The sequence below is a fragment of the Parasteatoda tepidariorum genome, chromosome 1 (genome assembly GCF_043381705.1).
Source record: "Parasteatoda tepidariorum isolate YZ-2023 chromosome 1, CAS_Ptep_4.0, whole genome shotgun sequence".
Classification (NCBI taxonomy): Eukaryota; Metazoa; Arthropoda; class Arachnida; order Araneae; family Theridiidae; genus Parasteatoda; species Parasteatoda tepidariorum.
Window position 1 is genome coordinate 33,401,827 of NC_092204.1, and position 72,089 is coordinate 33,473,915.

Sequence of the window (72,089 nt, forward strand, 5' to 3'; positions counted from 1 at the left end):
TAATAAAAAAATTAATAATTATTGGGTTTACCTAATAATTAATCATTTTACAAGAGAAAAAAAAAACTTTAAAACTTATAGTCTATGCCAAAATTTCTGTGAAAGTTAACAACAGTGCTCGCTTCCATGAAGAACTATTGTCATTATCTCAATATGTTACATCTCCTGCACAAGAACTCATCTTAATTTTTAAAAAAATACATTTGGTGCTTACACATGGAACTCACTACCTCGAGATGTCACAACAAACCCAGCTTAATTGTTTAAAGTGCACTTTTAGAATTCATTTATTTCTGTTGTTACTTAAGGACATTCAAATAATAATAACCTCTTTAGATGTAGATTTGGAGAGCTCAACCTACAAGATATGTTTTATGTATTTAATTTCAAAACATTTAATAAACCGACACCTTGACTTTTTGAAATATTAGGAATTTCAGGGATTATTGAAAAAGGCAGTTCAGCTGGTAACTAGAGGCAATTAATATAAATTAAACAAATTGGAAATAAAAGAACAATTGACAACAGTTGTGAAATTTATTTTTTTATTTTTGCAAAATATCAATTTTAACATCGTTTTCACAACAAAATTTATTCATACATCAAAACATCCAAATATCACAATAAAATCTAACACAGATAAAAATATACATACTTGACTTGAAATTTTTTTTATATATAAATACTCATATATTTCAACAAAATAATAAATACAATCTAATTTAAAAATTGATATTTAAAGTAACAAACATTTTTTTTTCGTTCATAAATTAGCTTTCAAGTTAGAAAATAATACTGAAGCTATAAATTATATACTTTATTAAACCAAACATGCATAACACAAAATTCTATATCAGAAAAATTGAAGTATAATCAGAATGTAAATTGGGAGTTAAGCTGAAGATAAGAGAAATTGTAGTTAATTCTTCACTTATTTCTAATTAGGCGCTTTTTGTCTTAAAATTTTTAATACTAAAACAATATTTCTGTGCTTTTGGTTTAAAAGTTTAATTGCATATCTTTTATATTAAAATTAAAGTCATTAAGTCTAAAGCTTCCAAATAAGAGTGTTAGACGTGAACAGATAGTTCAACAATTGGTAACTTTGTCAGCACATAAAAAGATCTCAAATTTATATATTCTTTAAACTTTTAATACTTTATAGCAATTAATAAACATAAAATTAAAACATTTTTAAAAAGCAGTTTATGAATCATTAACACTATGAAATAATAATTTTCATCAAAAGGAAAAATAGTAAAATGCTTACCTTTAAGTGTCGTTATTTTTTTGTATTTATTAGTATTTAATTTTTTAAGATTTTTAATTTGATTTTTCTACACCATGAAACTGACTGTCACTTCTCTTGATCAAATTTTATTACTTATTTTTAAAAAGAAATGAAATCAAACCAACAAAAGCTCTTTAAAAACTTCTACGGCAAATAAAGTACATGTTCCACTTTAATGAGTGAAACTTAAAACTAAATAACTTATAAATATGTGTTGTAAAAAAAAATGAAATATAAGATAATGAAGTTGTAATTCTTCTCACCACAATAAGTCATCCTAAATTAAACACCTTCACGGTAAGCTTCATGAGTTTTATATTCAACTTATAAATTCATCAAATAATTTGTGAATATTTTATTGTGTGAAATAAATATTGTGTTACCACAAGAAATATTCATAAAAATTATTTTACAATTTGTTAATCTTTTAACTTAATTTCTCTTAATTGAAATTTCAACTCAACTCATGGTTATCAAAATGCATTGTGTGAAAGAAATATAATAATATCTTAAATTATGAGAATAAAAACTAGCACATAATTAAAACCCATAAAAAATGACAATAGCTGAAATAAAATTTTGTCAGTGTAGAACTAAGTTTACCAGCAACTTCAAAACATTAAAACAAACCAGTATATAGAATTTTGAATATAAATAAACAAATACTATGTTTAAATGCAATAAAAACTACAACAACTGAGGTAAAGTTAAAGCAGGTAGTAATGGATCAACACAATTAACCCAAAAGTTTGCACATGTACTGTGATAATTTCTTCCTCCATATGATAACTTAAGAGAACAGTCATCCTTATTTTTTATTTCTACATTTAACAGACATAAGCCACAAGCTTTAACATTGTCAGCTGCATCTGTTCTTAGCAATGATGATGAGAAATCAAAAGAAGAATCTTGAGGCTGTAATAAAACTGGTATATGACTTTCAAAATAAAAATATTACATCTTAATGTCTCTAATCTCTAAAACTAACTTAAATTCGAATTAATAATTTCACTACAAAATCAATGTGTAACTAGCAAATTTAATGTAAAAAAACATTTCCCTTTTTTTAACATATCAATATGCTTTAAAAGAAAAATTTGTTCTCTACACATAATCTGTAAATCCAGTAGAACACCATACATTCAAACCCAAATAATTCGAAACTCACGATAATTGAAACAGTTATTACTTATCAAAAATTTAATGTATAAAAAAGGAAAAAAATATTCAAAACAGAACTATGAAAAAATGACCAATCAGTGAATAATAAAATACGAAACAATGTATGGATTTCAATTAAGATGAAGAACATACAAAATATGATAAAATAACTTCATATTATCCCCTAAAGTTGTTCCAATGTATAAATCAAAGTAGGAAAATAACACAGATTTGTACTGCAATACAATAATATAGAGATATATAACTCATGTTGATATAAATCTATAATAAAGTATCATAAAAACTTTAACTTAGTTGCAAGTTTTTGAATTGTTTATCACATGAATAATGCGAACAACGATGCTAAATGTGATCAGTTAATAACAATAACTTCCATTTTTTAAATGATATTTTTTCCAGAATCAAAAATACTCAATTGCACAGATTTTTTTGGTACACTAAGAAAATGATCGCCAGAATCCTCAATGCGTTGCGATATAACACGATTAGAAAATACTTGTTTGCCTTTTATCATAACAAAATTGTAACAACAGAATCGGACCCAATAAATTTGTCTAAACAAAGTTCAACTATAATTGAATGAACTAGTTTGCTGATTAAAAATGCATAAATTGTAAATATTTTCTATAATTTCTCACTAAAATTAGTAATTCAGCTTTTATAACTAATATGCAATAATCTTAAATAAAATTTTAGTGCTCAAATGAATACAAGTTAAAAATAATTCTGTTTCATATACAAAAATTTTAAATAACAAAAATTTGATGTATTAAAATATTAAGCTTTCGACCCACAAAAACTTAAAGATATCCAGTAATGAATTTCTTTAAGTTAAAAATTCAATTTCCATTATTCATATTGTTATTTGTTTAAAAGCAACACCTTCAATATTTCTGAACATTAAATTATGAAAGGAAAAAATTTGATAAATAGCTGTTTTTAGCTTACCATTAATGAAGAACCAGCAAAGAACCCACAGATAGAATTCCAAATTTGTTCTACTTCTTTCAATAGATCAAGGATAGCTACACTTTGTTTACTATATGACTTGGAAGTAAATTTTATCCTGCATGCCACTTTATAAACTTCAATCACATCTAAAATGCAATATAATTAAACATTAATTTCAATATGAGAATAATAGTATATAAGAATAATAGCATATATTAGAATACAAAACTGTTTCATTTTTTAACTGTTTTACTTATTTAGTCTATCAGCCTTCGGTGTGATAAGGAGTTAATTAAAGACGTAAATATATACTCCTCTATCATTATAATTTTGAGCCAAGCTCAGTAAATAAGAGAATTCTTTAGTGGAGTTGTCGAATACACTTAACACTATGATAGACTTTTAGAAAAACTAAAAGTGCTGTTTCAGAAATTCAGTTAACAAATTTTATATACTGGTCTGAGGCACCTTGATAAACAAGTTTAGTTTCACAAAAGTTGAGTTCAAGAAAATAACCTGTCACAACTGGAGGACAACGTTCACTGGTATAGCAAGAAGAAAAGTTATAGAAAAGTGTGTTTAGTTTAAAACATTTTCTGATAAAAAACTGATATGATAAAAGAGGAATGAATGAAATTTATCATGATAAAAGAGAATTAGAATTAAATGATGAATAAGAAAAAAATATAAATTTTGGAGCATCTATTTTGGAGTATCTGGAGTTTTAACTCATGATTTCATGAAACTGCGCTTCATATCAGTACTGCCTGTACAATTTTAAATGCTAAAACTATTAACACATTCTATGAGATATAAATTAACAGTCTTAAGATTGTATCAGACTTATCCATAAAAAGTATAATAAGCAGAATTAAAAACTTTCATCCAAAAATATACAGAATAACAACAATTTTACCCAAATAGGCATTTCCTTAACCCAATAGTCACAATCATGACTTTAATTAATTTCTTTTTAAATCATAGTCATTCTAGCATAAATTTTTGTTTATTTACTCATATCAAAAAGAAAAAAAATTGCCTCATAATTTAATTATTTTTCAGTAATTTTTTTACCGTTTAACTGCACTTATTCTGGCATAAAATTTTACTAATCTACATGATATCTAAAGCCTATTTTATAAGGGTTTATTTTTTTTAACTTATACAGTACATTTTTTGTATACAGCTAGACAAATTGGAGTTTTCAAAATTCACTTTCATGCCTTGAGACACAAACCATTACTTTCAATACTTCTTGCACTAAAATTTGCTTCCTTATTTACAAAATAATCCTTGCTGCTACACATGTGACACTAAAAATACAATTAATTTTTCTTAAGGTTTAAATACAATATTTGAATTCTGGATAAATTTGGGATATAAAAATGTAGTCTCAGCTTATAAGCTGATTGGCTCTTATTTGAAGCTATAATAGTTATTCCTGCAATAACTCGGCTTACCTATACGATAGCCAAACAAAATTTGTAGTTAAGTGCAGAATTGTTTAATAAATTATGTCCCAATTCTTCGGAAAGATATGAAGTTTCTGAATTTTTTTGCCTATCTTTTTGTGTATAAAAATGGTACCATTTTAGAAAGCTTTTACCATTATCTTTCCCAAAAATCAGAAAGTTCTAGTATATAAAAATTTCCAAGGGTTTCAATAAATACTGAAAATACTGTTTCAAGATTAATGCAAAAAAATATCTCTTCATACCAATAACAAAAAGAGTGTCATACTTCAAAAATCGAATTGCATGGTTTTTAATTAAATTTCAGTTGCCTGCCTTAAATAAATCAGACAAAACTAAATTAAATCATAATAGTTCGTACAATGCTGGGTAATATTCCTAATAACAGAAACAGAATTAGGAATTCCTTCGTATAGTATACCTATTATTTTTATAATATATAATAGACATATATTATATAGCTTTATAAAATATTGCTTTTTATTTTATTTTTTTATTAAATCTTTTTATAAGAAAAAAGATATAGTGTTTTTGTGAATTTTCATATTAAACAAAATAGTTTTCAGTTATAAAAATACATAAACTCAGTATACCTTTCACATAATTCCCTCCTTCTTCAGATGAAAGAACTTCATTGCAAACTGAACTACAACTCATCTGATTAAATATTTTCTTTGTATTTTCTAATATATTAACTGAGCTTTGCAGACAACGAGTCCAACTACTGATATGTTGGTCTTCTTCTTTCTTCTAAAACAATTAACAAATTATTTCATTAAATATTTAACAAAATTACTTCAATTCAATTTATCTAATTTTTTTACAACTTAATACAAATGAACATCTAACATTGAGTAAAGAAAATAATTCAAAATAAAATAGGTTGCATTAATGAATTTAATGGTAGCATTCAAATTGCTCGATATTACTTAATTACAAATTGTTTTAGTTACTTAAATAAAAATTCAGAAATTTTCTCTTTTCAGCAGTTAAGACTATAATACCACAAATCGTATGGTAAGGAAAAAAAACTTCAATAATTTACCATTTAGGCTTTTGTCAATGGGGAGATTTAATAGAATATTCAGGGTGAAGAAAACTGACTCGCAGGAGAATGCAGGTTGAAACACAATTTTTTTTTAACATGTGAAAACGTAATAGAGTTAACTGACTGAACATAAGTGGGGACTAAAGACATCTTTTCATTAGTTGATTTTCCTGCAAAAAAAACGGATTATCTTTCTGTTATTCAATGAAAAAATTGTATATAGAGGAGAAACTTCTATAAAACACTAAAACTCGGTTTGTCTTTCAGAAATTTAAAAATCAAACATAAATATATTAGAGACAGTACATTTAAAAAAGACAATTTTAACATAAGCGAAGTGTTATAATTACATTAGGAATGAACAAACTATGGATTGAGGATAAAATGTCGCTCTTGAATGGTGAATGTGTGGTAATCTGCCTTTCAACTAAAAAGTGAACAGAAAAACTACCTTTATTTATGACCAAGGAAATTTCAAAACTTTTTTCAAACTAATTTCAATAAGTTTTGAAAAAGAAAAAACAACAAAATTACAATATAGTGGTATGAATTCAAAATGCTAAGAAATTTAAATCTTTTGAATTTCTTTTTCAAGAAAATTTCTTTAACCAAAATATGCTCAAGTAAAGTAGCTCAAAGAAATCTTGAAGAGTATAATTAAACTAAAATCTGAAGATACAATTAATTTATATGCAGTAAAAAATTATAAAATTAATTTTTCCACAGAGAAAGTTGAAAACCTGCAACACTTAAATTAAAATTTAATTTACTAAAGAAGACATAAGACAAAGTGTGTAAAATTTCAATTTTTTTTAGTTCAAAATTATTTTATATATTTGGTTTTTAATTTTTTATACAAATTGATAGTGTTCTTAATACACTAAGGAATAATGAAATTATTGTGTATTGATATTAAAATTAAACTCATTGCAGTGCCAAAATTTAATTTCTGTACCCCTTTTCAAAACTATGCACCCCTAAAAAATGCCAAAATTAAAACTGTTGGATTATTATAAACAGTATTAATTGTTTATAAAGAGTAATTAACCATAAAATTCATTTTTTTTTTTAAAAAGTGAGTAAAAAAACAAAAAAATAAATGTGACTAAAAAAACACAAGCATGAAAAAAAGTCAGTTGAATGCTTGAAAAGGCACAGTGTCACTGTGATAACTATGCACCAAATTCTAGAAATAAAATACAGTGAAACCTTCAAGAAAGACCACCTCTATTTATGATAACTTTTGTGAGACACAGAATTTTTTCCATAAACTTCATGTTGAAGAAAACTTTTATGAGAGACCATTAAAACCTCTGCACCAAATACGGAAAATGTCAAATAAGCAAACATGAAAAAATATCAAAAGAAAAAATACAGTGAAACTTGTGTATAACGATATTGTCTATAACGATAAACCTGTCTATAGCGATATTTCCTTGAGGTCCCGGTGAAATTCCTATTTACTCAATGTATTTTTAACCTGTTTATAGCGATAACCACTTTTCAGTTAAACATGTCTACAACGATAATTTTTCCTCTTTTGATAGTTGATTGTTCTATTCCGATTTTTCTACCGTTGGAAAACGACTCCCCATCGAGCCTAAATGTGAGATAACAAAACGCTTTTTTTTTTTTTTCATCTCCTTTGTATGTAATATTCTTTCGTTGTTTCTGAGAAAAAAAGCCACTTTTAGGGGAAATTAGAGCAGTAGAAATGGGTGAAGGGGTATTGTAGGAGGGAGAGAGCTTCGTCAGAAAAACGGGTGACACACTGACGAGACATCGATGCAGCAGCGACACGACAAGATTTCACCCGAGAATGCCATATTGCTAATTAACACTTTGCAAGATTTTGTTGCAACATTACCAAATGTAACTGGTATTTCATTTGAATTCTTTAGATGGACTGAAATCTATGTGCATGGAAATGGCAATTGCTTCCGAAAATAAGCAAACAAAACTAACCGATTATTTTTCTAAATAATTTCTGTTTTGATTCATAAAATTGTAAGTAAATTTTTCTTGTGTGCTGTTTCATAATTCTAAGTAAAATTTTCATTTGGAGCCTATAAAAGAAGTTTAATTTATCATTAGTTTTAAGCGTATACTTTTAAATTTCAAACCTGTCTATAACGATAACCTACCTATAACAATATTTTATTTAGGTCCCTACAGTATTGTTATAGACAGGTTTTACTGTATTAACAAAACAAATAAGTAGATTAAAATGTATTCAAAATATTCATTTGAAACCCTTATTTAGAGAGCTCCTTTTGAGGGTCTCTGATTGAGATCTACAATCTAATGTCGCAATCAGAGTGCACTAAAGACGATGCTATGATTTATTTTTAAAGTTAAAAGTTAAATTAGAAAAAAAACTTATTTCAAAATAAACTATGTATCTCAAACAAACAAACCTCTTCTCATTGTTTAAAGCTAACTAATTTTTATGATACAAAATTAAATGCTAATTATTAAATGATAATTAAAACGTAAACAAAAAAACACAATTGTTTATTTATTTAAAATAGTTCTATAATTCATAATTGGTATATTTGTTTTTACTCATAATTATATCAGTAGGGATCATTTCTATTGACAATCAATTTTATTCATCGATCTTGTTTTTATGCTGCCAGCACAAGTGGCATTTCTGCACCAAGAAAATGACAGTGACTAAAATTAAAGCCATTTGCAAAAAATCATGTACCTTTGATAACATTTTAAAGCAATGGATGTAACCCCTAAGAATGACCAACCTCCATTGACGACCATTTTACTGTGGAACGGAGAGTCACTGCTTCCGAGAGGCATCACAGTACCTAATATGATTAACATAATAAACACCCTCTACTTTCTAACTTTACTATCTAGAAACACTTTTTACAATTTAGCTAGCATATTTTTCACACTTACCAGATAAAAATATTTTGATTTCAAAATTAAATTTTAAAATTTATATATAAATTATTACTTACTTCTTCAGAACGTATTACACTGTATTTATCAGTGAGAGGAACAATTTTTGAGGGCTGAAAGTTTGAACTGAGAGATATGCCAGATAAGTTGCCTAAAAATTAAAAAAAAAAAAAAGCAATATTTATCAAAATGAATTTAAGAAGTATTTAATACAAAAAACAATACACTATATTTTTTTAATATAAGATGGAATTTAAATCATAAACATGAGTAACTTTTGACAGTTAAAAATTTGAACCAAGAAATATGCCAGATAAATTATGTAATCATACATAATTATACAGATTTTTTTAATTTTAAGACGGAATTTAAATGCTCTAAAAAGTTATTTCATATCTATTTATTAAAAAATAAATGTAGAGTGAAACTTAGTATAAACAATGAGTACAATCAAAACTTAAACTTTTTAACTCTCTTTAGGGAACATTTTTCAAGGAATGTTATGTTAAAATATTTTTGTGATTGAGATTGAGGCTTAATCCTAGCATACATTACACAGTGGATTTGGTGACATTGGAGATGCTTGGGAGGGATTTATAAAATTAAGGGAATTTTCAAAATTTTAGCTACTGTAAAGTATAAAGAGACGCCCGGTGGCTGAGCGGTAGCGCTTCGCGCTGTCGTGCCACAGGTCCTTGGTTCGATCCTTGGGCCGGGCAAGGCCGACTCAGCCTTTCATCCCTTCAGTGGGTCGATAAAATGAGTACCAAGCATGCTTGGGAACTAACACTGGGGGTTCCGCGTTCGGCTGACCACCTGACCGGAACATATGCTCCTGCACCCCAGAGCCCAAAGGTCAAGAAAACTGAGATGGGCACAGTCGGCCTTGGCCCTCTTAATGGGCTGTCGCGCCACTGAGTTAGTTAAAGTATAAAGAATTGGCCACTGACCATAAAGAATAAGAATCGGCTAATGGCCTTCTGTGCTATTAAATAACCAAATTTATAAATTCTTTGTTTATAACTATACAAATAAACTCAATGAGAAATTATCAAATGACGTAGAAGGGAAAAATAACTTTTGTGTGTTGATTTCTCTTCTTGACCCCACATGAACCTTAAATGCTATCTACATTTATTCAGCAGATGGCTGCACAAATCATAGGTCGGAAAACAGCTTCCCATCGACATTTAAAAATGAATGAAGTATGCAAGAAATATGTTTTTCCCGGCCTAATAAAGGGTTAAATACTGATGATGACTGAATCATAAATGAGTCGATAAATTTGTTTACTTCACTTGTTACTCTAAAAATTGCATTCAAAAACATTTTTAGAATCTATCTCGAGAGTACAGTAAAAGCTCAAATTAAAATAAAATCTTTTTACTCACTGCCTTCTATTCCTTTGACGGGTGATGGAGTTGTAGAAACTCTGTTTGGAACTGGGGCATTTTGGAAGTCGCCAAAACAGTCTTCACTTTCATTCACTTCTAAACCTGAGCTCTTCAAATCTAAACTTGGAATAGAGCCCTGCCGACTTAGAGAAGATTTAGATTCGCCGCTATGACCACCCCCATCAAATGTTCCGAGTTCCAAACTTGAAACTGACTGGCTTTCGGCGAGGGATATATTGTCTTTTAAATGGCGGAAAAGGAACTCTTGACCCAATTCAACTCTGCTGGACGCCGGAAAACTACTGGTGAACTCACCAAATTCCTCATTCATTTGTGAATTCCCCCCAGGCACAATCAAGGCTGGAACAGCAGATATGCTATCACTGAAATTGGAGAAGTCAGCAAAGTTGGTGCTCATTTTTTGCAACTCAGTAGTAATGTTTGTCACACTTGAGTCCTGTTTCACTTCAGCAGAAAGGAAATCTCCAAAGTCATCTTCTTCTTTAGCTGCAACTTCGACATTAAAAATATTGTTTGCAGAGAAGGCAAATCCCCCGTCATCTTTAAAAGCGTTGAAATCTGAAACATTTGCAGTTTTCACGTCGGAAGATTTTTCTGTGATACTAAGTGAAGGTGCAGGAATGTTATTTGTAGATTCTAATGAATTTGAAGAAAAATCTGCCCAATCGTCAGTACTCTCGGGTTTTTGCAAAAGGCGAAATACACTATATTTGTCTTCCTCGGGAGACATTAAATCTTGTTTTACTACACTTGGCTTCATTCCGACAACAGGATTTGCTGTTTCGAAAATTCCTTTTTTAGAATCAACTACAGCAGAAACAGGAGCTTGCTTAAAATCATCAAACTCATCTTCTTGAGAGATACTATTACTTGTGGAAGATGGATACATCATGAAATTGACACATGTAGGAGTAGCTGATTTAAAATCATCAAATTCATCATCAGGTGAACTTATGAATCCTAAAAGATATAAAACACATTTTAAAATTTGATATTGAGAATAATGTATCTCTATATTTTGAACAAAATAATCTCTTAACTTTATGTACACAGATCTCTAAGATGCATCATTATATTTTTAAAAAAGTAAATACATATAATAAATAACATTTATTGTTATAACCTATATAACTTATTTTTATAACCACTAAAAAACCTATGCAAATATTGCGTCAGAAATAAAAATGCTCTTAAATAAATCTACCATAATTATATTTAACAAAAATAAATGCTAGAAAATATTTTTTTTTCGTATTATTAAATTAAAAAGTTAATGCTCATGGCTATCAAAATTAGATTTCACTTTAGATGCAGTGTATTTTGCATAACTTATACAATTTCATCAAAAGCAAAAAGACTGTAATAGTTTTTTGTTTACTTGAAATATAAATTAGAGTGTTAACATCTATAGTGGTAATTTAAAGTGCTTTTACTATTTATAGCAAAGAAGTATTTTTATTTAATTTAAGAAAATTGTTTTGTTTTCCATGAAAGAACTGCCATATGAATTCAGAAATTTGTGTGAAAACTCATCTATACTTTTAAATATGCTCCCTAAGTTATACCATTATGCTATTTTGGTCATTTTAATCGTATAATATGTTTGATATATTGTTGCTCCCCATCATTCTTCTTTTTAAAAAATAAAATTTAAAAGAAATTTTGTTTTTATTGTTAAAATTACTATGCAGGGCTGTAAACAAACAAGTAAATTATTTTTCAACAATTTTATTATAAAATATGGAGCATTAGATACTTACTAAAGCTAACACAGAAGTAAAAAAATATCCCTATCATACAACACTTAGCTAAGCCTAACCATATAATCACTTTATCCCACCTCAGAAACCAATTCATAATAAATATAATTTTTAAATTTCTATTTAGATCTGTTCTTTAGATGTCCCTCTAACAGTTTGAACTAAAATTAATAGTTTTTGTCAGTTTTTTATGATATTAGAAGAAAATTCATCAACAACTTAAACTAACATACTGTATAAGTTGATGATGAACAGATAGTTAGTAAACATTAAATTTTTTATCAATTTATAAAAATGGAAACAAAATGCTTGCCGTAATCCCAGTAAATGTCTCAAAAAATATAAAACAAATTATCTCAATTTAAAAGGAGAAAATAGATGCATTTTTAACATATACCCACTTTACCCCATCTAACTCTACTTTACACTGATAACCATGAAATTAAAATTAATAGCTTTTATTATTTCCTCCAATCAAAAAATTACACTTTTACTTTAAATATTTAAAAAAAATATTTTGCTGATAGTATTTATTCATAAATAACTCAGAGAAATAAAAAAAAAAGCTGAAATATACCAATATTCTGTTTTATAACAGAATTATTATACACTGTTCTAATTATACTTTTTTCTGGACAGCTTTATTAAAAATTTCAGAAAACAATAGTTTTTTTTTCTGAAACTCATAAACTTTTAAAACAGATTTAATCATAAATTTTCTAAATTTATAAAACCATAATGAAAGAAACTAAGAAATTGTTACCAAGATTTACCCTCCAATTACATTTAAAATGAAAAATTTAAAAACAACTTAAAATCTTTAAATAAGCAAAATAAAGCATACACAAGTGAATTGCGTTTACATAATAGGCAATTATACATCACTCAATAAATCTTTGATGTAACACATTCAACACTTTTGTTAGAACCATATGATTTCTGGATAGTGGCTACCTTCAAAGGACACATCACAAAATTTCATGACATTCTGACAGTTGTTTAGAGGTCACAAGTGGTTTTAGTGACCCTGATATTGTAATTTTTAAAAACAATGGTCAAAAAAACATTCTGTGCATTGATTAAAAATTGGTTTTCTGACTACTGAAAATACTGAAGACAAACAGTGACTTGATAAGCGTTAGGGAGACTTTGAACTAGGAAAATTAACTTTTAATGAAAGGTTTAAACATGGTCATAAAAACAACAATGATGCTGAGCGTTCTAGAGCTCCAAGTTTAACAGTTACTCCAGAAAACATTCACTATTTATAATAGAAATTAAATATTTTAAAAACATAAAATTTTTTTCAAAAAATTACAAACAATATTTTGAAACAAAAAACAATACAGAATACTTAAAAATCTAAAACCTCTAACCTGTTGATGAAATAGAAGGTAATTTAGAATTAGTAAAATTATTTGCCGTGCTTGGAGAATCCAGTCTAGGGATTTTGTCTTTCTTGAGAGAAATAGCAGTTGGCCGAACTGCTTGGTAACTCAATGAATCAGATGTTGCTGTTGGACCAGAAGAAAGAGATACTACATCTGATGATAGTTGGTGAGGTTGTTTTTCAACATCTCCCGCTGCTTGGTCTGAGCTGGTAAAACATTGCAACCGTGGAACCGGACCAGAAGGGAGGTGGTATAATATATCAATTGTTTTTGCAGAGTGACCACTCTAATATAACATAAACTATATTATTTGCAAGAATTTTAAAGTGATAAATGTATAAAAATACAAGTCACAATCAGCCACTAAAATAGCTAAAACTTAAACATGACCAAAATAAGAAATTTAAGATCCAAGATTCAATTACTTTTAAAACATATTGCAACAAGATATTTGGCTGTTTTTCTCTCCCCTGTAAGTGTCTCAAGCAAATGTGTGAATATTTCAATTATATATATATATATATATATATATGTAAAACAAAAATTATAAATACTTTTGTATTAATAACAACATTAAAACTCTTTCGTTTTCATAAAATGTCTTTGGTAAAAAATAGTTGTAGAAATTCTATTTTGGGACTTCAAGGATGAAAACATATCATTGAATTATAATTAGATTTATATTTCAAAGGAGTTATTTTTAGAATCTTGTCCCTCTTTCACTTCCATATTAGGAAGCATTAAATGATTATCATATTTTGCGTAGAGTTAGAAAGTATGAACGATTTTAACCTTTTCACCTTTTTGTCCATTAGTATATAATGCAAGAGCAATAGTTTTTGTGAGTCTTTTGCTGTACGATGTTGCTAATTAATTTTTTATTAATTAATAATTTTAAGTTTATAATTAATAAGGTTGATACTTAATTATACAATTTTACTGATTTTAGAAAATTAACATTTATTTTTTTAAAAAAAGAAACACGAATTGCCTGTTTTGCACAGATTTTTAGCCACGGATTTGCCCATACTAAAAACATAAATTCACAATGAAGTTTTTAATAAATTTAGTAATAATAACATACAATGTATTACATTTCTCCATATTTATATATATACACTACTGTGCAAATTAATTGGAAGTTTGTGCAAATAAGGCAAACAAAGGCACTCGAATTGTTAATGAAAGTGTACAATCTGAAAGTATTAAATAAAAAGTATTTTTTAAGTGATATAAACACTTAAGAGATAGAAAAGATATTTTCTAACACAGTGCAGATCCAACAATGTGTAACAATAGTGCATCAAGAATAGTCAAGAAAATTAGGAGTATTTGGCGACTGCTCATAAAATGTCAAATATTTTTGTAGCACATGACAATTACTTTGAGTGCCAGTACAGGTATTTTGTTTGTATGCCATGTTTCCCTTCATGTATAATATTATTCACTGAAAGTTTTTGAATACACATTTTATGTAATTGCATTGAAAATTATTTACAAATATTTTACCTGTAAAACTGCAATAAGTGCTAATGCAGCATATATTTCTTCAATAGTCAAATAACCAGGAGCAGACTGATTCACCATTTCCCAGATTTGAGCCAATGACTGCTGAGGTAAGCCTGATGAAACTAATATTGGGAAAAGCAAACTTGTTTCCGGGGCATGAGCACCATTTCCGGTAACAATTGACTCAATTTTATGATACAATTCAGGAACTTTCTCTCTGCAACACCAGGGAGGGAATCCTATAAAAAAAAATTTTAAATAAAATCAATATAAATTATTGAGAAGTAGAAATTTGTTTTCAAAGTTTTGAAATGCTAAAGTTTTTTAAAAAAAAGTTTAAAAAACTGTATTCTCCAATATTTTTTTTGAAAAATATTTTTTTGCTTTACCTAAAACAAAAGACGACATTAAAAATATGAATAAAACAGTAATAGCAAAAAAATATTTGAATATAATTACTAGGTCTCTTCTCAACAAATACTTCATCAAGTCCTTTAATATCCCTCCAATTTCTGGCTTTATCACTTGTAGTGAATGTTGACCGTGATTGCGTTGTTGGGGTTATTTCTTTAACAGGAGGTTTGAAAAACTTGTTTGCTTTCTGAGGGCCACTTAAGTTTGAACATTCCATCATCATAGCATGTAATTCTATCAATAAACATAAAGAATTAAATTTATTTTAAACTAAGCAAAAAAAGATTTTAAAAAATCTGCCTTATAAAAATAAAAAAATGAATTTACTTGATCCACAATTAAAAAAAACTATAAATTAGTATTATAAACAAAGGTGTCAATACAAATATTATATAGAGTACAAAAAATTGAGCTTTTTAAAGACAATGAGCTTCTTAATCCAAAATCTTATTGTTTAATTTTATTTTAAAGGGAAGAAAAATTTAAGCTTATATGCAAGAAGAAGAAAATTATACTTAGTAGTTCAAAATTGTTCCACTAAAAATAAATTGTAAAACACTTTATTTTATTTACTTTTAACATGTTCAGCAAAATTTTTAGCCCATCTATGTAAAGTGCTTAAAATTTATTAAAACCACATTCCTTCTGAGGACATGTGATTTTTTATAAACTGGTTTTATGGTTTAAGTCTTTGAATATGTAAGGTATTCAAATTATTAAGTTTATTTCTATTTGAATTTCTTTTCAACTTTTTGGGAACTTCCTTAACAGTGAGAGTAAATGAGTGATTAATAATCATTGACATTAAATGATGATAGCCAATGAATAACTAATTTGGATTCTTTTATATTCCCTGTTTTATTCTTTTTTAGCTTTAACTCCTCTAATCACCCCTCCAAATAATAATCTGCACCTACAGCTCTGTTTTATTAATTCATTGATATCATATAGATTAGTTCATGTAAATGCAAATCTGACATTGATATGCTACACATCTTTCAAAACTTAAGAAGGAAAGAAAATTGTAAATATTCAAACAAGAGAAAAGCATTTCTTCTAAGCATATGCTCTAAAAAACCTTCATTTTAAAAATTATAAAGATAATGAATTTAAAAAAAAAAAAAGAAAAGAGAGAGAGAGATGGTTAAATTTTGATATTATAAGGATTTTGTTCATGTTAAATTGGCTTTAAAAAGAGACTGAGAAAAAGAGATTTTATGAAAGGCCATCATTTTAACAACATATTTCATATTTCCTATTTTTATAAATATTAAAAATTCTAAAATGTTGATTGATAAAAGCAATATACAGAAAATTTAGTTTTACGCAAGAATTAAAACATATTCAACCATTTAAATGCAATTAAAATGCATCATAATTTTGTTATTAAGAGGGATTTTTTTTAATTTATTTTATTTAATTTTTTATCAATTTTTATTTATTTATTTGAACTATTGAAAGTAACTAAAAGCATAGGCTCAAGCAGAACAAATTAAGTAAATTTTTTTTTCAAAAAAAAAGGGAAATAGTTACATAGTTATTTACCTTTTTTGTCTTTTTCTTGTTTAATTACTGAATTCCCAGCAGGATTTGCCATTGGTGCCGGAAAAGTACTAGCAGTCATAGGAGTAGAAAACATGTTTTCAAAAGGAACAGAAGAAATTTCTGTAAGTGGTTGATGTGTTGTAGTTGGTATAGTTTTCTTGATTTCAGAATGATCTGGCAAAACAAACGTTTTCAAAATTATACAAATGAATATCGTTGTAACAAAAAATACAAAACAAATTACAACAGCCTAGATCATGATGACCTAAAAAATCCCTTAATATTACTGAAAAATACCCTTAATAATAGTGAAAAATGACTCTCATAGTTTCTAATTTTCTTCAAAGTCTCAATATAACAATCGTTGATATAGTTTTTCACAGAGTAACTATGTCAGACAAAATATTTTTTTTCTATGTCAGACAAAATATTTCTATAGCGGCAGGTACGGAACTTTTCGTTCTTCATCTTGTAAGATGCCAGAAGTGTTGCTCGTCTAAGGTTACCCAGTGGGCACCTGTGAACCTAAGTCACGGAGACGAGCAAAATTAGCCATGCCACACTGCCACAAATACCCGTTCATAGGGTGGGCCACATTCACAAATCACACACAACAGATGACAACACATAGATAGAAACATCCATGCCTAGAACGGGATTCGAACACGCAGCCATTGGCTCGCAGTCAGGCACGCTAACCGCTCGGCCACCTGGCCGCGTTACACAAACTATGAAAACTGTGTATTTCTAAAAACTGGCAACTTTAAGAATTATTAAGCGTTTCTAGAAGAAAGTTTGCCGACATACAAACCCTACATAACTCTTGGCAAAATGATAATTTTCTTGATCATGTGGATGAATTACAGTGCTCAACCCAACGTTAAGATACATTCTTTCTTGTTTCAGCTAGTTGAATAACTCTTATAAATTTATCCCTTCTAATATGATGGACAACAGTACTTTGTTTTCAGCTGCAACTTTAGTTACAAAAAAGTTATAGAATTAAGTCATTTCTTATCAATTTTCTACCTTTATCAATAGCTCATCTCAATGAAAGGCAATGGTTATTTTTTCCCTGGAAATGGTAATGCATAAAATAGTATAACTCAGTTAAAATGGGTGGTTGCAGTAAAAATGAGCTAGTACTTCTAAACATTTCAAAAAATGCCCTACAATTTAAAAAAAATCCCAAAAATCTAAAATAATGTCCTAAAATGAAAAAAAATATATATATATAAAAATATGCCCTAAAAGAGCAAAAAAGAGAAAAACTAAAAATAAATTAATAACAATATCATCGAGATCCGAGTATTAGAAATTTCATGAATAATTAAAAAACTAGAAATTCACCTGGGTTTGATTTAACAGAAGTAGAATGTTGCACAGTTTCTTTCGCGTGGCTTTTTCCAAACATACTATCAATCAAATTATCAGCATTCATACTCCCTTTTTTACCAGCTACAGTGAACTGTTTAAGCCTTTGTTGTTGTAATTGGAAGTTCCTATCTTTTTCCATTTTTCTTTGTTGCTCTAGCAGTTTAGATGGATCAATCGCTGATGTTCTACACATAAAAGCAAATTACAAGTTGTAAAAATAGCAATTTTAATTATGCAATGATTCAAGAAAAAAAAATTTCTAATTATCTTTAAATAGATATTTATGCTAAAAGTAACAAATATAAATTTTATACATAAATAATGCACACATGAACAATTTTACAAACAAATTCAGTGCAAACTTATTAGTTATCTGCAATGCTAGCAAAATTTACAACAATAAGACAGAAAAAGAATTCTTAAAACTTGATCATAGTCTATCCATATAAAGTAATAACAATAAAAATAGCCACTACATATTTCAAAAACAAAACTTAATTTTTTAAATTAACACTTACCTATTCCCAAAGATTCTAAAAAGAAGAAAAATTATTNAAATTTCTGTGAACTAGGAGTTGACTGTAAGTGAGTTAAGAAAAAAACAACAATACATTTGAATAAAGGAAGGGGTACTGTGGATTTATTTCTTAGTTTTGTCGTTTAGATTGTTAAATCGATATAACCTAATATCGTGATATAAAAGGGTTGACTATATCGATTTAAGAAATTTCTATATCGTCCAGCCCTAATGGGGGGGGAGGGCAATGCTTAGTAGATAGGGAAGACATTAATCTTAAAAAAATTTATATATATACTTTTTGGTTAATTTCTTTAAGGATAAATGATGTCTATAAATTATTGGAAAGGTTTCTTTAACCTGTAACTCCTTATTAAAACACAAAAACTATGATTAAATATCATAAAATACAGCTTAGAAAAAAAAAATTAATTTAAAGTTCAGTTCAAAATGTTATAAACCAAATTACAATTTTAATCAAATTTTAACAAATCAAAAAATGTATAAAAATTAAGTAGTTTCTCTTTCATATATCTTTGTAGACTGCAACACATCAAGACAGGTCTAGATTTTTCCCAAACACTTGTTGACTCTGAATTGTAATGATAATGTCAAACTTGAATTCATAAAGTAAAGCCTGTGTAGGCAAAGACAAAATCTTTGATCCACAAGAAAAACTCAGCACTCTTATATCTAGTGATTTTGAAATTTAATGATCTTAGCCTCTGTCATACAATTTTATTTATTTATTTTTTTTTGAGAAAATCTTTTTAATGTTTACTTTAAAAATATGTAATATTTTTCATAAGCTTTTTTTTTTAATCAAAGAAGTTTTAACACAGGTACTTTTTTTAAACACAGGCAATTATTATGGACTACATTTAAGTGTAGAATAATTAGTAAAATATTATATTATTAATGAGAACTAGAATAACTATTAATTCATAAAATTTTTAGTATTCTTTAGCCTATTTATTTTACCAAAAAGAAAAAGTCAAGAGTACGAAGTAAATCTGAGGAAAAGTGCTTTGAATTTTAAAAATTAAAGGACAAAACCCTTTAACTTAAAAAACTTATTAAAAACACTTAATTACTGTTTAGTAAACTTCAAAAAGAGTTTTAATACCAATTTAAAAAAATAACAAATCCAATAATGAAAAAGTAGTATGAGATAAATAAAAAATAATTCTTACACAACTCCGGTTCCTGCAGGCATTTGACTTGCATGCATTTGAGAAGCAAGCACAGGTGCTCTTGGAATTTGAGCAACAGGAATGTACATACCAGGCATAGTTGGTGGAACAGCACCTACCATAGACATTCTATTCTGAACATTCTAAACAAAAGAAAAAAACTATAATAAATAATCGCATTTATATAGATGCTAAATGAAAATCGAATGCTAAAACATAACAAGACACTTCAACCAAATCTTAGTACCTATGGGCCATCTAAAATGAAGTCACAGAAAGTTAGTGACAAGTGGCAAGGTTAACAAAGAAGTATGATATTTCTTAATTTTACAAAAATAAATTTGTTGAAGAATATTTTGTGTTCAGAATGAAAATATAGATTTAAAAAAAATATCTAATTATATATTAAATTTTAAAATGCTATAGTTTTCACTTTTTTATAAGGATGCCCACAGGGGCTACCAAAAGGAACAATTCGCCATAGTTATTCTTGGAGAGAGGGTACAATTTTTTTCTAAATATTCTATACAATTTTTTAGTTTTAAAACTGTAATTTTGATTTAAGGAATATTTTTGATTATTTAAGGAGGCATTTTTAAATATTGGGAGGGGGATAATTGTTCAATTCTTTTCGATTGGGGGATATTTTGCTCCTTTTTTTCACAATTTTTCAAGTTTCGTTTCACAATATTAATTTTTTTCTGAAAATAATATTTTACAAAATATTTCAAACCATGAATCAAACTGAGATAGCTCAGTTATAGACAAAAAAAATTATGCGTTTTTTAATTGTTTGCAAAAATGAGGAAAGAGAGAGTTTGAGAGGGCAGTCCCCATCAGCTTTGCACCTTGTTCTTTTATATATCACTATTGTATAATAAATTAACTAAATTTTTTGCAGTAATTTTTAATCATAATTTTTTTAACGAAATGTCATTAAAACCCATAGCAAAAGTTAAAAAATAAAATTTGTAATATGATCTATGATATATTCTTGTTTCTGAACTGCAAGTTACATGTTAACATAGTTATGGCATGTGACAAGGATAGTAGGAAGATGATCAACAGTAACACTGTATGATAAAAGAAAAAAAAGATTTTTAAAAAATCCAAAAAAAATTTGAAAAAAATTATTACATCAAATAATACTATTCATTTTCCCTAATTTTAATATTTATGCATATTTTAAATAAAACAGTAACTCACTGAAAGCTGATTATATGCAAGATGAGATATGAACTGGGGATGAGGTTGAGCTGAAATCAAACCATAAGGATTTGGATGTACTGGATAAGCAACAGAAGGGACACCTGTCTGAGTAACAGGTGTAATCATTCTTCCACCAGGCATTGTTGGCGGGCAGCCAGTTAGAGGTCTGTAAAATATTAACTCAGCTTTAGAGTTAAAGCTTATTTATTTTTGAAATCACAAAAAAAAATTATTTAAACATACATGAAAGGGAAACAAAACAGACAAATAATAATTATAATTTAAATATATTAAAAAGATGTAAATCAATATGAACATAGCTTATAAAATGACCATAATACATTAACCATAATAAATTATCATCATATACAAGAAAAGCTTACTGTCTCCCTCCCCATTGACAAAAAGTTTAAAAGAATTTTCTAAAAACAATTTAAAAATAAAATTAACAAATTTAAATATATTTTAAGTAATTTGTATATTGAATTTAATACAATTTCTTAAAACACATCATGAACCCAAAATACATAGCCACTTCTTTTAATAACACCTGTCAAACCTTCTCATATAAGCAGTTGGATTATTAAAATCTCATTTACTGGTCTATTAGAGATTGGCATTATATCTAAATGCCATAGATGAGGGAAGGGCTTATTTCCTTCTGAAACTTATAGTGCTGTATCATTATATAAATAAATTGTAATAAATATCACTTAGAAAAAAACTTAGCTGTGTATACTAAACACCACTTTTATTTGCTTTCTAATAAAAAAGTTTGTTAACTTTAAACCTCTTAAATTCTTTGATCTTTAAAGACATTTATCCATTTAAGAGTATTAGTATTTTTATTTCAAATTAGCAAAAGACAACATAAATTAAGATTAGGGATGCAACCAATAGTGATTTGCCGGTATTCGGCCAAAATAATCAGAGGAATATCGAATATTCGGTGGTTGAATAACAACATTCCAAACAAAATAATAATAATGAATACATATTATTTTATATATATAATTAAGTTTAGTCATTACTGAAAAATAATCAAAACTTAGCTGTATTATTGGTATGGGGCAAAAACAAAAATTTAATAGAAATGTTTAAGATAATAAAGATAATTAAAACTATTTAAAATAAAATTAAAAAAACTAACTGTTAAAAAAAAGTTTTAAAAAAGTTTGAAAAGTTAACTTTTTTACACTGCCAGATTTTTATCAAAGACTAACTATAAAAGAATAATGTTCATTAGAAAAGAAACACTCTTTAAAAAATGCTGCCATAGTAAAAACAGTCATAAAAAGAAAAGTTAATGAGAAAAATAAAAAGAGAAACAGAAAAAAAATTGTTTTTTGATTTTGAAATATAACCTTAAAAATCACAGTTTTCTCTGCTACTAGTTATCTGTCTTACCGTACAAGAAAAAAGCGACAATAAAAGAATAAAATCTATTAGAAACACTCCATTAACACGCGTTGCTCGCTTTAAATAAAAACGGGGAAAAAAATCTCATTTTTAAAACATAAAGAGTTGAAAAAATGATTAAATTGACTTGCTTAAGTATAATTAAAAAAAGAAAAAAATAAGCATTGCAAAACTCGTGGTTCAGTATAAAGTAATCTAATTTCAATTTTTCAAATTTCACTTTTCCAAGCGTCTTTCAGAACATAAATTAACAAGCTTCAGAACTTTACAAATCTGTGCAAAAACTATTTCTAATAATGTATAGTAATATATATGATTTGAATTTATTCTTAATTAAGTCTATTCAGGTCCCCCCCCCCAAAAAAAAAATAACTTTGTCGAAAAATAACTTTACAAACAATATTTCTTTGCAGAATATTTGGCCAACCAAATATTCAGCAAAAGAGCCGAATAAGGAGAATACCATTACACCCCTAATTAAGATACTTTACAAAAATATAATTTATCACTTTTTGTAATACTGAAACTTTCAATTTTAAGCCAATTTCAGAGACAGTGGGGCAAAAACTCTTATAGATCTTCTTGATAAAAATATCGGTCTTAATTTTTCTACTATCCCAAAGGTTAACAGAGGATAAATTTTGGTAAAAAATTTTAATATATTTTTAAGCTCTACTTGTAACACGAAACTCATTTACTTGTTACTGAATTTCTTCGTGTAGTGCACTTCCAGTTATGCTTTTTTTTTAAAAAAAATTAAAAGCAGGGGTCTGTCTATATTTTTCTGAGTGGTACCTATTTTGTGAAAATTCAGATATAATTTGTCAAAAATTAAAAATTATACTGAAGAATCAACACAAAAATATGGTAAAAATATGGATTTATCGTTTCTTAAGGGATACAAAAATAAAATTTTAAGAAAAAGTATTTTGTGAAACTATCGTTTTTCGTAAAATTGAATTTGTGAAACTACCGTTTTTTCTAAAGTTGAATTTGTGAAGGTACCGCTAAACGGTAGTAAATTAGGCCTAGGCAGACCCCTGAAAAGGCTCCTTTGTATATTTTACAAAGTTCAATCTTTTCAAATAGTCAAATAGTATTTTTTTTTAAATCTCAAATCTGTTACAAACTATAACTTCATGGGAAAAAATAATTGTACAAACAACAAAGGCTTAACAAATTAATAAAAGTGGACAGATTTCTGTATTATGATCTGCAATAAAATAATCCGAAATCTTGCCAAATTCCAGGCCCTGGCCAGGGAGTAACTAAAAAATACATCACAGAAGGGGACCAATTCGAAACTCATACCAACTCCCTGCCGCTACATGTTTTTAGTTTTTTTAAAAAAATTTGCAATTTTAAAATCTATTTAGTGCCTTGACAATTGTAGTTGGCGTGACAAATCATGATACAGAAATATCCCTATAAAAGCCAAATTAGAAAAAGGAACAAAAGAGAACAGCATCTAAAGCATTTAGAAAAACTGCTTTGAACCATTTCTAAATTATGGTTAAGTTTATGTAGTATTAAGTATATCAGCTATTATAACTATGATAGCTAAAATCTGCATTTTAAAATCCGGATCCATCTTTTAGTGTTTGAATGCCTTGGAAATTTTTGTGTTTATTTTTGGTAAATGGTATGATGTATATATATGTGGCATATCAACCACTATAAATATTAAATACCAATTCTCTAGTATATAAGACTTGTTAACTTGATTGCATCTTGAGGTACCTTTTGATAGATGAAGGTTGACTTAGTCGATATTTAAAGCTCCACATATACATTACATAAACTTCTTGTTTAATAGCTACAATCGCTATAACAAAATTAACAAATAATGAATAAAAGAAATTAGACTTGTTTCTCATATTCTTATTTTTTTAAACACGAAAATTCAAAAACTTAAGTAAAATCAATTAATAATCCCATAAATACTTTCCAATAATCTGAGAAGAAAATAAATTTAATTTACTTCAAGAAAAAAGTAAATCCCAACTCAGGTGATACAATATTTATTGCTAAAGCATCAAACCAAGAAAAAATTTTGGAATATGAGGAAAAGAATCTGGTTCAAAATCGAGAAAATTCTAAGAAAATAGTCTAAAATAGAAAAAAAATCACAAACCTATTTAGATCTGACATTTAAATCTCCTATGTACTTCTGTGTGACAAGCAAAGAACAGAACATCAACAAAAACAAAGTACATTTTGAAACGAAGAAAGTGCAAAGAGAGCTTGACAGTCTCCTTTTAACCTAATCAAAATGTTCAATGTGACTTGCTTAAATTTGGTTGGTCTTCCTGTGGTAAGAATATCACTTTCTATAATGGAAAATAGATTTTTTCGATATTTTTATATTCAGTGGCAATGGTATTTCGCATTATACAGAGCCAGTAATACTTCTACTTCAACTTCCAAACGCCGGACGAAATTTTGTCTGAAATTTTCAATTTTTCTCCATAAATTTAAATCCTTTATCATTTAATACATTTTCATATAAATATTCGTAAACATGTCGATAAAATATATACACTAAGTATAGAGATCAATCGTATTCAAAACACAGTTTTTTTAAGAAAAGTTTTACTCTTTGATCTTGTTTTAAGGTAGTAAAAAAATCTTTGTGATTGTTAGAGTAATTTAAAGTCATCTCAGACAAAATTTATAATTAATTTTAAAATGCCAATCTATATTTGAACAAAACTGTTTCGTTTGATGATGGTATCTGTGCCATCTGTTTAAAAAAATAATAATAATAATGATTTGTTTACAATTACAGCCAAACAAAATATTTTTAAACTCTGTCTTTATTTTCATATGAAAACGCAATTAAAAGATGTAATTCATTTTATTGAAAGATAAATACTAGCAGTGTAGCAATATAACAGTGTAGCTATTTATTTCGTACACTTATAATTTGTTTTCATCCATTGAATTTCCTCTATTTGCTAGTGTATTAAAAAAATTTCATACACATTAATTTTCTGACTTTTACTTAAAACTCATAACTAAGTTTCACTTAGTACTTGGTGCTATGAAAATAAGTTTTGAATAATTGTAACATATACTATCAATATATGTTTAATTTGTTGTTTTTATTTTTCAGTCGTATTTTGGAGCACTCTTTATTTAATTTGTTTAATAGGTATATATTTATAATCTAGTCATACAAATTTGTGATTTTTTTTTAATTAAAAAAATATGTAGGATTTCTAGTTGAAATTTAAGTAAAGTAGTTGTCAAGCAAGTGGCTGTATAACCTATTTAAATTTAAAATTTTATTAATTTAAATATAAGTTTATACTTTTGAGCAACATACATTATATTTCATTATTTTTATTTTTTTAATTCATTTTATCATATGAAAATATTATATTCATATGAAAGAGTTAACTTAAAAAATTGAAAAGTTTATTTATAGAAATATCAATAAACTTATTTTGAGATTTTAAAGACTGGTTTCTTGTACAACAAACAAAACACTATTTTTTTTTTTCATGGTTGTAGGCTTGAATAGTTGTTTTTAATATTAAGAATAATTTTAATTTTACTGTTATTTGAAAACAACCCACTATTCACTTTTCTTATTAGATTGTGTAATTGTTTACTGACATATTTGATTACACAATTATCATAGCATAATAAATTTTTTAGATACTGTTTAATATTATAATATATTTTCTAATAAATAATTTACAATAACTAATTTTACAAAAGTTATAATACAAATATTAATAATTTATATACCTATTTTAAAAAAAGATTTAAATATTCATGTAAATGTATTTTAAATAAAATATTAATACATGTCATTTTATTTCTATCTAATAAAGTATTATTTAAAAAGTGTTTTATTTTTTTTAAAGAAATCCTTTTTTTTCAATTCATTGGAAAAAGATTTTTTGATATTAACTCTTAACGGACCAATATAAACTTGAATAGTTGTTTTTAATATTAGGAATGATTATAATTTTACTGTTATTTGAAAACAACCTTTATTCACTTTTCTTATTAGATTATGTAATTGTTTACTGACGTAAATGATTACATAATTATCGAATCATAATAAATTATTAAGATACTGTTTACTATTATAATCTATTTTCTAATAAATCATTTATAATAACTAATTTTATAAAAGTTATAAAATTATTGATAGTTTATATGGCTATTTTAAAATTTTTATAAACGATTTAAATATTGATGTAAATGTATTTTAAATAAAATATTAATATATATCTTATTTAATAAATTGTTATTTAAAAAGTGTTTTTTTTTTTATTTGAAAAGAAATCCTTTTTTTTAATTCATTAAAAAAGCTTATTTAATAACTCTTAATAGATCAATGTCGGCATAAAAGCTATATGGCACTTTCACTTACTGGGACAAAATGCCAAATCATTTGGCGACAAACCAGTTTATTATTTTCATCATTCTCATAATTACAAATAATTTAATTATGAATTTATTATTTATATTATGCAAATTGTCCTGGGATGTAAACTTGAAATACTTCCGGACCGTTAATAGTTAAACTGTATTTTAAAAATGTAAGCTATATGTTAATTTGAAATATATATTTTTTTTAGTATACATAAATTGCTTTAGTTTAAAGATATATAAATAATTATAAATTAATATTTTTTAGAAAATAAGAGACATGACTAACACTGCCCAGAAAACTCCCATCAGTCTTCTTCAAGAATTATGTGCACAGAAAGGAATGACACCAGACTATAAACTCATGTCTGTTGAAGGGGCAGTTCATGCACCTACTTTTATGTACAGGGTTAGTGTCAATGAGATAATTGCATCTGCCACTGGACAAAGCAAAAAGAAGGCAAAGCATGCTGCTGCAAAAGCTGTTCTTGAAAAGCTGCTTTCAGAAGAAGGTGGTTTTAAAGAAGGTTTTGTTTCTGATAATGTGACTGTTAATGCAGAATCTTTGAATGAAATTATTTCGTAAGTATCTGCAAGTAATAATTTTGAAATTTCATAAATTATTTATGATTGCAAATGGAACATTTTACAGAACCAAATTTGTTATCTACAGCTTTTTTATAGTGATATTTTTTAAAATGCCAATGAACTGTTTAAAAAGGAAACCAGGAAATTACACACATTTTTGTTAAAAAAAATCCATGAAACATTAAATATAATAATGTAAAGGTTACTTTAATAGGTGAATATTGAGTGAAATAAATCTTCCTGGTTTTCAATGAACATCAATTAATTGTTATTTAAAATACTTTCAAGTTATAAATGTTTGAAATCCAAATTATTGCATTGTTGCTTAACATTTTAGACTTATTCTTTCAAAGTTTTGGCATATGAAAAAATTTTAAAGCAGCATTGTAATTTTTTTACTCCCAAAACTAGAAAAATTTTACTAAGAAAAACTGATGTCTTTTTCTAATCTAACATTTGCTACTAAAACTTTGGATTTAAGTTTATTTGCATTGAAATCATATGATCGAAACTTTCAAAATTGAAGACTTAATACCCTATCTTCACTTGTTCAATGTCTTTGATTTTAATATTTGCTGCAACTAAAAGTTATCATTTTCATAGGGAACCACTAGCTGTCCCCATTGCTGAAGAAAACGCTGCCGATAATCCTGTAGGAGCATTACAGGAGCTTTGCATGAAACAAAGGTGGCAACCACCTTATTATGAGACTGAAAAAGCTACTGGACTTCCTCATGAGAAAGTATTTTCTATTCTCTGTATGGTTGACAAATTCACAACTTCTGGTAAGAGATGTTTATTTTATTATATTTTTTGTTCTTTTTTTTTCTACTTTGTAACTTTCAATAAACTGAATTTTTTTCGCAAAATTATCATTACATTTATTTTTTCTATTTTTTGTTTTCCATAATGTAAAACAAAGAAATCACAAAAATATATTACTTATTTATTTTTAGATTAAATTTTCAGTTTTTTAAATACAGTCAAACCTCAACCTATCCTTTCTGCATCTTTCACTTTCCCGTATATGTAGGGTTCGTACAGACTCCTTATACTCCTTGGAAATAAAAAAGTCTCCAAGTAGTACTTGGAACTACTTAGATTTCCAAATTACTTCTCAGAAACTCCTTAAATTATTGTGTTATAAAAATGAACTTACTAAGTATGGTGATGAATTTGCTATCCAAGCTGGGAAACTAAATGACCACATATTCCATGAAACTGACTTTGCTTGACTATTAGATTTTGACTTAGCTGTCAAAATCTAATAGTTTAAGAACTTTAAAAGAAAAAAAAATTGAATTGCAAGAGTTAGAAGAAAAAAATTACAGCAAATAGTTTTACTTTTTTTGTATAAAATTTTTTAGATTTTCTTATGTATTTAAATTATAAGATTAGTAGGTTTTTATGGTAATCTTTTACATCTGTACTTTAACAAGATTGATTAAAATATTTGAATAAAAATTAATATAAAATTAACTTTATTTATTTTTCTTGATGAAGTTTAACAAAGTCGAAATTTATTTCAAAAGGGCTAGAAAAAAATATCTTATGCAAAATATACATTTTTGTAAGCTCTTTATAATAACTGCCTTTTAATTTTTAAAAAAAAAACTGTTTAGTTATCTTTTACATAAAGTGTTTACATTTTTGATAAGTCCTTAAATTTTTCGACTCCTTGGATACTCCTTGGATTTCTTCTTCTGATGTCTGTATGAATCCTGCGTATCTGTCATCTTGTGACAGCTCCATCACAAATGCTATTCTTATAATGTTAATATCCTTTTTGATCGTTTTTTAAACTACCAGATTACTGTCCCTATCGTTCAAAAATTCTACAGACATTTTCCAAAAATATTGATGCTAATTTGCTTTGAGAGGAAGAACTGTAAGTCCTGATGCTAATGATGAAGAAGTAAATGAGGATTTTTTACAGAGGAGGAAAACGTCATATTTGATGTTCATGCATCAGTTGATGAAAATGTTGAAGCTTGTGGTATTAACCTCTGGAAAAATGGTTGCTGAAGCTTAAAGAAGTGCAATGTGATACTGAAGAAAACGATGGATTTAACCACAATAAAGTTTTCAGCATTTGAAACAATAAGGAACTTTTTGTACTCATAGGAACTTGCAAGAAATGATCGGCAATTTGTTGCAAATTTCGAAAATTTATTGTTTGCACTAAAAAGAAAAGATTGTGTTCAAACTAAAATTTCCAAATAATAAGTAAATGTGTTCCGTTTTATCTATTTTTCAATAGTCAAAATTTATGCATTAAGTGTATAATTTTGTCAATTAAAATTTTTTAGACTAATTATTAAGTTATTTTCAAATCCATTTCTTCTTTATAGTTATCCATATATTTTTCTGTCATTATTCTATATTTTAAGTTGACCTAGTTAGTTGAATGGTGCTTTGGAAAACAATCGAGGTTCTGCTGTATAAATATATTATATTATTAAATCTCTTATTGTCATAGAAATACTATTAAAAATAAATAATGTTAGAAAAATCTTAATATTTAAGTTCTACTGTATAAATATATTCTATTATTAAATCTCTTATTGTAATAGAAACAAACAATGTTAGAAAAATCTCAATTTTTATAGGTGAAGGAAAGAGTAAGCGGCTTGCAAAAAGACAAGCGGCTGATAATATGCTGAAAAGATTGACTGAATTGAAAGTCATTTCTCCTGATGAAGAAGAAGCTGTAAAGGTGAGATTATTTTAAATTGCTGAATCTAATTCGCCAGCATTGTACATGATGTCCTACTCATGATTTTTACCTTCTGTAATTTCTACTTTAAATGCATGTTTTTTTAAAAAAAATTTTAATGTGTTGTTCATTTTTAAACATTAGTAAGCCATGAGTTTGTGCATAGTTTTTACTCTTTCTGGTTTTAAGTTTAACCGTTTAATTCCCAGAGTTGACATGATTTAAATCACTTGTTCTTTTTTAATTCTGAATCATTATATCAGTATGTTCTGATATTCTTTAAAATCCAATTTCATTGACAATGAAGATTTATGCAGAATATAATCGAATGCATAGCATTTTTAAGTAGCTTTTAAAGATGCTTATTTTCGATTTTCATTTTTTAAAGCCTTTAAAGGTGCTTTTAAAAAGTGCTTAACTTTTAACGATTGTTGCCATAAATTTTGCAAAAAGTTTATTCTTATCTCGCCCCGCCCTATTTTAGGGCATACGAGAGTTGATAAATACACAAATGATACCTTAAAAATACATAAATCTCTAAAAGTTACATCAACAGTGAATATAAAAATCTGAATATCTAAAATAATGTTCAGTACAATTCTATAAAACAAGTTAAAACCAAATAAAATAATAAAGTAGTAAAAAGGTTAAAAAAAAAAAAAAAAAAAACACAAAATCACCCAAAAACCAATAAATGTTAAAACTTTGCAGGAACATGCAAAACAGTGATAAAATATAGAAGTTAAAATTCGATAAAGAGGTTAAAAGGCAGAACAAGTTAAGAATCAAAACAATCAGTTAAAAGTTGATAAAAACAATGCTTGTTAAATTAAAAATTTATAAAAACAATACAAGTTAAAACGTAGAGAAGTTTAAAATGAAATTAGATAGATACACAAGACACCAGCAATAGTGTTCGCAGGCTCCGAGCATAGTTAAATGTGGTTCAGAGTGTCCTCCAATGTTACCTTTATAATTTGTTTAACTATGTTTCTACAGACCAACTTAGCAAAGCATTGGTGCAAATTTTGTCCTGCAAAATGGTTTCCACGGAGTGTCTGGAAGTGTGGGCAGTTCAAGATCAAGTGTTCGATTGTCTGATTGTCCCCACAGTAGGTACAATTTGGGTTTTTATTGAAAAGTCTATTTTGGTATTCTCCAAACACCCCGTGTCCAGTAAGTAATTGGTTTAGGTAAAAGTTGGCCTGTAGTCGTTTGGTGGAAGGGTCTTTAAAAAAAATATAGGTTTGTCGACCTCTCTCGGAGCTCTGCCATTCTGTTTTCCATCTATTTAGGTTGTTGGACTTGATGATTGTTTTGATCTGGGCCTTGGAACTTGGGACCTCTAAATTGATTTGGCTGAGACTGACGGCTTCCTTGGCTGCCTGATCCGCCTCCTCGTTGCCTAGGATACCAATGTGCGCCCTGACCCAGTTACATGTGATGTTTGGTCTCCATAGTTGTTTAGTATTTTCTGTCTCTTTGTTATTTGGAGTTGGGTCACTTAGGGCTTGCAACGATGAGAGCGAATCAGTGAAAAGAGTGGCGTCCGGGTAGTCATTTTTAGCCAGCCAATCAAATGCACTTTTAATTGCCATCAGCTCAGCCATAAAAATACTGCAATTGTTGGAGAGTCTAATGGAGTCCGCTTTAATGATTATCCCATTTCTCTTGATGATAATTCCATAACCGGTCTTGTGCTTTATCCTACTTCCATTATCGGTCTCTTCGGCGAACTCCACTCTTGAACCATCCGTGAAAATTTCCAACCCCTCATTAGTGGGGAGTGACCTACCCCAAGGCACCGAAACAAACTTTGAGGGGTGTTGCCTTACTGGTCGTTGTTCCAGTGCAATCGAGTCCAGAGAGTGGCCCAAAACTATTTCCAAGTCAGCCAACCCCCAGCCCCAGGTCAATCTTTTTGTGCTGATATCTTCAAGAATCTTTAAGTGAATAGGTATCACTCCCGCCAGTATCTGGAGGGCCTCCGTACTTGTAGTAGAGTAGGCTTTTGTTATGGTAATCAAGGAGGATCTCTGAATGGATTTAAGCTTGTCATTGATTTTTGTATTATTGCGATACCAGACACTGGCGGCGTAGAGTATAATTCTTTCGGTCGCCCTGAGGTAGATGATTTTTAAGATCGATGGTTTGAGGCCCCAAGTGGCCCTGGCCACCCGTCTGATGAGGTTGTTAAAATTGTTCACTCTCTCTTTGATCTGATTTAAATGGGGTATCCAGGTCAGGCCCGGGTCGAGCACAACACCGAGATATTTTAGCTCCCTGACTTGCTTAATTGTTTGGCTATGATTGACACTCATTTTAATACGTGGGTGTCTGCCGATTCTTTTTTGGTTCTTAGGGAATGTTAGGCAATTAGTTTTTGAATCACTGAAACTCAGTCTGTTTGACTCGGCCCAGGCTGAGAGATGAGTGAGACAATGGGTAGCCAGCAGATCAAATCTATACAGTATCTGGTGTCTCAAGAGAAGTAAAATGTCATCTGCAAAAACAATCAGTCGGCTGTCATCTTTTTTAAAATCGCTAAAACCGCTAAAATCAATATTGTTAAAATTGTTAAAAATCGTATTGACATATACCAACCACAGCACCGGTCCCAGGGAAGATCCCTGCGGAACCCCCAACGACGTATCTTGTTTAAATAGGCACTGACCTTCTTCATCTATATATGTAACCTCTCTATTACTTAGGAAACTCATGATAATGCTGACAATATTATCTGGAAGGTCAAGTTTAAAAATTTCGGACTTCAAAATCGACCAGTTTGCATTATTAAAAGCATTATTAATGTCCAGAGCCACCCCTATGCTGTGTTTGTTGTTTGCTTTAGCCTCCTCAACAAATTTGACCAGCTCCAACAATGCGTCGTAAAATAATATAAATTTTGCAAAAAGCTAAATTTTCACACATTTTCTGTACACATTGTACATATAACATGTTCTGTACATTTTTACATTTTATTCCACAATCCCTTTCGGCGTACCCTAGTGTACAAAAATGTTAATCATTTAACATGTTGGATGAATTACTTATGAGTCCACATGCTACACTGCTGCATTTTGCTTGAGATTCCCAATTTCAAGCTTCATCTCTCGCCCTCTGAAATCGAACTTAAAACCTTTAGATATTTTCTGATCATGGGAACCAACTAAGCATTGCCCAAGTTTTCAACTTTAGCAACAATAAAAATTTCTTGTTAATTTTTTTTGCTGGTGAAGCGCCATTGTTTTTGCAATTGCCAAGTTAAGAATTTCTCACACTGTTCTATATCTAAATCAGAATCACGATCTTGACTTGGGGATTATTCTCTAACTATGTATTTTCATCAGATAATTTTTTAATTTGGAAAGATTTTGTCAGAGGAAGCATCCCCTAATTGTATAAAATATTTTAAATTTTTTTATATTGTAGTGTTATTGTGCTAAATTATTAAAATTTTCACTGATCCTGAGTTCTTTTATGACGAAAAAAAATCTCAGCAATTTTTAAGGGCTAGGTTGTTAAAAAATATGAAGTGAATTATTTTTCACTATTTTAACATTTAGCAAATGCAGTAAAAAATCTTATGATGTTCAGCTTTGTCACTTCAGAAAACTGTAACTCATCTCTTTATCATTTGATTAGAAACAATTGAAATGAAAAACGGATTTGCTTTAACAAATCTGAGATTTGTTAAATAGAGACCATATAATAATTTACTTGTGACAAAAAAGTTTAACTTCAAATACTTATAGTATTTACAATGCAAAATTATTAAAATTCTTTTCAGTCAAGCCATTAAAGAAATACTGAATCAAATAAAGGTTTTCTAAGTTTGATTAATTTTTTACACATCTATGATCAATAATATTATCAATAATATTAATCTTGTATATGTTTTTCGTAAGTGCACTTTTATGATTAATTTTTATTAAAATCTGAAAAATACACCTAATAACAATAACTTTGCAAAAGTAAAGTTAAACTAGTTGTAATTCTGAATTTTTTTTTTTTTTTTTTTTTTTTTTTTTTTTTTTTTTTTTTTTTTTTTTGCTTACTGGAAAAAAAGTAATTATTACTTTAAAAAATAAAATAAACAACTCAAAATGGAATAGAGCCATTTTAAAAGCAATTTGTAGTATTTTTATTAACTGAGAGTGAATTTTTGATTATGTAATTTACTAATTTACTAACATGTCAACGGATTTATTGATCTGATCTGACTCAATCAGACCAGATGGGAATTAGCAACAACAACTAATTTAATAACAAAATTATAATTAATTGTTTGTACTAACCTTTCCTGCATTGCATAAAAATTGTTTTAATTTTTTAACTTAAATATTCTACATTTATAATTTCTTTTATCCTTTTTTATATTTACAGAAGTTTGAAGAATTAAAAATATATGAAAAAGAAGATCCAGATAGCTGCCAAACAAATCTGCAGAAGACCTACTCCAAAAATGTTTTAAAATTCCTGAAAGATTTGAAAACTTCAAACAGTTCTTTCCTTCTTGCTTTACAAGATATTGATCTCCTAGATCCAAATTTGGATTGCACTAAATTGTTACAGAATATTGCTGCAGAGCAAAACTTTGATGTTCACTATATTCCTATAGAACAACAAGGCAAAAATGGTAAGTTATAAACAAATTATTAAGTATTCTCTATGTACAGAAATGCATATTATCATTCACATGGCTCTTGAAATACAATAAAAATTCAAATTTTTGAGTCTGGACTATATGGGAGAGTGGTTATCGACAATGTCAACCTTCAACTATGAAAAGGTACCCCATCATAGATTCGAGTTAACATGTCTTATATACTAGTGAATTGTAGTTGTAATTTTGTAGTGGTACCCTACAGTACTCCCCCACCAGAATTATAGCTGTGAGAGAATTCGATGGACGGATACCACTAGTTGATTCATTGCTGTTTTGTGAGAGGCCAGGACAGCTGTATTAAGATCACCATACTTTTTTTTTTAGTGCTGAATGTGAGAGCTGTATTAACTTCACGGTCGTAGTCGCTCCTGTGTTGCCGTTAGCAGTCTAGTGTATGCAAGCCGACGTTGTGCTTTGTTACCTTCTAGAGTTTTCAATTACGATCTAAATTTTTTTTTATTTTATTCATGTAAAAAAATGTTGGTTTGAGAATTAAGCTCTAATTTAATTAGGCTTAAGCTCCGTTTTTGACTGTGTTTTCATTAATCACTGGAGAAAATAATCCTATATTTTTGTAATCTCGTGCATTACTCGGATTTCTGGCTTTTCTTTTTGTAATAATGTTTTATATATATATATACATAAAATTGAAAAACCACACAGATTTAATGATAAAATTGTTGCAAAATCAAGCTAATGTGATCAAAAATTGAAAGGTGATTACTCATTAGCGCAATTTGAGATACAAAAATAGTAATTCGTGTAATATATCTGTTTTAGAAAAATCTTGATTTTTAAACTTTTTTAGAAATCCATGGGTGTAATTGCGGAAAAAGTTATCAAAAAACATGTGAGCTCAAATGTGAACAAAATTGGCACATAATTGAACCTTTGCATCTAAAAGTTATTATTTAATCAAATGCTCGATTCAAAATTCATTTACCATACCCTGGATTTCAGAAAAACATTTAGAGATCCGTTACAATAATTGCTGAAAAACCACATGCGTTTACAATGTAATTGGCACAAAATCAAACCTACTGAAAGTTGAACACCGTAAAGCACAATTCGAAATTTCTATTACATAATATTTTAGGCAAATTAATTATAACTGTCCGCAGCAATCATATAAACTTTGTGCAGCACTTGTTGTCTCAGAATTTTTCTCGATCCTTTTTCAGGTCTCGTAAACTCATAAGTTTTAAAGAAGTTTGCGTCCCAATTTATAAATTTTAGTGAAAAAGAAATAAGCTATGTTATACCTTGTTGCGTGTGACTGCAAATTTTCAGATATCATATCAAGCTTGAAAGCTTTTGATGAAAATTAATTTCTCAGGCATCTGTTATTAACACAACTGATAAAGAATTTCCCATGCAAGACCAAATCAGGTACTTATGTTCGAAATATAAATATGTAAATATTCTGTAAAATAAGGCTAATTATTTTGATATTGAATACTTATGGACATATCAAAAACATAGTTTCTCTGAATAAACATTTTTTTTTTTTTTTTTTTTTTTTTTTTTTTTTTTTTTTTTGGAGTGATTTGGATTTCTGACTCTGAAAATATGGGGGAGTAACCACAATCTGGGAAATATGGTCCCCATAGTTTGGTCTGGAGAGCAATCCAACATCTGGACCCCCTAAAGTTAATTTTGCTTTTGTGTATTTCGCCGTATCTTGAGAACATATAAAGCAAATTGAAACGTTTTCACACAATTTTAAAATTCTTTTTTCCAAAGATAGTTCCATCAAAAAAATACATTTTACTAAATATTTATTATTATTTTATTTGATAATAATTAAATAAAATTTTGAATTGTAAGGTATACAATTTCTTGCATCATTTTAAAGTATGAAAGTTTACATGACAAAATACAAAATTTTAGTGAAGTCGGTCAATCAGTTCCTGAAAAATTGAGTTTTAAATGTACGACTTCTTTAAAATTCGATTTCTCAGGAATTATTTGACCCATTTTGTACAAATTTTATATCTTGCCATGCAAAATTACGTATTTTAAAATTATGTAAAAAAAAATTTACATTTCAATTCAAGATTCTTTTGTAATAAAATAATAAAAAAAATTAAATATTTACTAAAATTTATTTTTTGCATGGAATTGTCTTTGGATAAATGAATTTTGTAATTGTGAGCTAAAATTTTTCAATTGACTTTAAAAGCTCTCGATATATGGCGAAAAACACAAAAATTAAAGTTATGGGGTCCAAACTTTGGATCACTCTCCCGATCAAACTATGGGGACCATATTTACCAGATTGAAGCTACCCCCTATATTTTGAGGGTCAGAAATTCGAATCCTTTGAGAAAAAGGTATGTTTATTCAGAGAATGTGCATTTTTGAGTTTGATTTTTTAACTTTAAATATATAATTAATTAACATATTTGAGGTCCCCCCCTCGAACCATTNCCCCCCCCCCCGCAGGAACCATTAAGTCCTAGAATGTGATCATTAAATCGAAAGTTATTCAAAGTAGTCTCTCTTTCTTCTTTTTATTTTTTTTTTTTTGTACCAAATTTCAGCTGGAACAGGGGGAGATTATAACGAACATTTTTTTCAAAATCTTGAAGCCCTGAGCATTTATATTTAGAAAAATTCTTCCTCAATCCTCCAATAAAAGATCCCACATCAATTCTTTGACATTTAGTCATGAGATCTGAAATGTCCTTTTCAACACTTCCTCTACTACATAAACTTTGTCTCCTTAGCAGCAAATCAATAAATTTTGCCTTAGGACTTAATTAAAGGGTTAAAATATATTATGTTGATTTTAAAAAGTTTCATATTCAGTGAGTTAGACTCGCATCATATATTAACTTTTTAATTAGATTTATTTGAACTAAGTTTTAATTCTATCTGCTTCTATTTAAATAATGTTTATATTTCTTCCAGGTGATTTTCATTGCTTAGTACAGATTACATCCTTGCCAGTTGCTGTCTGTTTTGGCACAGCAGCTACCAAAGAAGATGCAAAAGTTAATTCTGCTCGCAATGCCCTGAATTTTATTCAACTGATGTGCAAAAAATGATTTTATGGATTAAATCGGAACTTGTAAAACAATGTTCTCCAGGTTTGTCTTTTCTGCATTAAAGAAGGGGTGGAAGTTTGACTTTTAATGAATTTCCATCTTTTTTTAAAAAAAATCAAAGTTTGTTTGGACAAATTAAAAATTAATTCACAATAATTAAGAAAAATATTTAACTCTCTTGGATTGAGCTATTTTTTTCTTTATTTTATCATGATCTTTGAACTACTTTAGTTAGTTTAGGTATGCACTTGAACATAATACTTTTTTCTCTTCTGAGAGTAAAGTCATAATTTTATTTAAAAAATTGAATGAGTGAGGGGGGGATACCTGATATTTAATCTGTATTACATATTTATATAAAAAAAAGTCACCTAATATTTATAATATCTAACAATAAAAACTTAATAATTCTTAAATAAGGTGAGATTATTTGTTATAATTTTATTTATTGAGTAAAAATCAGAATTTTTTTTTATATTTATTCTATTTTTGTGGAAATTTTGTTGACACATTTCCATTAAAAAAAATTGCTTTTTTTTATTTTTAAAGTGTAAAGATCATTGTTTAATCTTTTTTTAAAGAAAACTTGGAAAATACTTCTTTTATTTAAAAAAAAATTTGTTCAATTTTCACTCTTGTGTAAGTGATCATTAGCTATATAATTTTGTTCTCTAATTAAGACTATTCTATTTCAGGTCTTTGACATGTTAAAATGGAATGCACCCCAGCAAATGAAACTCAAGTCCGATTGGTCATTTTTAATTCTTTGATCACCCTAAGGGTTATGATACTTCCAACTAAACTAAAACTTTTAATTATCTGATGTATAATTAACTTATTTTTATGTAATTCAATGCTTTGTACGTTATTGGTGTGCCTTTTGAAAATCACAATACTGTTTTGTTTCACTACGTAAGGTATACTATAATTGAATATATAAGTAGAAAATTGTAATATCTACTTTATTTAAATTATCAGACTAAAACAATTACTTTTATGTTATCATAAATCAATTATTTTCTTAAAAATGAAAACAAATTTGATAATATAAGATTGCAATGTGATATTTTTTTGTATTATCATTTACTGTTAAATGCATGTAGTTGTTGTTGTTGTTTTTTTTTTTTTTTTAATTTAAAATTTATTTGTAGCATCTATATTTTATTTAAAATGATATGCTTTATATACTGCAAAATCAGAAAATATTAAGAATTTTGGAGCAGATAAATTAAAGGTTTTGTAAAGCTACAATTTCTAACATTTTATCAAATCAGTCATTATCTCTTTAATCAAAACTTTATTAACATTGAAAATTATGGGAAAGGAAATTAATATAAATCATTTACAAAAATTATAAGTTTTCAAATTTGTTTTTAAAAAAGTGCTCCAAAGACATTTAAAAACAAAGTCATTGTTTTTGAAAAAAGGGCTGCAAAGTCATTTTATATTTATAATTTATGCCAGTTTTTTACCTATTTATAATCATTTTCTCCTTGGACAGAATCTTAATTATCTATCTTAAACAGCCAAGATAGTAAAATTCTCAACGAAAATTTCCATGACGAGAATTGATATTTTGAATTGAGTGTCAGACAGGATTTAACAAAGTTTTTTTTTTTCATACAAAAATAATGTATGATAAAGATTTTATTTTACACTCACTGATGCAGTTAAGTTCACTACTTCTTTTTTGAAACAATTAAATGTCTCACAATGTTCCTTTATAAGTGCATGTCTATCAATTCGTCTTGTTTTTCTTTGTATGTTTCAATTATACAAAAAAAATCTTTAACTTCAATTTTAACATATTGATTTCTATTAAAATGAACAGTGATCCTCAATGATGCTTATCATATTTTATTTAGAATGTTAAATTAATTACTGCAAATTAGTTTCTTTTATTTAGAACCGGGCATTATATTTGAAGGCTAAGTATTTAATCGAATTTTTATTCATTGGCATTCTTAGTTTTTTTGTAATGTTTTTTCTTGATATTTTATTTTTTATTGTTTTTTTACTGATCATTATGAGTTACGTTATGGTTCTTTTTTTATTTTTTTTTAATGTTACTTCTATTTTATGCAGTAGGAGGAATTCTTTACAATTATATGGTAGCAATCAATGTGTTAAATGTCTAGATTTTCTTTAAAATATGTATTTGATTTACTGTAAGAAAAATTGCTATTTTTATAATAGTAGAATAGTTTATTCTACAATATATAAAAAATAAATATGAGAGTGAATCAAATAAAAATGAGACCTTTTAAATAGCTTTTTAATAAAATTTAGCTTACAAAAATTACAAAGTAATTTTTACATAACTCTTTTTGCAGAATTTTTTATTTAATTTATTATAAAAAATAAAATATACTTAAATTTATTCAACAATACCTTGCAAGTCAGTCAGACTATACTTTAAAGATAGGTCAAATGATGCTAAGCGTTAACTAAGAGAAAATTTTCTATGAAGATCATGTAATAGAATTGGAAATCTTTAAGATTTCAGCTAGGCATCCTTGCATAAATTATATGTGAGTATGATTCAAACAGATAATTGAGCTTTTGGTTTAGATAATTAGCCAGTTGGTTTCACTTTTTGACCTAAAGTCAGCAGTGTTCCCAACTTTTGTTACAAGTAATTATTCATCTCCTTATGCTTTGAAATTATTTTTATTTTTTAAAAAATTATGACTGGGAAAATTTTTTTTTTGTTTTTTGCACAAGTGTGTTAATTGAAAAAAAAAGTTTATATATATAAAGCAGCTTGCTGTAATTTTTGTAAATATCTTTTTAAAAGGTCTCTTTCAAGTACTCTCTTGTAGATAAATGTATCTACTTATGAAAACATGTTTCTTTCAAATTTATATGAGCTGCTTTATTTTATATTGTTTTAGTAAAATTTTAACTTTTAAACCATTAACTGAACAAATTTGTTTTATTTTTTAATAAAATTACTTTCTCATGTATTTAGATCTAACTTGAAATTTTGAATACTTAATGTGTATAAGTAGAAAAGTTTATTGTTGTAGGTTTTTGGTAAAATTTGAATTTCCTATTCAAAACATATCTCTCACTTGGAAGGAAAAAAATTACTCTAATTTCTAAGAATTGACTTTGTTTTTTCAATTTTTCCTTACTCTAATGTTTTTTTAAAGAAAAAAATTTATTAAATGCCCAAAACCAGGCATTAATGCAGATATGAATATTTAATTTTGATAACTTATTTTAACGTTTAATTAAAATAACACAGGAAAAGAAAACTTGTATTGATCCAGAATTTTAAAATAAATGTTTGCACAATAAAAATTATGTAATTCCTTACCATAGAATTGGTTTTATTGGTAATTCGTACAGGGTAAATGAATAACTGAAGTTTTCAAAGTGAATGGCATCATTAAAATTCTCCTTTTGTAGCTGGATATTTGATCTACAATTTATAATTTTTGGAAGTAAGGGCCGGTCATAGAGGTTTCAATGGCCAATGCATAGTGATGGTGGTTTGTCCAAGAAATGCTGTTTTAATGTTGTAATGATGTGATATATATGTTGTAATTCTAAGTCATGTACATATATTGCTCACAATGTATTTTTCCTGCATCTAACTCAATGTGTCATATGAATTTTAATTTTGCATGTTTTTATTAAATATGTAATTTTTGTTAAAAATTCATTGCAGTTTTTGACTTAGATAGCATTTGCTTGAAAAGATTATTTTAAAATGATGAACTATAATAAATCAATGAATTATTTATCAAAGATATAGATTTTTAAATTGTAATTTATTGTATTAATTTCTGCTATTGTAAAAAAATGGATTTTATAGTTCACATAGCGTTAAAATAAAATCAATACTAAAATCTCTTTGAGTTTTGTCTTTCTTTATCAATATTCTAATATTCTTGCAAAATAGTATTCAAATATAGAGGAATTTCCGATCTTAAAATAATTCATTTTGAATTGATGTTCACTGTTATTAAAAACAGTTTTAAAAGATAAACCCAAACAGAGGTGCTAAAATTTATCTAGCATTTGTTACAATTATAATTAATTATATGTTAAAAAGTATTTCCACAATTGCGTATTGTTGGTCATAGAGGTCAAGGTTCCACAATTTCATGATCAACCCACATGAATGGGGCAATGTGTTTAGCATTGTGCTCCAACCACATTATCTGTTAGATAAATAAATAATAGGAGTTTTTCTGGGTTTGATCTTTAGTTGATCGTTCATAATAGAATTTTAAATAATTTTTTTTTTTTTTTCATTTTGTGAATCTAGTTTTTGGTGACATGGTGTTTTCGCACATCATTCACTTGCTTCATAAACTACTAGTGTTCGGCCTGTCTTTTTCATTTGTTGTTGGTAGGTCGTGATGTCATCCCTTATATGTAGTGCAAGGGCACTTAATGTTATATGTCTGTTTTACAAGTTAATGTTTTTTACAAACTAAGTTTTCCTATGGAAAATTCCTTTCTGTTTTAATGTTAGTATCAATTCACATTAAGGTTCTTGTGGCTATTTACTTCCCAGACAAGATGGTACTCATCGATCTGAAGTTGGTTGGGCTTCAACTTAACACAGGGGTATAAAATTAATACTATGAATTAGCGGTCACTTACAGGTGACCATTTCATTGAAAACGATTCAGCATTTTCCTCAACATGGTAATTAATAAAAATGCATTAACTGTAGTTCCTAATGTATTTTTGAATACAATGCCATTTTAATTTTATGCTAAGAAAGTTGATATTGAATATTTTTATAAAATTATAAATTACATATATTGCTGAATCTGTTTTCGGAAGGTTGCGTTAAATTATTAAAATACATATAAACAGTGGCAATTATCTAACGTTAAGTTTGAGTTTTGTAAAAGTGGCCTCCAAAACTGAAATCGACCCTTTTTTAGATGCATGCACTGTGCCTTTTTTTCTAATTATTTATAGACATTTCTGAGAATATGTTTTTATTTTTGTTTTCTCATTTTAAAAAAAAAATTTAATAAAAAGATATACTCAATAAAAAAATTATTATACATTCTAATATTTCCTTTTTAAAGATAATACTAGTTTTTTTTTTCTTACTTTTCCGTTGCATTTATACTTTTCTCAGAGTGGCTACCAATTTTTATAAATCCGGTAGCCTGTCTAAGAGCTCTATATCAAATCTCAGACCTTCACAATGATAGCTCAGTGCCTTAACCTCTGAGCTATTGGCTAATATTTGGCTAGTGTCACTAATATATTTTTAAAAAAAAATTTTAATAAAAAGATATACTCAATAAAAAAAAAATTTATTATACATTCTAATATTTCCTTTTCAAAGACAATACTAGTTTTTTTTTTTCTTACTTTTCCATTGCATTTATACTTTTCTCAGAGTGGCTACCAGTTTTTATAAATCCGGTAGCCTGTCTAAGAGCTCTATATCAAATCTCAGACCTTCACAATGATAGCTCAGTGCCTTAACCACTGAGCTATTGGCTAGTGTCACTGATATATTGCACATATTTTAATTATGTACCATATCCCACGATTTTATACATTTCCCCTTATCCAAATCTCTGAAATGAGGAACATCTGTTGGCAGGCTCTTTCATCTTCCATTTTCTTTGTATTGTTGAGCAGCAGGATAGTTGAATTAGTAACAACAAAGTGAAAAATAACTGATGCATATCTTAAAAAATAATTTTTCCCAGTTAACAAGTTGGTTTGGCACACAGAAAGATGCACTATTTATCTTAGGTCTGACAATGAAAAGCAGTTCATTCCCTCCATACAAAATTTTTAGCTTTGTGCCAAGAGTAACATTTTTACAAAAGCAAATCAACATGAATATTATCATTCAGTTTTCAACCACATTTATTACCATTCAACGATTGACTCAGAAAGAGCTCTGAAGTGTATAATGGCGTTCTTGTGAAAGTGTACTGGAAGAAATCACTAACCATCACAATGTTTTTGAAAGAAAATTAAATAATTGGGAAAGTCAAATATTTGTTTTATGCAATATGCTCATTTGTGGAAGGTTTTCTTATGCTGTCTTCCTATCATGATTTCCTTTTTTGACAATGTTGCAGATACCATGCAGCTTCCACTCCCTAAATTAGATTTGACTATCAAGTTTTTTTGTTACAGTAAATAAAAGAGTAGATTCAGTTAATATGTGAACTATTATTTCTTAAAGAATCCTGTTTATTCAGTAGTTGTTTTTTTTTAATAAAAAAAACACCTGATTTTTAGGTTGCATATTTGATGCTTAATTTTAATACATTCATTAGTTAATTTTTATTGTGCATAAATGAAAGTTTTTCTTTTTTTTTTCTTTCAATTAATGGGTTTTTCTGGTATGATGAATACCAGAAACCTTCTACTGAATGATCCAGTGCCGCACAAATAGTTAATTTAGTGCTCATTTAAGTTACTTTTTTTATGTACATGGTGTTAAAAACAGTAAAATGTAAAATTTTAACATCTAAAATTTATATATATACTGTACAGAACCCGTTATCCGGAAATCAGAAAACCGGAAAACCAAAAAACCGGAATGAAATTAGATACATTTTCGCGCCATTTTAAAAAAATATTTTTTTTTTCCTCATAAGATTTTAGGATTTTTTTTCTTCTTTTTTGAAAGATGTTTACCTTACCATCATTTTGGAAATAATCATTAGTGTATTACNTTTTTTCATCTAAAATTTATATATATATATATATATTTTTACAACCTACTTTCAATTTTTTTTTCTTTTTAATAATCTAAAATCCTAAATAACACACATCTAATATTGGTACATTACTGATAATTTAAGTGAAAATCAAATCAGGAGATAATATTGACATTGGGCAAAGCTAATTATGTATTTTCAGAAACTTTGAATAAAAATAACATTAAATATATATGAAGTTTAAAATTTTTGTTAACTATGTCGTGTTTTCAAATTAAATAGATAAAAGACAAATTAAATTTGGAGGCACAATTAATAGCATTCTTCAAACAAATAGCTACCAAATTAAAAAAGAATTGAAAGAAAGACAAACTTTTCACTATAGATAAAAAAGTGTCTTAGCATCGTAAAATAATCAAAATCAACAGGACAATAAAAAACTTAAATTTTTATTAATTAAAATATAATAATTTATATAAAACAGGTGAAATTATGTGAGCGAGTCGAAGTAAATGTTATAAACTTTTACATGGTGATCATTTCCACAACTAGCAAGTTGCAAAATCTTCTCATTCTTTTGCTTAGAACCAGCTTCCCCATGAACAGGAGAAAACCTTAATTTATTTACATTCAAATGATGAGCAGTACTAAAATAAGTTAAAGAATATTTTAACAAAAATGCTTATGCCATTAATTGAATACAAACAATTATAATTACTTATCTTTAATAAATGTTAATAAAACAAATTTAAAGGTTATCCTTATAAAAAAAAATTATCCTTATAAGAAAAAACTTATTTGAACATTGAAGTTTTTCTAAAAAGTGAAAAAAGTTTTCTACCACTGAGAGCTATGTAAGTTTTAATATATAAACTAAAATAATAAAACTAAAAAGCAATTATAATTCTACAGAGTATATACACAAATTCTGGAAAAAAATGTTCTGAGTATGAATAGCAATAGTTCTTAACATACACAATAATGCAATACATCAGGTAAAGATATTGATGGACAAATAACACCAAAAAAAATTCTTAAAACCAGAAAAAAATGATACATTAGTACCACATTTTAGTACATAAGTACCACATTTTATACATCAATATAAAAATGAAATAGGTTATCCTTATGTAATATCTAGTTGTCATTACCATTAAATTGTTACCATTCCATTCTTACGTAATATCTAGTTGTAATTACCATTAAATACCCCATTATTGATACTCAGATAAGTCAAACTCTTGAATTTAAAGAATTTCAAACAAGAAATATCACAAAATTTTTAAATTGATTTCATGATAGATTTGCCATGAAAAATCATAAATGCTTTAAGGGAAAGTTCTAGTTCTTAAAGGAGAACCAGAAATTTCCTTTTTTCCATTAAAAAAAAGAAACTTGAAATTTCAATTTTTATAAATCAAAATCCTAATTAAAATAATAACGCTAAAAAAAAACTTTTTAACATAAAATTTCTGTATTGATGTTAATGATTTCATATCAAGATTTGCTTAAAAAAAATGTGAATGAGTGAAAAAAAATTTTTAAACTGTTTAACATTTTTAGCAAATATTTGAATTTTTAGTGAGCTTTTTGAACTGATTTAAAATATATTTTAAATTTGTTTACATTAATTGAAGGCAACATTTACACAAAATTATGAAAAAATAAAATGAAGGATACTTTTGATCTAATATTTGAAGGGTGCACCAACTCATATTTAGAGACCAAGAACTTAACATGATGGATCCATTTTCTAGTCCTATAGCAATAATATACCTACAAATAAAAAAAACACTATTTATTTAGAACAAAAGTAAATACAAGTGCCCACTTAAAAGTACTTGTTCACACTGCCTTGTTCACAACATAAAAAAAAATATTAAAATTTTTTTTTTATTTTTAATGGTTGAGTTTTCTCTCAAATTTGAAAAGACATGGCCCCTAAAATGCAAAAAAATATTTCCTGTTTCTTTGCCACAAAGAGACAAAGCTCTAAAATTACGTGTGTTGGTTTATTTATTTATTTATATGTACTTTAATCTAGAACAAAACATTGCAAAGCTTGAGTTCAAGCGTTACTTCAATACAAATATGTTTGCTAAATAACAAATTAAAGATTATATGCTTATTTCTAATCACACCATTTCATTACACATAAAGAGTATTATTAATTTAACATTACATAATTTTCTCAAAGTGACTGCACTGTAATTGCTTAGATTAAATATGCTGTCTAATACATTTGAAATTAGAAGCAACTAAGTACATAAGTATTATAACAACTAAGTATTATAAGTGTATGTATATATACACTTATAATTATCAAGCAATCAATGATAAAGATTTTTGAAGTTAATGCATCAATTACACATTATTTTCAAGATGATAACACAGAAAAATAAACAATTAGGTTTTTGGGGAGCACAATGAATTTAGTTGTTATGTAGAACATTATTTAATTTTTCTTTAGTGTATTAAGAGTAACATTAATTTATCTTAATATTAAAAGATAAAGTATTTTTTTCAATATTTGTCAATTAAAAAAACATATGAAGTTTTGTACACTAAAATTAAATTGTAATATTCTCAGTGATGAATAAACTAGTTTCAGAACCTTCATCTGTACTAAATAAAAACTTTTATTTTAAAACAAAGTCCAAACCAAAAATTATTTTAAACACAAAGTAAGATGAAATTTTCTTTAAAAAAATCGAAATCTTAAAAGAAAAAAACTAAAGACATCTAGGATTAATACTTCCACATTTTGGAATTATAAATTTTTTTTTCAATATTTATTGAAATTAGTTTGAAAACAAAAGGAAAATATCCTATGCGAGTTCTGTATAACTTTTAAATAATGTTTTTGTTAGAAAGCTTTATCCAAAGGGATACATTTGGTCTCTTAAGTCATAGGTTGTATAACCACAATTTTTACCATGCGCACACAGAGAAGTAACTTATTTATGTTATTCAAACATACACAAACATTATGACACTCTTGTTAGAAAAATACATTAAAAGTTTGGTATAGCTGGAAGTCATAGAAAACTAACTTGTTTTGAAATAAGCCAGGAGCAAAAGATACTGCAGTTGCGGCATCCTCAACTTCTAATGGTTCTGATTGCAATGAAAAATTTTCAGCATCTTTAGATATATCTTTACCCCATATAGCAACCTAAATAAAATTGCAAATCATTGAGCTCATGCTTACAGAGACAGCTTTACATACAAGTGCAAATGCTAATTACTTTTTTATCTCTTGAAGCTGTAGCAAAATATAAACTATCAAATGTCCAGGAACAACCCCATATAATTCTTGAATGTATTCCAAGCTTTCTATCTAGATTGGCTATTTTCCGGTAAGGTGGAGCTGAATAAATAAATAAAAACCTGGATTAAACTGAAAATTTGACTAACAAAAACCATTAAAATAAAATCTGAACTATATAAAAATTTTGTGACAAGTACAAATTCAGTATTTGAAATAATAAAATATTCGAAAATAACTGACAAAACTTATATTGAAATAGTTGTATAAGAAAAATAGCACTTATTAAATATAATTATAAATATATGGTTAAGCAAAAATATTCCTTCTGTTCATTTAGTCTTTTATCTGTCAAACTTTCAGCTAAGTTCATTTAACCCAATTAATCTTTTAACCCATATATTCCCAGCATATTCAATTTTTGAAGCCTAAAACAAAATAATTATAAATAACAAAAATAAATTATAGATTATTCGGGTTAAGTTAAAAACTTTATGCACACATATATACAATTTGAATTATTGTCAGCTTTTCCCAATTAATGTATCATGGGTGTCACAGCCATCTGGTTTCTTGAGAGGGACTAAATTAAAATACACAGAATAGTTCCTTAAATTTTAAAAATGAAAAGGAAAATTAATTTTTTCCCATCCTCTTTTCAAGATCTGCTAAAAGAATTTCTTTTTTAAATTTCTTAACTTGTTTTTATACATTGAATTTAAAGCAAGTAAACAAATTTCTCCATCTGTCTGAAATTTTGAGGGAGACTTTCAGAAATATCTAACTATTAGGCGGAATGTAATTCTAAATGCTTGGTTGGGTAATACTTTCATTCCTTTTAAATTTAAATTATGCACACTCGTGGCTTAATCATTCATTTTGATTATTTTATACTAATATAAACAGCCCTAGAAATCAACAATTTTAATACTAATCAGCAGTAACAGGTTAGCATAATTTAATAGAATAAAAATAGTATCTTACATTCAGAGGGGAAATGTTTATAAATAGCCCACATTCTATCTCTAGACACTGACAGTAGGTAACTATCATCAGGAGAAAATTCAATTTGAGTAATAGTTAATGTATGAAATGATAAATATCCTATTTGCTTCCACGTAGATGTACACCACAAAATAATTCCAGCATATTCAATTTTTGAAGCCTAAAACAAAATAATTATAAATAACAGTAATAAATTATTATAGATTACTTGGGTTAAGTTAAAAACTTTATGCACACATATATACAATTTGAATTATTGTCAGCTTTTCTGAAAAAACAAGGCAGCCACCCTCCAAATAAAATTGAATTCCCTGAAATTACCAGAGTAAAATTTTTAAAAAATTATTAAATTCCTTGAAATTACCAGAGTAAAATTTTAAAAAAAATTATTAAATTTTCATGGTTAAAATTAGCACAACTTTAAACACATTTGAAAAGTTTATACATATTTATACATCTAAGGAATTTATATTAACTTGCAGATTTCTTGTAACACACTTACATAACAAATTTAGCAAAAAGAGTATCTCTTACTAAAAATTCATTACTGTCTTAGGTAAAAAAACACTGCTTCTTTACAAAAATAAATAAAAATTATTAATGATTACAAGTAGTATAATATAAATTATACAGGGGGAGGACAAAATATAATAAATTTTTTTCATATTTCTCATGAAATAATTAAAGGATTATTTTATAACTTCAGAAGTGTTCAGATGTGATTTCACATACTTCTCAATGAAGTTTAAAGCTTTTAGAGGTTTCAAGGACCAATAATAAATTACAAACGGCAAATAGTGTTTTTGAACACCCTATGCCAAAAAATGTAGCAATAAGTTTTTTACTTCTGACAATTATTTTTATTATGGAGGAATTTTACACAATAACTGAACAAAATTTCATAAGCTTAGCTTAAATATTAAAGGAGATATGGATATTTTACTAAAAAACTGATTTTTTTTATCTTACAGTTTTTTGATATAATTTTGAAAGTATTCAATAGAATTTTTAAAAAATTTTATGAATCACAAAATTTTTGCTTTGAAATTGAAAAAAAAATTTTTAAAACTATGCAGTAAGTAATTAAAGTAGTAATCTCATAATTTTGTAGTGAATCGTATTTGGCAACGAATGAAGTGAAAAAGCCCGATTTGAATATCTTAAATATTTAAAAAATTTTAAGCCATTTTCAAAGTAATTTTTTACTTTTTGAAAAAAAACTCAAAATGATAAGGGGCTTCCTACAAATATCTTTTTTGTATCATAAGACAAAATTAAATAACAAATGAGAACACCTTACAATCAACGTTATTACATTGTAATATGTTGCATTGTATAAGATATATTACATTGTATAAGAAAGAAAACAGGCAAAAGAAAATATGGGGGAAATTTGAGAAAAACTCCTCACGAATGAGAGCTTTTTTTTTTTAAGAAATACAAAAGCTATTTAAAAAATTGCTTGAAACTTCTTACATTTTTAAAATATTGAAATCAAACTTTTATATTAGTTGCCAAATACGAATTTCTACAAAATTAGAAACTAAAATTTAAAAGTTTTTCTGCACATGTGCAGTAAAGAACAGCTTTAATCACTCATATCTTGAGCATTTTTAAACGAATTTGTCTCAAATTTAAAGCATTAATTTTGTAATTAATTTTAAATTGCTCCAAAAAACAGGGTGTTAAAAAACACTATTTTTCATTCGTAATTTATGTTGGGTCCAGGGTGTTGGTCCCTCAAACCTCTTAAAACTTTAAACTTCATTAATAAGTATGAGAAATTACATAACCTAAAAACTTTTAAATTTAAAAAATGATTATCTAAGTATTTTTTGAGAAAAATCAAAAAAGTTTTACATAGTATAGAAGTGTTTCAATTATTTTGTCTAACCCCTGTAAAAGTATAATATAAAGATAAATTGATTTTCAAAAATAAAATGTTGAATGTCCTAATGGTTTAAGAAATCTTTAGAATAATTTCAATACAAGAAACGTTTGCTTAATTGAAAGTCAAAATAATTAAATAGACTAAAGAGAAAAAAGAACTGAATTATTTATTAAAATAGAATGAGGAGGAGATATACTACGGCACAACTAAATAAGTTTTTATTAATTAATTAACATATTCAAAGTGTAATAATATATTGAAACACATAAGCATTGAATTTTTATGTTTACAGAGGGCAGACAAATTTAGGGAAAGTGAAGAATGTTACGCTCATGTTTGAAAACCACTGAAGACCTAGAGATTTTATTGAGACTGATTAACCTATGGACGGTTTTGCACGTAAAAAGTCGTATTTTCCATGTTATTAGATTGGGAAATAGTGTATAGGGGGAAAACATTCTACCAATTTTGTCCATTTGCTAAACTGCCAGTGGATTAATGGATCATTTTGAATGAAATTGATTCAGAAAAGGCTATAATCTTGTAAATTATCACCAAGCATCTTCGCTTAAGAAATATAAAAAGATGAGGTTGCTAATCATTGATACCATATTATTAATCAATATAAAGCACTCCTGCAACAGCCTGTTATGGACAAAAGGAGTCATGGTGGTCAAGGTCACAATTTCCTGACCAATAGCATGACTGCAACAATGTGGTCAGCACTGGCCTTAATCCATATTTACTTCTCAGACAGCTGGTACCTATCCATCTGAAGTTGGGCGAGCTTCCATCCACCACAGAGATTTGAACCCCAGTCCTTCAGAATGACAACTAAGTGTTTTTTACCACTGAGCCATCACTACTCATTATTGATTCATAAAAGTATTAAAAAAATTTAATGTTACCCTTAAAATAAGCAGCATTTATATTTGAAACGAGCTTTAGAACAAATTTTTAGTTATTATAGTCACAATTAAATTGTAAATTATTGTACCTTGCACACAGAAGCAACTAATGTTTTTGCATGATTTGATGTAACACTGAATACTTCATAAGGATGTCCATACAATTTTTGAGTTTCTGGCCATAATGTATTTTGGAGTAAATTTTCTTCGGTGGGAGGTTCTAAGGAAGTTAAAGGGAAACAAATTAAAATTATTTTCAAAAATGAAGTTGCTGCACACAAATGCTATACTATAGATACAGTTTCAGTTACTGATTTGTCAAAAAAATGTCTGCAATAAGGAATTAGTCATTCAACTTACCAGTTACTTCAACAGGTGTGTAGTAAAAATCAGGATATTGATCTTTAAAAGTCTTTTTAGAATTTTGGTCATCTAAAGAGTCTTTGACTTTGATTATGTCTTCCTCAAATACAGCCTTATTTGACAAACCAAGTGATGGGACACTTGCACCTTCAGCCATCTAAGAAAATAGTTGTAAGAAAAACTGGATAGTAAAAAAATAATCAATAAAAAAGCATACACTTTATTAATCCATTGATTGAGGCTCTTAGTTTCAAAACTAGAGTGCCACTTATTTATAAAACAACCATTTTTTTAATCTCCTTTTTTTATCTTTTTTATGAATTCTAGTATAAAAAATCTTACNAATCAATAAAAAAGCATACACTTTATTAATCCATTGATTGAGGCTCTTAGTTTCAAAACTAGAGTGCCACTTATTTATAAAACAACCTTCTTTTATCTTTTTTATGAATTCTAGTATAAAAAATCTTACTGTTTATAATTTTAAAAAAATTACTTTTTATAATAAATTTCAAATTTACTTGTGCTGTGCTTTGGATTCATGCATTGACATTATAATTATTCACCAATAAAATAATATTTTTCGCTCTTTTAGAATTGACTTAATTTAAAATTTTATAATTTTTAGATAATAAATTTTTAATGTGATATTTTGTCCATTCTTACTTTCTCTGTTTTCCTCATTCATTTATTTATTTGGTCTCAGCATTCTAATCTGTATGTTTAATCTATTTATTAATATTATTTTAGCCTTTTTACACTTAATTTTAATAAATACTAATCTTCAATTTTAATGGGCTAATGAACCCAATTAGTTTTAGAGTGTTATACATGGCAATTAATAACTTTTCTCTGTACCATAACACGAATTATGGAATTGTAAAGTCTGACATTTTTTCTCAAGTTCGTCTAACATAATAAGTTTTTGGACCATTTAATGTATACATAAGTGGTCCTAATGGACCGCTAAATTTTCATAGCTAGTGTGAACCCTAGTTATAAAGCTTTAAAATTGGTTCAAATTTGTGGATTTTATAACGGTTTCCACAAATATGTATGTTTAAACCTCATCATAAAATAATCCTAAAGGTAAAGATACAGTAATTTAGAAGCTATTCTTCTTTTGGCAGAAAACCTGCCTGATTTCATCAGCACCAACACTGGACAATGTTTACAGCATGCAGAAGACCATGATTTTGCTGATAGCAATAATATTCATCACTGTACTTAATTTTGAGATTGGAAAAAAATGTATACATAAGTGGTCCTAAAAAATCTCCATTTTTTAGATTTTATCTCAAATTTAAATCTTCCTTATCAATAAAATTTTTCTCCATCTTAAGAAAGCTCTCTAAACTGTTATTGAATATGCCTTTTGAAATCTCAGCACTAAATCTTTTTACATCATTTAGTCTATTTTGAATCAATACTGTCCACAATTGATCATTTTGTGATTGTTGTCAAACAAAACAAATAAGGGGGCCAGAATAGATATGTATTCAGCTGCCATAACTGGAAATCAAAGATATCTTATTGCTGTGATAAATCAGAACTCATTCTACAACTTAACCTAGCATAAATTATTTTGAGAGAGAGAAAAATTGTAGTAAAAAGTTTAAGAGGAAAAACTCAAATAAGCTAATAAAAATTTCAAATTTCATTGCAAAAAATCTTAAAAAATAAATATTTATTTACAAAGATAAAAATGTGGTAACTTTTTGTTAAATTTACAAGTTTTTAAATTTGGATTGAAGACAAAAAACATGCAAAAAAAAAACTTCTCCAGCTTTTAGGAGAAGAATTTTCCCAAATATTTAAAGTTGTAGCAAGCTTTATGGTTTAACATTTTATTAAAACGATGAAACGAAACCACCATGATATTTAAATAATTCAAAGATATGTATTAAGTATCTGATAAGCCTTTCTTGACATTTTTAAGAGCTGGCAAAATTTTAAAAACATTTAATTACTTACTTATTATTCAACTATTATTTTTAATATAAAGAAAAATTTCCCTATTAACAGCTCTGTAACTATGAACCTTATGTAACTAAAAAATTTAATTCAGCAAATTTTGTTATTGTATACATACGAACTATTAAAAAGTATAATAAAAACTAAGTGGAACATTGCTTGTAAAAGAGATTTTTAATAAGATGGGAAATTTTTATTAAATAACTGAATCATATTAAAAAGTTAAGACATTGAAAAAACAATAAAACCGATAGTTAAGTCAATAGGATAAACAAACCTTATTCCTAATTATTTCCTAAAATAATTTGTTAAAATTAAGTACCTATATTTAATAACAGCACTAAAGTAATAAAGTACCTATAATAAACAAATTACCTTATCTTTAACATATGAATCAATATCCAATTTCACTATATTTTTCAATGTGTCAGCAAAATTTCTAGGGGCCTCAAAAACTCGAAGTACTTTCTCATCACCAGCAGACACACACTTGAAACGATTCAAAATACTTAAGCATACCATGTCATACCCATGCACTTGCGGTCGAGCAATTTCATACCAGCTATTCTAGGAAAGAAAAATGCTTAATTAATTTAACTAATTAATTTCCAAACTGAAAACAATAAATATCAAATTTAATTAATTTTACCTAAAATTACTATAAATTTAAAAACTAATAAATAAAATAATACATACACTGCATTATATAAGGGTAAAAATATCATAGCTTTATAATGCAAACCTTTTTCCCATGAGCAACATATGGAGCATGCAATCGACTAGTTTGGTCTGTGCTGCAGCTCATTAAGTATTCTCCATCAGGATCCCAGCCTATATCTTGCACACTTGCATAATGACCACCAAATGAAAGCCCAGGGAGCCAAGAATCTTCTTCCTATATAAATTTCATAAAATGAAGTAAACAATAACATTTTAACTTTTATTCGAAAAATCAAAATATAAGCTTTACTGTGTCTATAAATAAGTAGTATGGCTTCAAACTATGTCTATTGACATATAATTGTAAACTTCTCTGTTATTTAAAAATAAAATATGATACAGAGTGAAATATATATATATTTAATAATAAATTTTAATGTTATTAAAAATGTATTTATTCGATAATAAATTTGCATGTTTTTAAAAATATATTTATTCAATAATAAATTTGAATGTTTTTAAAAATATATTTACAATTTATGAAACTTTTAAATAAATTAAGCAAAAATAATTTTTATGATTAATCATCTAATGATTAGGAAATTATGATTTCATGCTTAACCACCAGTGGTAAAATTTCCGAGAATGTTACATTTTAACACACTTTATTTTATAATTAAAGAGCAAAAGTGTGCCTCAACTTTCTATGAAATATAAACTCTAGAGGAAAATGCAAATTGTTGGTGCAAATATCTCAGAACGTAGTGAATTGATTTGGTGCAATATTCTTTTTTAGAAGAGATGTCATAGTACAATTTAAATATTTTATATTGTGGTAAAATATCTTCTTTATTTGAACAAAATCATATACTACTGTGCAGTCTGCAAAAATGTAAAATCAGATACATAAAGAGAGAAAAAAAAGATCTAATCTTCTGAAACATTTGTTGTAGATTAACTACATAAAGTTAGCCTTGATAAAAATAAAAATAGAAAAAAATAAGAAAACTACTAGCTTGCAATTCTTTTAAATAAACTAATTTGCTCGTTCAGAAATACATTTTGCTTGTAAATTGAAAAAATAAATTTCACCATCTTTTATTCCACAGAATTGATAGAAAATAGAATTTTACTATCAAGAATATCTAAAAGTAAAACATAATATAAATACAAAATTTGGTAAACAAATTAAATTCAATTAATTAACTTTTATTTTTACTGAAGAATTTTTACTCTTTTTTTATGTTTCGGATTTTTTTTTTTGTGTGTGTGTTTTGAAAAACCATAAACATAAAAAAAAAATTTTGAAAAATTTTTATATGTTAAATAATTTTCCATGTGCATAAAAAAAAATAAAAGAAAACAAATAGTTACATAATTTAGTTTCCACACATGAACAGCTCCTTGATATCCATGTCCAATGATGATATCTCCTTTGGGTGAAAAAGATGCACCATAAAAACCCAATGTGTTCCCACCAACTTCTCCAAGTCGAACCTAAGTAAAAAAAAAAAATTTTTTTTAAATATTGCAATTGAAATATTTTTGGCGCATGAACTTGTTCACTAAATGTGCCAAACTGGAATCTTAATTTATTATGGTACACTTTTGTTTTCAAATATCTAAGCATTAAACATAATTTTTAAAAATAACATTGATGTGGGTACTTGTTTAATTAACCTTCAATAGCTCACAGCAGTGATGAAGAGTTTTTGGATTAGAGTAATATTAAATTTTCAAGCAAAAAACTTACTTCAGACAGAAATAAAATTTTCATAAAAATAAAAATTTATTGCTTTTACAGGGTGCATAGCAAAATCTTTCAACAAAAAATAAGCACTTTTCAAGCACTAAAAAAATATTTTTAAGCACTATATACATAAACAAAATCCAAAATAATTTTCAAAGACTGTACATGATCATGATAAACAAATCTGGTATATACATAAACACATCTGGTATCTGACAAATAACTCTTTTCTTGATTATATTAGCCACCATAAAAAGATCAAGAGATTTTTCGGTTCAATTTCAGAGGGTGGAAAATGAAGCCTAAAATAGAGAATATCTTGCAGAATGCAGCAGAGTTGCACATGAGAGTGCAAGAATTTTACCGATCCCAGCTCAGTAGACATACATGCGGATTGGCGCTTTCATATGCTATGTACCTACGGTGGCCCGAAATAGCCAGTGGTTGAATAAATTCTGAAAACGTTGAATAGAACAATGGGAAAAGCACGCTTTTGGATAATACGTATCGAAAATCGACATGGTAAAGAAAAGAAATCTTATTTTCAAAAAGGGAAAATTAAGCACTTTTTAAAAACACTCAATAAAAAATGCACCTAAGGCTTTTAAAAAATGAAAATCAAAAATAAGCACCTTTAAGCACTTTTCAAAAACGCCTTTAAGAGAAATAATACTTATTATCAAAATTCTTTATGATGCATCATTAGCATAAAAAATGAGCAAATGAGTAATTTAAAATATTTTTATGATTTGAAAGAATTCTAGAGTGGATAAACATTTGAAAGTGAAATGTGCTGCAGAAAACTCTAAAAATGAGTTAAAAACTGAAATCACCACAAATATGTTGGAAACTAGAAATGTCATAAAAGAAAACTATTTAAACTTATTTAATTCTGCTTTATATGCTTTTTTATTCTTCATTATACATTATCCTGTTGTTTGGGAAAAAGTTCCACCATTAACTGATGCACAACATCTAATATATTATTTGTTACATAAGAGTTAGCTTTAATCACTGTTTTCATCCTCTTTATTGTTTTTATTGTTGTATCGTTTCAAAATGTCACCTTTCCGAAAATGTCACCTTTCTCTGACGATGCCATAGATAGCTCGCCTCACGCGTTTAAAAAATTTCTTAAAGTATTTGTAGTACATAAATAAAAGTTTTTACGTTCTTTAAAATTATTAATAAATGATAATTATTAAATGATAATTATTAAATAGTAAATTATAAATTATTATAATCAATTATATAAATAATAATAGTTAATTATAAATATAAGACAAATATTAAATTGAAAGGACTAAATATATACAATATGCCAAACTTTATGAACCATTTAAATACAGTAATTACCTAAAAATCTTTACAATCATAATCATCATCATAATTATCTAACCTTCGCTTTTGAGTCATTTTACTTTACAAACACCCTAAAAAACGAGCCAAAATACACATAAAAAAAGCAAAGTAAAAATAAATTCCCCCTTCATTATGAAAAGAAATTCTTGAAACCCGTGCTGCCATCTGTAGACAGTAAAACTAACTACATTTCGAGAGTAGGATTCGTTTATAACATAATCAATGCAGAATAATAATGGCGAACGAGATCAGCTCGCCAGCGCGCATTGGGGAAAAATTTAACTACACGAGTAGTGCTCGTTTCTAACCATTTCGGTTGAAATCTTATTCCCGAGCGGAACAAGTTTGCTTGCATTATGAGGCACGATTCGATTTCGAGCTAAACTCGTTCGTAACCATCAAAGGGTTAAAAGCATAAATATGTGTACAAATTCAATACAATTACATAAATAAATTATGGAAAGAAGAAAAACACATTAAAAAAAAGTAAAACAGATTAATTACATGAAAGAATTTTATTAGTTTAAAAATAATATAACATACAACATATAACAACAACTCTCACAAAACATACAACAAATATATTAAGAAATTAATTACTTTTTCTAGCCAGATATTAGAATTTGAATCTAACTCCCACACGATCAAAGTCTTGTCCATTGAAGCTGACAAAATCTGTAATATTGTATTTCCACTCTCATCTGAAAAAGTATTGAACAACATGCATTAATATTTACAGAAAAATTAATTTCAAACTGTTTACAAATCTTCTAGTTTTACAAAGCTTCTGAACATAAATAGTTATAGCATTAATATCAAGACAATTGCAATTACTGATAATTAAAAAATACCCTTTCTATTTATAAAATAAAATGAAAAAATATTTAATAAATGTTTCATATATGAGACCATTCAAATAATACCTAAGCTTGATTTTGGCTATTTTAGATTCCCCACCCTCTTGTCAGCAAAAATAAATAAATCTCAAACTCACTCCAATGCTTATGTATGCAAGTTACAACACCCTCTCCTCTCCTTGTATTTGTTTTAACTTTTACTGTAGTAATCAATTTCCTAATTTTAGAATCAAATTTAAATAAATTATGTAACTTCACAAAAAAATTAAGCTTCAAATCATTTTAAAAATTTTTGAGTAGAATATTCTTCAGAGATTACATGCGTTTTCCATCAATGGTTAAAACTGTCGACCTCTGAAACTTTTTCTTTCTCTAAATTTTACTTTCATTTCATATTTGAAATTTTTTGAAATGTAATTTATTTACAATTTATTTTCTTTATAGATTTCTGTTTGTTTTTTAAATTTAAAAAAAAATTGAAAGAATGCAACTTTAATGTCACACACATAAGCATGGCTTATTCCTCTCGTCCATGCCAGCAAAAATAAACAAATCACAAACCCATTCCTTTTTAAGTGCTTACGAAATATTTGAACAGCCTTACAAAATCAAACTTGTTTATAATAAGAACAAAGGAACTGGAGACAATTTATTCATTATTTATTTATTCATTCAATTTATATATTACTGGAGTCAACAGAAATTTCAAAAAATGCAAGCTAAATGCATAAAAATAAAACTATAAAATGCCTTGACACAGTAGCTGACTATAAAATTTAAAGAGTGCCTTTTATTGTCATTAAACTTACTGGAAAAATCTGAGAGCTTTGTTTATAATTAAACTTTTTACTTTTCATCAGTTATTGTTTAAAGTTCCACATTTTTCAAAATTCAGAAACAAGGTATGAAAAATGAAATTTTTAAGTCTCATTTTCAGAACATTTAAGACATTTCTTCCTTTTTCAAGTTTTCAAAGTATGCACTGCACATAAGTAAGAAGCTCCAGCCACAGGTAGCTTGCTTATGAGATTAAAGATTAAATTAAAGATTACAAAAACCAAATTTTTACTATGATTCCAACAGAATTATTTTTTAATGAACTTCTCTTAAGTTAAATCTCAACTTAATAAACTGATGGATGTAACTTAATAAACATACACTAAATAAACTGATGAACATAAAAAAATGAAATATAAAAAAGACTAAAAAATAGATAAAGATAATTTAATAATACATTCATTGACATTCCACTATTTTCGTAATTATCCAACTATTTAAATATATTTACAGAAAAAGGTACACATTTTCAAAAACGGATTTAAATTACTTTTTATTAATACATTTTAAAGTTTTTAACTAACCTCTGCTTTGTCTCCAATGAGCAGAATAAACCCAATTTTCATGAGCACTTATAACTGATTCAAGAGATATAGAGTATGCATTACCTAAAAAAGTAAACAGCATAAATATAAAGTATAAGTATATAGATAGTAACAAAAGTATACTTTGAAAACAGAACTAAGCAATGAAAAAAAAATATATATATATAAGAAAAATTTCATTTTAACTTAAATACCTGTAGCTTTTTAACAGTGTTTCTTAATTGAGAGCTACAAATTACTTTCGGTTATCTAAAAGAATTACTTTTTAATCTAAATGAAATATGTAAATATAAATAGAAAAAAATATTTTTACATATAAAGAGTTAGAGTACCATAGAACTCTTATTATTTGATACACACAAACCTATGAGCAAAGCATAAAATAGATATTGCCGGTTAATTGGAGATAATTTAAATTATATTTTGTAGTACGTGGATCGAGATTCAGACAGAAAGTAAAAGTTTATTAACAAAAAGCAAACAAACACATACAAATTTAAAAAGAGCGCCATCTGGCGGTATAAAAAGAAAAAGACTTCGTAGCTATCCTTCCCAGGGAATGACAACAATCTCCCCCTGCGAGAAGGATTTTACTTTTTAACACATATAACAATATACACATAAAAAATATTNAACTGTAGTCCGTGGATCGAGATTCAGACAGAAAGTAAAAGTTTATTAACAAAAAGCAAACAAACACATACAAATTTAAAAAGAACGCCATCTGGCGGTATAAAAAGAAAAAGACTTCGTAGCTATCCTTCCCAGGGAATGACAACATATTTTCTTAGCGATTTAACAGTCAATAAAATGCAGAATAGTAGAGGATCACTATGCAATATAATTTGAAACATTTGCTGTTTCAGGTGGCACTTGACACACAGGTCAAAAAAGGATCAGGAATCGTCAAAGGTCTTATGGTCTATATTTCTTCATTTACTTTCTGCATATACTGACTAAATGAAATAAATTGTAAATAACACTAGTGAATAAAAACTAGTAATTAAGAAAAATATTTTTAATAAATCAAAAAAGCACAATTAGCAATGTGAAACAATCTTAGAATGGGAAGACAATAAATTAAAATAAAATGTACCTGCCACTGTAGAAAATGTAACGGCATCAACTTGTAGTTCGTTAAGATCTGCTTCCATGTGCTTTTCTTGCACAGGTGAGATTTTCCATATTCTTATGTGACAATCTTGAGATGCTGAAGCAATCAGTAATGCTGATTGACCTATATAATAAGAACAAAAATGAAAACAAAAATAGAAAACTTAGGTGACAAGAACAAAATTTAATCTATAATGCTTTATGCCTATAATGTAACCTATCATAATTTAGTAACTCAGAAAGCTTAGTTTTCTTTAGAGCCTTTTATTTTAAATAGAATACCATTATCTTTTTGGGGCGGAAAGAGATGAATATAAGAGCTTTGTAAATTCCTTCATTGTGAATAGAGAAATGTGCTTTTTTGGTAACTTAGAACTAAATGCTTCAGTAACAATAACTGATTGTAACAAATTGCTTGTGAAATAAATGATAGGGAAAAAAAGAAAAATACTCAACTAACTTACTTTCCCTAATAACATCTATACTTTGAATCCAATCTTGATGTCCTTTTAGCTGAACTGTAGGAATAAATGTCATGTCCTTAGCTTGAGTATACAAATGGATTCTTGAGTCATCAGCACCAACAAGTAAAATTAATTCTAGGAAGAAAAAAAATTTAGAAAATGTCTGTGTATCTAAATAATACTTTTTAAAACAGTATTTATGTAACAATTGAAAAAATAAATAACAAGATATTCATAGATGCAACAGATGAGAAATAGCTCTGAACGTACAACAAATGGTTTCTTAAGACTTTATAATTATAGCAGTGACATGACCAGATTTTGATATTTTAAAACAGCAATTTTGTACAATAAGAGCAGTTTGGAATGACATTTGTTATACTTTTAGAGACGTTCACAAAAATGAACTTGATAAACTTGTAATTATAACTATGTTTCACCTCAACTCAACTTTGAATTCTGTAGAACAGTGTGAAATGCAAATTGGTAACTTACAGGCATAGTTTAATCAAAAATATTACTTTCGGTGGAAAAGGTCCTAAGAAATTGAATTTTAAATAAACAGAATTTTTAAAATTTGATATCTCAGAAACTTTTCAACCTATTTTGCTCAAAATTTATATTTTGCCTTGTTAATTTTACATCAGACTTTACTATGCTGTAAAAAACAGCACAAGTTACAACTCTAAAATTTTTAGCCTATTATTAAATAAAATTATAAAAAATAATAAATATTTACTAAAATTTATTTTTGGCATGGAATTATCTTTGGATTAACGAATTTTATAATTGTGTGCAAACTTTTTTCAATCTACTTAATAAGTTCTCGCGACATGTTGAAATACGGAAAAGATAAAATTAACATTAAGGGGTCCAAACTATGAATGATCAAACTAACTAATGACCCTGAACTAACTATGGGAACCATATTTCCCAGATTGCAGCTACCTCCTATATTTTGGGAGTCAAAAAGTCCATTAAAGGTGGTTCATTTTTTTTTTTGCAATGTGTACAAAAAAAAATCATTACAGCTTTCCACTCATTAAAGCTTTGTGAACTACTTACCTTTAGCATTAAAAAAAAAACTTATTCTAACCAATTAAAATGTTTTAGACATGAGAATATACAAGCACTAATTTAGAGAATACAAGTTATACTTTAACTTTTAATACTGTAAAAGAAAAACTGACTTTCTAGTTTTACTACGTACATAGGGTATTATTGTGATAAAAATATAAAAATTAATAGGCATTTTATAATTCAAGATGATAAAACACATCAGACATAAATAAAAATTGAACTTAGTCCCACACTATCTATGCAACTTAATAAATTCAAAACATTTTAATAATTCAACAAAATAAAATAATTTATATTTGTTACAAAATAATTTTATATTTTTGTTTTCGTAAATGGAACTTTTGTTTACAATGCAATTTTAGTGAACAATACTATAAGTGTTTGTATAATTGTTTATTTATTACAATTAATACAAAACTATAGAAATTTTTAAAAAAATTTTTAAAAAAAACAGAAAATTAGCAATAATTTAGTCTATAATTTGTAATCATCAAATGAGAAAACACATACAAACATACCATCAGGATTATTCAGTACTGCAAATTTAGCATCAAGACCAAACCCACTTCCAAACGATATTGTCTGGATGCATAAAGCTGATTAAAAAAAATTAATGTTAGGAAAAAGCAACACTAGGTATAAATTTATAATAAATCAATCTATCACATTCAATTTTATCAAATAAAACAAACATATGACTAAATTAGAATAGAAAAAATATAGTATGAGCATGTTAATATAAATCTGTCAGGTTTGATATATTTGCACACAAGTTTTTACTTCTATATTACAAAGTTTTTATGGAAAAATCTTTTTATTAAAAATTTAGAATTCATTAAACATTATTCCAAAAATTCACATGATTTACTTTATTTGATTAAAGATCCTTACTACTTTTTTTATTTGATTAAAATTCCTTACAAAGCAGCAATGATAGTATTTTTGAAATGCGAATTAAAATACACTTTAGTAACTGAGTGAGTCATAAAAAATAACTTATTTCTAATTCACACAGATGACAAAAAAAAGGGGGGAAAGCGAAGAAAAGAAAGAGACTAGTACAGCAAAATAATGAAGTAAAAACAACAGTAAAATAATTTGCACACCAAAAATTTTATAAATGTTTGTCTTCAGGTTAAATATCTAACAAAGTATTTTGCAAGATTCTAAAGTTTAAAACAACACTTCAATCCAAAAATTTGCTTAAAAAAATGCATGATAATAAAAATTGATTGAAAAAATTGTATTTATAAATTAATTATGTAAAAATGAAATATGTTAATTTTTTATAATGAATAAAAGCACTTTTAATATAAAATAGAAAAAACGTTTTAACTTTTATCCATTCAAAATAACTGCTTTCTTGGAAATGAAGCTCAAGTTATATGTGCATATTTAAAAAAAACTCATTGGATTTCAAAGTACTGGAAGTGACTTAAAATATGAAACTTATTCATTTTAAAACAAATAATCCTTTCTTTTTTAAGGTTTAATGACAACATACTTATTCAACAAATGGTTGCATTTTATTAGCTATGCATCATACAAATTAAGTAACGTCAGAGAAACCATATCCCTCAAGATTTTTGGGCAATCAAGTTTTCTAAAAAACTCTTTAACCACCTTGTCTCCTTGATTTGATCAAAACAGACATTTTAATATCCGAATATTTAGAGGGCAATACGTACAATGATAATCTTTAAACTATAGGTGATCTGAAAAGTGTATTCTTAGCTTTCTGAAAGATGTTTTTAAAAATAGTACAAATGAAAATTTAGCTTTACTATAAAAAAAAAAGCTTAATTCTTCAAACACTTATAAAAAGGCAAATTCAAACTTTTAATCAATAACATAATTATTTTATATTTTGTATCCTTTATACAAGAAATTCATAAAGTGTCAGTACAAAAATTTTATGGACATTCGGTGGTTGCATGAGCAAAATCAGCAAAGAGCTTTTCATATTATTAAATTACAAAAACAAACAAAAAAGTTATATAAAATAAAGTTAGTTTAAAGAAATTAATGCATTAACATAAATATAAATTTAAATTTATTTCAAGTTAATCTATTAATGATAAAAAATATTTTATTTAGCATAAATAAAGTTTTTTAAATACATTAAAGACTTTGTCAATTTTATAAATCATAAGGTGTGAAATAAAGGAAAAGGATTGCAAAGTAAATAATCTAAATATAAAATTTTAGATTCAAATTAAAAATTATGAATATTACAGAAAGTGTCCAAAAAATTCCCCTGTATTGAAAGTTTTGATTGACAATTCCGATTGGCAAAAAAAACCTATAACTCAATATGTATATTAATGCTAATACTGTAAATAAATTGCTGCTGATAATTGGTGCATGAAAATTAAATTAAGAAAGTCACATAAGCAATTTGTTACAAAAAGCAAAATAGAATGAAAAATGTCTTTATAATACACAATTTTTGAAATATATACAGGGAGTAAAAAAAGTTTGAAAACAGCTAAATATCTCAAGAAATATACATTGAATTGAAAAACTATACACAATCAATATTTCTTAAAAGCTATCCTATGATAACAAACTCAATCTTCACCCCCACTCCATGGGGGTGGGAGGCAACTTTGAAATTTTAAATATGAGCCCTTATTTTTTTATTGCAGATTAGGATTCTTCCAGAAAAGGTACTCCTATTTGAGTAATAGGTTTATGCAGTTTGCTTCACAGTGGTGCTGTTAAGGAGAAAATTAAAATAAAATTGTTTGAAATCGTGAGATATATTTCTTTTAAAAAATCCTTAAACATGTCAATTATGTTTTATTAATCTGATGGGTTCTAAGACGCACCATTTTAAACAGCTTGTAGCTTAATTAATTTTTTTCAGTAATAGTGCAATCTGTGAAGCAAAATTAATAAACCTACAACTCAAATAGGGTATTTTTTCTGGACAATCTGAATCTGCAATAAAAAAATAGGGGTTCATAACAAATTGCCTTTCATCCTGCACCCCGGATGTGGGGGTGAAAGATCAAGTTTTGTATCATTGGACAGGTTTTAAAAAAATATTGAATGTGACTATTTTCACTTTTTTGATCTGGTGCATATTTTTCGATGTTTCCAAACTTATTATATGACTGTGTTTGAAATATGTTTTGCATTTTTTTTTCAATATTTATGAATATATTTTAAAATTATTTTTAAAATACAGAAGAGTTCCGATTATTCGAGTCAATGTAGACTTCGACAAACTAGATTAAACATAAAACTCGGTAAAAGCAAAGATTATAAATAAAATAAATCGTTTAAGTTTAAACATATTTTTCAAAAATGCAAAAAATTCACCCACATGTGAACCACATCCAATTCATGATGTTATAATGGAGTTCTCACTGAAAAGAAGTCCTTAATTGCTTTATGTTACTTTTGGCTGCAATGTTTCACAATTAAAATATCAGGATTGCTGAAGTTGTTTCTTAATGTTGTACTATATATTCAATAGCACATTTGATTGCTTTTATTTTAGGCCAAATGTATGGGAGATTTGCAAATGTCGAATATTATATTTCATGTTCCTGAATGTTTAAGAGATCAAGTTCATAATTTTAATCATTAGTGTTAAAATTGAGATTGTAAAACCAAAAAAAAAAATTTAATTTCCTCGAAATCCTTGATAGTTTGGTTAAGGCTAAAACTCAGAAAATCATGCCTCTGATAATCAGGGTTTAACTATAACATTTTTTTTAACTATTTCATAACAAATGTTAATAAAGACAAGCTATAAATGTTTTTCTCACCTTCAGAATCTTTTTCACAAATCCATAATTTCACAGAGCAATCAATTGACATAGTTACAATCATCAGTTTTTCGCAACCTTTATCTTGTAAATAAATTCCTGAAGCACTTCTTACAACTCCAGTATGACCAACCAAAGAATAAGAAAATTTGAACTAAAACAAAATAAAAACGTCATCAATAGACAGGATAAACTGAAACTAAATAACAGACTCATATTAGCTCATATAGATACTAATTCAAAATATGATAAATATTTCATAGCATAACGTTGTATAAAATAAAAAAAACTAGTCTGGATTTTTAACAGTAACCGAAAATGTAAATTATAAGTGTTTAACCCACTGACGGTTCTGCACGTAAAAAGTCGCATTTTAACCTGCAGTCTTCTCTGCATAGCAAATTCGGTTTTCCCATGTTAACTGATAGGGGAACTGTGTGTAGGGGAGAAACATTCTCCCAATTTTGCCCATTTCCTTAACCGCCAGTGGGTTAACTATTCAAAAATGTTTAAAAAAAATTCTCTTTTTTCATTTTAATTAACCAAAAATAAATGAAAATATTAAATCTACGTACCTCTGATCCATTGTAAGTCCAAACTGAAGCAGTAAAATCTGCAGAAGTGGCAATCAATTCATTTTCACTGTCTAAAACAAAATGTAACATCTAAAAAACCACACAAATGTTAAAAAAATAAAAAAAAATTTAAAAAAACTTATTATACAGCATTTTTTTTTTCAGAAAGGAGGGCATGTTTGCAAACAAACCAAACACCACTTTGCCTATTTGTACAGAATTCAGTATACATTTGAAAATATGGAGAAAAAAAATCAGGTAATTTTAAATTTTCCTCACATCACCCATATAAATACTAAACATCAACATTTGTTTATTAAAAACATCATTTACTAGCCCTGAATATATTATTAAAAATATTATTAGAAACAAATTTTATTTAGAATACTATTTAGTAAAGGTAGTTTTGTTGGCTACCATCTGAAGCAGTTTTTAATCACCAATTTGATAGTACAATACTTTAAATAAGAGTACAAAAACTAAAATTAAAAATGTAAAATCATTTAATCTCTTATTTAAAAGAAGAAAGAGCCTTCTGAAAACAGTGAAACTAATGTTGTATTTACCTGGGGTTAGAAAGAAAAAGAGATACTTTCAGTAAAAATAAAACAAACAAAGTAAAAACATTAACCAGATTTTAATAGCTTAAAAATAAAAAATTTAAGAACCATGCAAAAGTATATAACTAATCTACTTACTATTGCTTCTTTTAATCCAGTGCACAGAAGTTACTAATTTTTTGTGCCAATTTAATGTCTTATAATGATGAGGAAATTTATTATCCTAAGAATGAAATGAAAAAATTATCAATAACTGCATAATAACTAAAAAAATATAGTAGCTGAACCAAACTGCCATAAAAATTAAGATAAATAAAAAATCTCATACAAGATATACAGCTTCAGAAATACAAATATATGTAGGTATTGCATACTAGATAGAAAAACTACATAAAAAAAGAACAAATTATTTTTAATAGTAATGACATTATAGGATTTAGGTCAGTGATTGCAAGTTTCTTTTACAGTGGGAAAAACTGCAGGAAAAAACCACCACCGAACAAATATGCTTCTTCCAATCAAATTGGATGAAATGGAAGAGACACTTTTTAAAAAAATCAAATATTAAAACAATTTTTTGAACAGTTTATAATTGCAATATAGTTTAAATAATATTAATTTCAAATCTATTTAATATATCATTTTTAAATGAATTGAAACCAAAAAGTAACAATTAAAATATAAAAAAAAGTTCAGACCCCAGAACGCGTAATTTTCCATTGTGAAAAACTAGCAGTCAAAATTAAACGAATTTTTTTCAGTGCTGAATAATGAAAATGAAAGTAACTTTGAGTTGAATGGATAATGAAATTTGGGTTTTAATTCTTTGTTGAACTATTATTATTGAAAAAATTTAAACTCACGTTTTTTTCCCAATCATAAACATTTATTTTTTATGTATATCCTGAAAGTAGAGATCTGCATTATTTTTTAAAAAAAATAAAAAATTTCAGCCATGCAGTGTAACAGAAAGTTACTGATCTAGTTTACAGCCTTCCTCAAAACATCAGTATGTGAACATTTTGTCATGAAAGTTTTATTTACACAATGGGTTCTAATTTTGCAAATGCAATTATTTGTGAATTTATAACAATTAACTAAAAGAGAAGAAAATTTAGCAAATTGATAAGCTAAAGAAAGAAAATTTGTTAATTTCAAAATTCTAGTAACAGTCATTACATTAATCTTATACTCTTTTTGTGACAAATTTGGTTTATTATATTTGCTGAATTGTAGTAAATTTTAAGAACAAATGCAAATTTATGTTACTTTTTAGTTTGTTTTTTTTTCCTATAAATTTATCATAATTTGCTTAATAAATGAACTTGTTTAAATTTATTTACATTTTTTTCTTCTTTTGNACTAAAAAAAAGAACAAATTATTTTTAATAGTAATGACATTATAGGATTTAGGTCAGTGATTGCAAGTTTCTTTTACAGTGGGAAAAACTGCAGGAAAAAACCACCACCGAACAAATATGCTTCTTCCAATCAAATTGGAGGAAATGGAAGAGACACTTTTAAAAAAATCAAATATTAAAACAATTTTTTGAACAGTTTATAATTGCAATATAGTTTAAATAATATTAATTTCAAATCTATTTAATATATCATTTTTAAATGAATTGAAACCAAAAAGTAACAATTAAAATATAAAAAAAAGTTCAGACCCCAGAACGCGTAATTTTCCATTGTGAAAAACTAGCAGTCAAAATTAAACGAATTTTTTTCAGTGCTGAATAATGAAAATGAAAGTAACTTTGTGTTGCATGGACAAAGAAATTTGGGTTCTAATTCTTTGTTGAATTATTATTATTGAAAAAATTTAAACTCACGTTTTTTTCCCAATCTTAAACATATATTTTGTATGTATATCCTGAAAGTAGAGATTTGCATTATTTTTAAAAAAAATAACAATTTTTTTTTTCAGCCATACAGTGTAACAAAGAAGTTAATAATCTAGTTTACAGTCTTCCTCAAAACATCAGAATGTGAACATTTTGTCATGAAAGTTTTATTTACACAATGGGTTCGTTCTAGTTTTGTAAATGCAATTCTTTGTGAATTTATAACAATTAACTAAAAGAGAAGAAAATTTAGCAAATTGACAAGATAAATAAAGAAAATTTGCTAATTTCAAAATTCTAGTAACGGTCATCACATTAGTCTGATACTCTATTTGTGACAAATTTTGTTTATTTAGTTTATTATATTTGTTGAATTGTAGTAAACTTTAAAGAAAAATGCAAATTTATGTTACTTTTTAGTTTGTTTTTCTTCCTATAAATTTACCATAATTTGCTTCAATAAATGAACTTGTTTAAATTTATTTAGTTTTTTTTTTTTTTTTTTTTTTTTTNTTTTTTTTTTTTCTTTTGTCTGCTTGTGAACAAAAGATTAATTAAAAGTTTTTCCAAAAGAATTTCATTTAAAAACCATTATGTGCTTTGTCCATTGTAGTTGGCACAACAAGTTACAATAAGTAAATATCACTAATTACATACTTTTTTAATTCATCTGTTATAAGCAAAAGGTTTGAAAAAAAAATTCAAGCATATTATAATAGTTATAAAAATATTTATCACATCAAAAAGATTAAAATAAGCAAATATTTCCAATTATTTAAAAATAAAAGCAAGCAATATTGAATAAATATTCAGAAACAAATGTAGCATGTAGCATATGTATCACTTAACAAAATAAGATATTAACTCGATTCACTCATTTATTTTTATTACATTTTGCAATAAACGTTATCAATTTTCGACAATAATGAAAATGTTTAACAAAACACATTTTAATACAATTTAAAATGCAAACACTTTGTGCAATTAACTATTATTTTATACCTCATATTCATAAATATGGATTGAATTACAAGCAGCATAACAAATAAATCCATTTGTTCCCCAGTCCATTGAGTTTGGAGATTTATTACATGAACAACTACAATAAATACATTTTGTTTCAACAGTCATTGTGACTTATTTTGTATATAATATTTTTCTGTAATTTCGCAAGATTAATTAAACTAATAGTAATGAAGATACTGATATTTTTAAGTATCAAAAATTGTTTTGAAGATTCAGTTTCAGAGTCAAGGAAACATTTATCTTTAAATTTTTAAGAGCTACAAGTATTTTTAAATGATGCTTCTAACATGTCTAATCCATGTGCTCTTTATAAAATCAAAACCATGATCAATACACAACACGAAAAATAAACAAGTCGTCAGACACGATAAATATTTTTCCACTGTTGGCAACATTGAACCTATTGAATATTTCAACTTTTGGAGTTTATTCTGTTTTGTAGTAAACAGTGCATTTTCAAACATTTTACGAATTGAATCGGTTTAAATTTATTTGGAGTCTTAGTGCGCATTAGTCCCCTGAAAATATATAACGTGTTTCTTTTGCAACATTAGTGAGCAAGTTGGCTCAAGCCTGAATTTCCTCAAATTAATTTCTTGCGTATTTCTATATTTATATTAGTCCCTGGTAAAATGTTAAGCATTATATTAAAATTCTTTTGTAGATTTATATAAGTTATATTTTAAATTCTCGCTTCTTATGTTGCTTGAGAAATAATGCAATTAATATGTCGAAATGGGTTGGTTTCCTGATGGTCTCGTCAGGTGTTTGTTTACTAATTGCATTAGCTTTAAAGCTACTTGTTCAGGTGATTAATATTCTATTTCAAATAATTATATATAGACACTATTATTATGTGTTCACTTCTTCAATATCATTTGAATATATTTTGTATCAAATAAAAAATGGTTTAAATTTAAAAATAAGTAAAAGAAAAAGCAATTGCCATAACAACACATTAAAATTAATTTATCAAAAATTTTTTTACGTTTTTCAATAAATCAAAAAATTGTGAATTTTTATATAAGTGTAGCTAATTTCATTTTCAACACTTAAATACAATCGGTTTTATATAAACTTAAATAGTATTCATTAGCTTCTCAAATATATTATGTTAATAGCTCTTGCTAAGAAAAAAAAAATTTAAATTAATTTCTTAATGACAAATTAATAATGAAATTTTTAAATCAAAAAATTTAGTCAATTATTTAAGTTAAAAATATCTTTTCATGTGTTGTAATTTTCAAAGTTTACTGGGTTATTCCTCAATTTTTCGTTATTTTCACAGTTAGTGATGAGTGGAGATCTTTTCGTATCTTGATACATCGAGTCAATTACAATCGCAAAGGTGCTACATAGATTTTAAATGCATCAAAAATACACCTGTAAAGGTTTGCTCGGAGATGGCTATACCTTTCAAGTTGGTCTCCTTATGGGATTTTTTTTTTTTTAAATTTCTCATGATCACTGCCCTGAAGTCGCCAAAACTTAGCAAATAATTGGGCATAAATCATGATATGGAAATATTCCCCA

The 72,089-nt window shown here is 27.0% G+C and overlaps 4 protein-coding genes across 5 annotated transcripts in view; 2 read left to right on the forward strand and 2 right to left on the reverse strand.

Annotated features, from left to right (window-relative positions):
• Nucleotides 1-528: 528 nt before the first annotated feature.
• LOC107442671 (synergin gamma) lies at nucleotides 529-24,926 on the reverse strand. Its single transcript, XM_016056295.3, has 13 exons — nucleotides 24,747-24,926; nucleotides 21,191-21,359; nucleotides 19,985-20,127; nucleotides 18,248-18,459; nucleotides 16,898-17,071; nucleotides 15,398-15,586; nucleotides 14,939-15,177; nucleotides 13,415-13,715; nucleotides 10,255-11,238; nucleotides 8,923-9,014; nucleotides 5,490-5,646; nucleotides 3,422-3,570; nucleotides 529-2,206 (listed from the first exon to the last, which is right to left on the reverse strand). Exons 1-13 carry the CDS (start codon nucleotides 24,761-24,763, stop codon nucleotides 1,979-1,981), a joined length of 3,054 nt encoding a protein of 1,017 aa, XP_015911781.1. The 5' UTR covers nucleotides 24,764-24,926; the 3' UTR covers nucleotides 529-1,978.
• Nucleotides 24,927-25,013: 87 nt separating this feature from the next.
• On the forward strand, nucleotides 25,014-39,714 carry LOC107442677 (protein Loquacious). The gene is made up of 7 exons (XM_016056304.3): nucleotides 25,014-25,227; nucleotides 27,270-27,583; nucleotides 28,193-28,374; nucleotides 30,199-30,305; nucleotides 34,692-34,944; nucleotides 37,888-38,066; nucleotides 38,720-39,714. Exons 2-6 carry the CDS (start codon nucleotides 27,282-27,284, stop codon nucleotides 38,022-38,024), a joined length of 981 nt encoding a protein of 326 aa, XP_015911790.1. The 5' UTR covers nucleotides 25,014-25,227; nucleotides 27,270-27,281; the 3' UTR covers nucleotides 38,025-38,066; nucleotides 38,720-39,714.
• A 5,406-nt stretch (nucleotides 39,715-45,120) lies between these two features.
• On the reverse strand, nucleotides 45,121-70,920 carry LOC107442672 (elongator complex protein 2). Of its 2 annotated transcripts, none has more exons than XM_016056297.3 (19): nucleotides 70,533-70,920; nucleotides 67,822-67,906; nucleotides 67,124-67,213; nucleotides 66,549-66,702; nucleotides 63,288-63,365; nucleotides 61,690-61,824; nucleotides 61,209-61,349; nucleotides 60,092-60,175; nucleotides 58,474-58,574; nucleotides 56,136-56,258; nucleotides 54,844-54,996; nucleotides 54,477-54,668; nucleotides 52,125-52,284; nucleotides 51,854-51,984; nucleotides 48,945-49,125; nucleotides 47,941-48,062; nucleotides 47,746-47,867; nucleotides 46,373-46,468; nucleotides 45,121-45,339 (listed from the first exon to the last, which is right to left on the reverse strand). In XM_016056297.3, the coding sequence occupies exons 3-19, from the start codon at nucleotides 67,211-67,213 to the stop codon at nucleotides 45,183-45,185; spliced, it is 2,220 nt and encodes a 739-aa protein (XP_015911783.1). In that variant the 5' UTR covers nucleotides 67,822-67,906; nucleotides 70,533-70,920; the 3' UTR covers nucleotides 45,121-45,182. The 2 variants fall into 2 exon arrangements, with proteins under 2 accessions (XP_015911783.1, XP_015911782.2); XM_016056296.3 differs by having other exon boundaries at nucleotides 67,124-67,194; nucleotides 70,533-70,919.
• A 264-nt stretch (nucleotides 70,921-71,184) lies between these two features.
• The window catches only part of LOC139425146 (uncharacterized), a 6,814-nt gene continuing 5,909 nt past the window's right edge, over nucleotides 71,185-72,089 (forward strand). The window contains exon 1 of the mRNA XM_071178512.1: nucleotides 71,185-71,364. Within this exon, the coding sequence (XP_071034613.1) occupies nucleotides 71,284-71,364 (81 nt within the window). The 5' untranslated portion in view covers nucleotides 71,185-71,283. The remainder of the gene's footprint in view (nucleotides 71,365-72,089) is intronic.

Excerpts from the sequence above, each read along its gene's own strand:
- LOC107442677 (XM_016056304.3), top strand. The coding sequence starts at position 27,282 with ATGACTAACACTGCCCAGAAAACTCCCATCAGTCTTCTTCAAGAATTA. Across the intron at positions 28,375-30,198 it reads TGACAAATTCACAACTTCTG|GTGAAGGAAAGAGTAAGCGG; the intron begins GTAAGAGATGTT and ends CAATTTTTATAG. Across the intron at positions 30,306-34,691 it reads ATGAAGAAGAAGCTGTAAAG|AAGTTTGAAGAATTAAAAAT; the intron begins GTGAGATTATTT and ends TTATATTTACAG.
- LOC107442672 (XM_016056296.3), bottom strand. The coding sequence starts at position 70,661 with ATGACTGTTGAAACAAAATGTATTTATTGTAGTTGTTCATGTAATAAA. Across the intron at positions 54,669-54,843 it reads ATGTTGCTCATGGGAAAAAG|AATAGCTGGTATGAAATTGC; the intron begins GTTTGCATTATA and ends TTTCTTTCCTAG. Across the intron at positions 51,985-52,124 it reads CACACCTGTTGAAGTAACTG|AACCTCCCACCGAAGAAAAT; the intron begins GTAAGTTGAATG and ends TAACTTCCTTAG.
- LOC107442671 (XM_016056295.3), bottom strand. Across the intron at positions 20,128-21,190 it reads TTGCATATAATCAGCTTTCA|AATGTTCAGAATAGAATGTC; the intron begins GTGAGTTACTGT and ends TCTTTTGTTTAG. Across the intron at positions 9,015-10,254 it reads CGTCAAAGGAATAGAAGGCA|GCAACTTATCTGGCATATCT; the intron begins GTGAGTAAAAAG and ends TTTAATTTTTAG.